General features: G+C 37.0%; 2 protein-coding genes across 2 annotated transcripts in view; both read left to right on the forward strand.

Moving 5' to 3' along the window:
- Nucleotides 1-14,282: 14,282 nt before the first annotated feature.
- LOC114359980 (daf-12-interacting protein 1) lies at nucleotides 14,283-57,910 on the forward strand. Its single transcript, XM_028314530.1, has 5 exons — nucleotides 14,283-14,522; nucleotides 39,482-39,887; nucleotides 47,941-48,870; nucleotides 56,611-56,713; nucleotides 57,778-57,910. The coding sequence occupies exons 2-5, from the start codon at nucleotides 39,686-39,688 to the stop codon at nucleotides 57,905-57,907; spliced, it is 1,365 nt and encodes a 454-aa protein (XP_028170331.1). The 5' UTR covers nucleotides 14,283-14,522; nucleotides 39,482-39,685; the 3' UTR covers nucleotides 57,908-57,910.
- A 7,250-nt stretch (nucleotides 57,911-65,160) lies between these two features.
- The window catches only part of LOC114359977 (transmembrane protease serine 9-like), an 18,858-nt gene continuing 11,929 nt past the window's right edge, over nucleotides 65,161-72,089 (forward strand). Inside the window, exons 1-10 of the mRNA XM_028314525.1 lie at nucleotides 65,161-65,265; nucleotides 65,595-65,650; nucleotides 66,432-66,482; nucleotides 66,885-67,017; nucleotides 67,979-68,041; nucleotides 68,230-68,321; nucleotides 69,001-69,180; nucleotides 69,832-70,051; nucleotides 71,109-71,272; nucleotides 71,848-72,026. Coding sequence (XP_028170326.1) covers nucleotides 65,232-65,265; nucleotides 65,595-65,650; nucleotides 66,432-66,482; nucleotides 66,885-67,017; nucleotides 67,979-68,041; nucleotides 68,230-68,321; nucleotides 69,001-69,180; nucleotides 69,832-70,051; nucleotides 71,109-71,272; nucleotides 71,848-72,026 — 1,172 coding nt within the window. The 5' untranslated portion in view covers nucleotides 65,161-65,231. The remainder of the gene's footprint in view (nucleotides 65,266-65,594; nucleotides 65,651-66,431; nucleotides 66,483-66,884; nucleotides 67,018-67,978; nucleotides 68,042-68,229; nucleotides 68,322-69,000; nucleotides 69,181-69,831; nucleotides 70,052-71,108; nucleotides 71,273-71,847; nucleotides 72,027-72,089) is intronic.

The following is a 72,089-nucleotide window of genomic DNA, read 5'->3' on the forward strand; positions in this document are numbered from 1 at the left end:
GTCTGGCTATCACCTGGCAGATCACTCGATGTAAACAAACAATAGTTAATTAGCTCATCACATACCTAGTCCCTAGACTACGTCATTCACTTACGTTTAAATGTAACTTTGGGATAAAAACCTTTCAGAATTCAGCTAAAACTAAGACCTCTAAAATTACGTTATAGCACGGGCATGCGGCAGTTACCTAAACCTTCAGATCATGTAAACAAACATTTTTATCGGTATCATTAAACGGTTTTAGTTTTTACCCGACTGCGCCAGAAGGAGGGTTATGTTTTTCAACTACAACTTTAGCGACACTCGTGGCACATTGGATCTTCTAGCTCGCTCGCCTTGTGAATGACATGTTGATAATAAATGACTATAACTTAGCATATTATCTCAGTTGAGCTCAGCCAAGAGCCTCTTTGATTTTGATGCAAAGGCTGACACAGGCAGACACGTCTTCAAGGAGATAGTTCTTAGTTGCTGGGACTGTTGGAAGAATAAAGATAAAGGTTACGCTTTGTGACGCTCCTTGGAGAGAGGCTTACCTTCAGCAGTGCCATGCCTGCGGTGACGATGGCAACTTCTGTTTACGGGACTATTCCCACCTCTCGTTCCTACCGCTGCAACTCCTATGTAGCCAGGATCTACAGCTTGTCCGCCAATAAAAACCCAACCTGTGAAGGTCAAGTTTGTCCCGGGGGAAAGTTAAACTGTCATTGGACCCGCAACGAAATTAATCAGAAGAACATAGGAGGAGTTCGAAGTTAAGGTTCGACTTCACTCCGTTGCAAAGCGGATGACAGGTGACAAACATAGGTTTAGTAACCTTTATGAAAAGATAGAGGTTACGCTTTGTGACGCTCCTTTGAGAGAGGCTTGCGTTCAACTGCTTGCAGTGACGATGGCAATTCTTCTTAGCTTAAGTACTTTGTTGTGCTTGTTAGTGTAACAAAGTCGTCATTCCCAAACGAAAGCGGTCCCTCTCCCGACCCTCCGAGGGTCGGAAGCAGGTGCGCACGCGCCGCTAAATATAAATCGCGGCAGATGGCCCGATGCAGCCGCGCAGATGGCCCCCAAATTATTGGAAAGTCAAAAAGTAACCAAAAAGAGCTGTTTGCGATCATGTTGGTACTCTTTACGGATATTGAACTGAGAGGTACACCTGCTTTAAAAAAAAAACGATTTGAGCAAGTGATAGCCATTGTGGCTGTAAAAAATGTCGACGCGAATTTTGGTTTGATCAATCGCTTTATTGGCTTTACTCTGCTCTTTTTAACAATAAACTAGCTGTCTAGTTTTTCCTGAATGTGTACCTCAAGCCATTACAAATGTTATTCGGATTGTCAACAAAACGGTCTGTCAAAAAACGTCATTTGCTACCACAAATGTTTTTCTCTCGACAGTTCGTTTACCCGAAAGCGAAAAGTTGTTGCTCTAAAAATAAAAGCCATGATCTCACACAAAAAGTTAATTGGCCCGAGATTATGTCGTGCAAACAGACGGGTGTCAATAGTGGCAGATTGAAAATAGTGTCGTCTCAATGGACAAGGTTGAGGCGACTGATGTGACCCGCCGTCACACGGAACTGGCGCGCGGCCAGATGATTAGCTTACGACAAAAGGTAACACAGTGTAATGAAATGAGAATACAGAAGGTCAAGTGTGCACAACACTTAGACGTGCTTTTTTATCCACAACGAGGAAGCTCTTGGCCTGTATCTCACCTGATGGTAAGTGACGGTCAGGCCGAAGGTGGAAGCGAGCTTCATCTGGAATCCTCAACCACAGAGGAACTGGCTGTCTTACCTCTAACTGCCGGAACACAACAATGCTGTTATGGCGACAGACTTGGGTAAGATGGTGGTAGCTAGCCAGGCGGACTTAGAACAAGCCCTACCACCATGTGCTGTTTGATGTTTGCTGTTTTTTACAATAATACACTGGAAGCTTGAGGCGCAGGACCGGTCGCTGTGGAAATCCTTTGGATGTCATTCGACTGAAACGAACGAATAAACTGCCAACTAGTGGTGGTGACTGAGTTAGTTCCGGCTCTTATTTCTTGCCATAAGATAATCACAAAGCCTGTAAAATGAACAATTCTGTAGTCATCTCAACCATACCAAACCAGAAGAAATCATACCAAGGTAAACTGAAATTGATGTTCGAAGAGTTACTGACTCTTAGTATACTGTGAGAATAGAGTACATTTTACTACGACCAGCGCTGCAGTGTAACAACAGTTTAATGTCTTCGTTGTGTAACACGAATATATTTTCATCCAAGTTTATTGTTGGACAATGGACACGTTTAAAATTATAGCATGCATTTAGATTGTGTTGAACTATTTAATAAATTATAGTATCACCATAAATATGTAGCCTTATATCATTAGGTCATTTGTAATCTCCACTGATACACACAGAGGATTTCCATATCGCCTGATTGGTAGCGGCCTTAATCAAGATTGGGAAATTTTTGGGAGGGCTTATGTTCAGCAGTTGACGTCCTGTGGCTGAAATGATGATGATGATGATGATACAGGATTTGGCTTCTACTCCCCACGCTGATTATACACTAGCACTATTATAATTTGTCTCATTAGTAAACAACACTTTTCCACACAAATTATCTAACACAAAGACAGTATTGCACCAACACATCAAGCTATGAGGAAGTGGCAAGATCAGTAAGTGGTGTCCGTAAAGCGCGATAATTTATGAGTCGGTTACATAAAAATGTTGCGATTCCGCCTCGTTGTCTGTCTGTTGTGTTGCAAGGCCGGGACTGCTCTGGTTGTTTGTCACAGTGGAAATTAGATTAGTAGGTCGTTGATACATAAAAAGTCACACATGTGACATGGTAGACTGTGATCTTCACTATGATCCGGGCTTTTTCAAGGCGAGAGTGAATAGGCACTTACAGGGCAGATATGTACCATCCCTGACTGCATATCACTTAACACCAGGTGCGATTGCGGTCAAATACCTGCCTTGTCTTGCATACAAAATTGTACTATCATTAGCTCCGCTAAACATGGGATCAGAGAACCATGAGTGCAACAGTTTAATGGCTCTTCACCATCATAAACTCGAGTGATATGGATTGATAACGGTAAGCCTTCTGTATCTGTATACTGTTGTTCTGTTTTGATAAAATTGTTTATTTACTTCACGACTTGTATTGTAACAATCACTATTTTATAAGAATACTTTGCCGAATGAAGATTGGTTGGCCAAAATACTTTAACTTTGTCTCATGATCATTTTTGACCCTTATGCTCAGTAAGTATTGTATATGTATGTTACGGTCAAAGTGATAAATGTGAAAATTATGAATAATCGCCGGTCATTATGAATAATTACCGCATGATTTGGTAAATGTGATCAATATGAGGTCATTTATGTGTGTATAAAACTAAATAGGCGGCTTAGGGGTGGCCCAAGGGCCACCCCCGCCGCACCTTAACCTATTTTTCACTTTAAATCAAAACATTATGTTATAGGCATCATGAAAAAGTAATATTATGCAAGAAACATTCCAAACTCATTATGCCAAATTATATAAATATATGATATCAAAACGTTCAAAAGTTTGGCTGTACACGAGCACGTACACAAGATGTTGTTCTCTTTTATGAAATTTGTTAGTACTAAGGTTGAATTATTAAATAATCACTGTTAAATGTGATTAATTTATCACTTTTACCGCGACTGTCGGTAATTATTCATAATAACCGGTTATTATTAATAATTTTCAATTTATCACATTAACCGTAACATATAGGTACATAGGTTATCGGCCTATCATAACTTCTGGTCACCAGATTCCAGTAAAAATGTCTTTTCTGGGAAAACCAAATCATTCTTACTTCAGTAAGTTTATTCGTTATCAATTTATTATTAAAAAGATAACTTTGAATTATTTGGATTATTAATCATGTCCAAGTAAATGTGCGACTTGAGGTCTACATTATTGTTATCATGACAATAATCGAGGTAACATGTGTTGTTTTGACCTCTATGTTATGATACAATTTCTCAGAAACGTATCTTTAAGTTGGAATACGCGTTTTGTTAAAGTTACTTGCCTTGAGTTCATTATGAATAACATATGTGATCATACCGTGGTACCTACTTCGTTTTGTGCAGTGCTGCCCCAGGATACTTATGTCAATTTATCTGAAACTAAGCAAGAACTAGGTAACATATAAAAACACAAACTAATCTCACCTTACTTAGTATTTATAGGAAATAGGAAGAGACCCTATTCACGATTGTCTTGAAAAATTTTGCAAACCTATTAGTTCGAGGAAAACACCAACAGGCAGTGAGATTTAGTTCTAGTTCTCACAACATAAAAGAGTTAGGTTTTGGTCTTCAATAAACGCCTACTTCACAATGCTTCTATAGAAATGTACTGTTGTGGTCTCTTTGAGACGTTGACGTCGGCGTATGAACACTATGGACGTCGAAAGGAACGTTTGACGCTGACGTGTGTCGTACGCCGCATATAGCGTTTGATAGGAGACCATAGCCTTAGCGAAGCGCTTTGTGCGGGTAGAAGGAATGTCGACACAAACCTTTGTTCAATAAATTCTCAACTTGATGATGTCTCGCATCAAGTATTTCCTCGCTCCTCGAATTGAAATATGGCGGCGTTAAAACTGTTATAACCTGCGCCTGAGTTCAAGTTGAATGTCTTTGTAAATCGGGCGCGGAAGCGATGTTTATCGCGTCCTTGCGAGCCGCACTGCGCACGAGCTTGTGATATGGATTACTATTAGTAATTTTGTGATTTGCATCAATTAAGAAAGAAAGGAAACATGTTTATTCAGTATCACACATACATAGTTTACAAAAAATCAGAATAATAATAATAAAATGTACACAAAAGATACTGAAAAGGTTTAACGCCACAACACACATGCCACTTCAGCGATTTTACAGCTTTTTAAAAGCTAAATGCAGCGACCACTCATTCCACATCGCACACTCAAAAACGCCAAACGTGGCAATTGAGTTGCTTTTCGGAAGCTCGACAGTTGCGTCAGTTGCTAAAACGCGATTCCGATCGCGTCCGAATGCATGAAGTCGCGAAATCGCGATGCTCCATCAGTAGGCCTGGTTCCACCAAGGCGGAGCGAAAAGCTCATAAAAGTCATTTATTTTTTTATCTACTGCTTCGGAACACTAAATGTGCCAGTGCTGAGAAAAAGCTGCTCAAGAAACTCGGACATTATTTTAAGGCTTTCATGAACTCAGTAAGGGGATTCTGCTCTCCCAAATATTATAATTATCCGGGAGACATTTATTTAGCTCCAAATTACGTTCATTTGGCATTGAGTATTCAAAATCATCACACCAATTATTTATGTCTATAAGCTTCTTACCTACATCCTTGATTATGAAAAAAATAAGCCAAAACGAGTTATTTATTGATTGATCTTTGATTTGCGCTTATTTAAGCGCTTTAGTATTTGATCATTTGATCAAATAAATCTTATCGCTCAAAAATATACAAACACGAATATAAACCGACATAAATACAAACAGTAGATGTCTGATGTTGGAGACAAGTAAAAAAGCAAGAAGTCGACAAAAAAGATTAAAAAACATTTACTTAAAAAATATACTAGTTTGCGCATTACTAATTTCATTCAAAAACTGTTTGGATGTGATTTACCTTTTTTGACCAAGTAAAACATAAAATCTGTTATTGATAAGTAATCAATCATCATTAATCTCCAACAGAATGGATTTACACGACGAACTTAGTAAATACTTGTGCTTTATTGCTTCCTCAAATAAAACTTAACTTTTTGCTGCCTCCACCTTTTGCATTGATATTATCAATGTTCATCAACAAGTATAATCCAATGTTGTTTGTAGAAATTTGGATCCTGGATGATAGGCATATTTGAAGTAGAAACCTGACCTGATAAAGGTAGCAGAAAGGCGCTGGATTTAGGCCGCTACCGACTGTGCGATGTGGAAGTCATTGGGGAGGCCTATGTTCAGCAGTGGACGTCCTGTGGCTAAAATGATGATGATGATAATGAAGTAGAAACCTTAGAGATTTACGTTGTGTTTATGTAATTTTTATTACTGTATTTCGTTATTTAAATGTAAGTCAATATCGAAGTATGATAGTTTTTTAAAACCAAAATTGAAACGAGCGAAGCCGGGGGCAAGACGTAGTGCATTAATATGAGGTCATAACAACACCTCGGAATACCTAATGTCGAGAGTCGCAATAAAACGGGTTGTCAGACGTGTGCATTGGTTTTTGCGCCGGTGACATCAGACGCAGACTGTCAGACACTCAAAACCGGAGTGTTTTGCTTGTAGTTTTACTCTTAAATCATCAGCAGTATTTGTTTGGAACAATGTTAACAACTTCCAAAACTTACTCATACCTAATTTGATTTATACTATGTATCTCAGAACAAATTCAGTTAGTTAAACTTCTTGAATGGAGTGGATAGATTGGTTTCCAACGATTATTGACTTTTTCAAAACAAACTGGCCCTCCTAGATAATTATTTAAGTGCACCGATCATTCATAGCAACGTGAAATGTTGACTTCACTGAGAGAGTTTAGTCTTTGTTTCAGTAGTTTTATATCCTATACTATGTGTAAAATAAACCCATTATGTATTTAACATTCCAAAAAATGATTATTTTAATTCGTAACTAATCCATCGCATCAATCAGTTGTGTACACAATGCATCATACGTCGCTCACCTAGACGAGCCCACTCGTCTCCCACGCGGGACAAAATGATCTTGAGCCGAGTCAATCAAGTTCACCGGACTAAATCATTAGTAGGTCACCTGGGGCACTGTAAAGAAGCAGCCATAATATAATTTCTGGTTATTGTATTACTAGCTTTCCGCCCGCGGCTTCGCCCGCGTGGAATTTTGTCTTTCACAGAAAAACTTTATCACGCGCGTTCCTGTTTCAAAAACCGGGATGAAAACTATCCTATGTCCTTTCCCGGGACTCAAACTATTTCTAAACCAAATTTCATCAAAATCGGTTCAGTGGTTTTGGCGTGAAAGAGAGACAGATAGACAGACAGATAGAAGAGTTACTTTCGCATTTATAATATTAGGATAGATATTAGTATAGATTATTTGACAATGTGTGTTAAAAATAAACTTTACAAGCCAATGGCACACGTGACATTGGCGGAACAGTGAATAGTGTGCCCTGTGGCGAAAAAACACTGAGTCCATCGCCATTAACAAAAGAAGAAGAGCCATCGATATCTGCTTTGAACTCTTCAAAACAGATCTTAATCCATTCTTAAGCCAGGGATTCTGATTCCCGATAAAGTAACTTGACAAATGATTGGTGAAAAAATTGAGTTCAGTTGCCGGAATGGAAAAAAATCAATCCAGTGACTGAAACCGCGCGGGTCCAATTAAAAGTGGTGTTAGTTGACGAAGGCTATACCTACAGCTTACTTCATCATTACCATCGCCACAAGACGTTCACTGCTGAGTATAGACATCCCCCAATGATTTACGCCCGTTTTCACCATCAATCCCTTATTAAAAAGTGACCTCTATGGTTCAGGCATTTTGTTTATATAGGGGTCACTTGACAATTAGGGATTGATGGTGAAAACGGGCATTAGACGCTTACTTACTCCAAAATAAATCTTATGTCGGCCGCTGCTCTATCGAATACTTTTGGTCTTTAAATTGAAGGTCTAGCTTATGACAAGTTGATTTATACTGCAAATGACTATAAAATAAATGTGTTTTTACAACCGAAGGTCACAAATCATAAAAACAGTTTATCGCCTCGGATTTGCCGATGACATCACCCGATCGGCGTATTATTTGCGACGGCTAATTTGTTGGTAATTTGTACATTAAAGTTTGGAAGTAAGAAAATCATGAACTTTCACGTTACTCACCATTGTAAACTCTTTAAAATTAAGCTGACAATAGTGACTGAGTTTCTTGCCCTGTTTCTTCTCAACACTGGCCCATTTATTGTCCCGAAGCAGTTATAGTAATACTGGGACTTGTAGAAGCGATTTTTAAAGCCTACTTGCAAAATATGAATGAGTTTTAATAAAGTTTTTTTTTAGTTTTTACTTAAATTTTCATCATCTATGCTTGACCAAATGGATTTCCCTGACTGCATCGCAAAGTTGTTACGACAATGAGCTTTTCTCAATATTCAGGCACTGTAGAAGAAACTGCCAATTATTATTTTTTTCCCTTTCAGGTTTCTTCATTCTCGTTTCATCTTTACTGAAAATAGCGAACATTGACTATGTCATCCATCTATTTCGTTGAGTAACGTTAGACTTTATTTTTCAGCATTTAAAAAATTTTCGATCTCCCATCTACCCGAGCTGAAATGTGGAATGTCAAAAAGATATGGTTGGTAGATTTTTGGCGCATATTGGGGCTTTCATCCATCGGGCTTTTTTTACATTAAGCTCTTGATGTGATTGTGTTGAGATTGAAAGGTAGTCTATGACTGAGCGTGCCTAGAAACCTAAACTAAACCCTACCATCTGGCAACAGCATTGTATGAATTAGACAAAGATCAACAGCGGCAATATGTAACAAGTCCAACACAAACGATGCGCACGCGTCACCCAAACAATGACAGCACACATTGTCCTGATGGGAAAGATCGAGAAGCTATTTAGCAATCTATTGTAATGATTGTCTCACAGATGATGGATCGGCGTGACTAAGGAACTGATTGAGGTATGTGAGATAAATGTATGCGAAAATTAAGTATTTAGATAGATATCTTCCATCAATCCGTAATTTTTAAGTGACCCCTATGAAAACAAAATTACTTTAATGTGTTACGATAGGGGTCACTTAAAAATTAGGGATTGATGGTGAACACGGGCATTATTCTCTTGGTAGCGTCTCTGGTTAATAATTATGTGTCAAGTTAGGGAATATGCTCATACTTAAACTTTTCCTCTTCATTTTGTTTATAGGCCTTCGATAGCTATTATTCATCAACGGATGACTCGTTTTATTTTGTCAATTAAATTGCCGTTTCGAATCCATTTTCATACGTCAATTAAGTTTAAACTAATGTTCAATCGTCGTGTAACTTTTTATTTTAGTTACACTATTTATCATTATGTAGTCGCCATTGTAAAGGCTCTGCTAAGTTCAGGGTTAGTTTATTAACAAATTGATGTCATAGTTAAAATAATTTGCAACATGAACAGCTGATACAGGAAAACTCCTGGACGTATGATCTCAATTGTCTACATGACTAACAATACTTTAAAACTCATTCGGGCCGTATCTTAATGTGTGGTTTGACCGTCTGCCAGACGAACTATGCCGGGTGGAAACGACTCAATTATTTGTAAACTGTATTTATTATGAAACCTAGTATTGAACCATGAACCAATCATTTAGTACCAAATAAATATTTTTTCTTTCTTTCTTTCTTTCTAGTATTGATATCGTTTGATAGAGCTCGAAGCACTTTCAGGATCAGTACCCAGTTTTTCGATATCTTGTATAGTTTAGAAATAATCGAGTGAGATCACTTATCGTTTCCACCCTGTATGGATGACTCAAAGATGTCTAGATGTGGCGCTAAGAGCTATTAGTCTATCAGACGTTACATTTAGAGTGTCAATAGATTGGTCACTGATGTGTCAATGTTGACATTCATCAGATTGTTATTGTCAACTAATGGGCGTATAACAAAATGAACGAATGTCAATAAAAGTAATATTTAGTTTTGTAAAAAGATATCTTAACTGGGATTTGCTACGTTCTTCGCTAGAAGTTATAGACCTTTGATTTCAATAAAAATTGATCGTTTGCCATATTTCTGTAAAGTTTCATTTTATTAAGTTCAGCAGTTCTAACCAGAAACAATAACACACCGTCTGTTTTAATAAACTACGAGTATTTCTTGTATGTTATTAGCAGGATAAGAAGTACGAATTTAGAACTCAATGAATGTCGATTATTGACGGCCACAAAACCAAAACCCATTCTAAGTTTTGAACGTACGTCATATACCGGGAAGAAACCTCGTCCATTATTAATTCTCAGTACTAATTTCTGGCTAACCCTGACGATTGCTAGAATATAGCAAATCGAAAGATTTGTTTAATAAATACGTCTAACTGTGATCTAAGAAGAGGCATTGTCGGTTAACGTGATATAATAGAAGTTATTGAGGGTATTCTTAGATTTCAATGGAGGGCCAAGATAAATTGCCTAAAGAAATAGGAACAGCTCCCTTTATCCATTATGATGTGAACTGGTTTCATCCTTTATACATATTTTTCACCTTTTGTATCACACCACGTATAGAGTAAATCTACTAAGAGCCTCTTTAGATTCGTTGTTTTGAACAATACTACATTTTGTTGATCGACTAAGTACTGATTTTCTCTATCCGACTTCAAAAATAATAGTTGGTTCTCGATTCGATTGGTCGTTTTCCTATTTAAAACAATAGTATTTTCATCCTTTTGTTCATTATAACTTTGTACCTTGATAATAATAATAAGTCTTAAAGACAGATTTTTTCTCTCAGAGGCACAAATGGAACTAGTCCCACCTCTCGTTCCCACCGCTGCAACTCCTGTGTAGCGAGGATCTACAGCTTGAACGCCAATAAAAACGCACCCAGTGAAGGTCAAGTTCGTCCCGTGGAAAGTGAAACCCAAGAAAGCCCAGAGCCCAGAGGTTCAAAAGTGAAACTTTTTAAGAGCTGAAATAATTGCACAGTGGTATGTCCCACATAGACCTCCCGCAAGGTCCCGCGACCTCGGTACAGTCATACAACCGGAAAGCAGCATTTATCATATTAATGGGTTCGCGAGATTAATTGTTTTGGTCCGAGGCTTTTGACATGTCGTGCACACTGTGGCATCGACACACTAGGTTATGTGGAAGCTAATTTTGCAGCTAAGGTTTGCTCCTACAAAATGTTATATTCTAGTTATTTGTATATTTTATACTTTCTTTTTTAAACCTCCATACAAATCAAGTTCAACGAAAGATATTGTTTATTTAGCGTGCCGTGTTGAGTTTGTTTCATTGATAAAAAGTGTCAAGCTATATTTTAATATCTGAATATACAGGGTGGAATTTTGTAATGCCACCTGGAGGGAAAATACTCTTAATACTGTAGATAGAAAATTTACTGAAAGAAAACATTCCTTTATTTTTGAAACAAAAGAGAACTGCATTCAAAGATATTCAAAAATTTTTCAAAAATTCTCTACCATACCACAAAATTTCCTGTGCATAATTAGAATAATTTGAGTTTTCATGGTTTTCCTTTCATTTGATTTATCAAGTTTTTTAGAGAGATTTCATCCTTATACTTAACCCTAATGATCGATGCAATAAAAATACAGGGTGTAAATTTTAGCAGATTTTAGTTGGTTCGAATCCCGGGTGTGGAAAGCAAATTTTTGGAAATCTTTGAATGCAGTTCTATTTCTTTTAAAAAATAAAGGAATGTTTTCTTTGAGAAAAAAAATATATCCACAATATTAAGAGTACTTTCCCTCCAGGTGGCATTACAAAATTCCACCCTATATTTGAAAGCGGAAAAATATCAATCTTTTAAACTGCTTGCCAAGCGTGGGGATTATGGAAAAACACTCCACTATAGTGGAGGAGGCTCATAGTCCAGCAGTGGACTATCAACGGCTGTAGATGATGATGATAATGATGATGATTTGAAAGCTATCCAAGCAAAGCCAAAAACCTTCGAGGAAACGCAACCATAAACTCATGCAAGTGGCGCAAGGCATTTTGCAATTTAATGATATACCCAAAGTCTGAATAGCACTTGGACTACGTGACTACGTGAGCCAACGCAAAGGGAGATTTATTTTACGAAAAACTCCGCTCTGGCTGTTCTCCGTTTCACGCATTTTCCGCGAAAAGTAATAGTGCTTTAACGTAAACACCACCTGATGGAGTTACGTTTCTTGCAAGTGCGCGTGCGCCGGCGCCTAGGTGCGTGGAAGATAAATAACGCCAATTTTTCTCCAATTGAAACACATTTATTCGAAGAATTTATAACAACAGCTACTGGTTCAATGGTAGTCGATAAGAGATGAGACATCGCTGTAAAAACTGAATATGAATTTGGTTTTGCAGCGGTCACTTAAAAATACTGTGAAAGTGTCTGACTATTATGGAAAGAACATAAATGTTCTTGGACTCATAGATAGACAATGGAGCCTTAGTAAAAGGGTCCATTGATAGCCAGGGTATGATTGTAATCATAGTGGAAAACTGGAAAGTGCTTGAAATTAAATAAATTCTTAATTTTCAAATCATTGATGACAATATCCAGTTTGGTGGAGATTCCCCCAATAATAGCCAAAAGCACGAACTCTTCCTTTATTCATACAGAAGGCTGGAACATAACGTTACATAACTCCGCTGAAGTATTTTGTCTTTTTCCAGCTCTACGATTTATGTGACGCAATTAGACGTCTTATTATGCAATTTAATAGCCATAGTGCGGTTTCTAAACAAGGAAACGGAAAGCCGTAAACTTGGTCCAGGCAGGTTCCAGCTACGTGGAACTCGAGCGAGCCCCGGTGTTTTCATAGTTCTCGCGTCAATCGGAGGAAGTGGCACGGAGAGATTGTTCGAGGAAACGCTTGTGGGAAGTGGATGAAGGTATTCTCAGCTTCTCACGTCGATCTTGGAATTTGATGTTGAGAATTTACTGTTTGGTTAATATTCTTCTCTTTCTGGATCTAAATGGACTGGATTATTCGACTTGTATTAGACTTATTTGATGCCAAAGCTTCGTTTTTGTCATTAGCTGTAAGAATTATAAAAATAGGCAAGTAGTGGTCGCTGTTATCAAATAGGCATGGTGTCAGACTATTGTGCAATTACCAGGGCATTTGCCTGAAGTTTTTTCTAATTATTTATTATGCCCAATACCTGGTGTTATTCTTGAGTGATTGTTTAATTTCAGAACTGTCTAATAAAGAGTTCTTCTTCTAAAGTGTATACCACCTCTGTGGTCTAGTGGTAAGACCACCTGCTTCAGACGCAGAGGTCCTGGGTTCGATTCCCAGTGGGGGCAGATTTTTCTGTTCGGTTTGGTTGGTGGTAGGGCTTGTTCTAAGTCCGCCTGGCTAGCTACCACCATCTTACCTAAGTCTGTCGCCATAACAATAATGTTAACAGCATTGTTGTGTTCCGGCAGTTAGAAGTGAGATAGCCAGTTCCTCCGTGGTTGAGGATTCCGAGTGAAGCTCGCTTCCACATTCGGCCTGATCATCACTTACCATCAGGTGAGATACAGGCCAAGAGCTTCCTCGTTATGGATTAAAAAAAAAAGTATTTCTTGGAGAGTAGGAAACTAAATTCTTATGAACTAAGTATATTGAAATTAGGCTTTCGGTAGCTGAGCTTATTTTGATGTAATTAGAGACCGTGACGGCATTATATTTCTTGCTAAGCAGCAGTCGCCTTGTAGCTGAATGGATTTTCCTTGTTCGCGGATGACGTACGGTACCTACCTATATTTCGATGACGTCATTGATGCGGGCTATAGAGAGTATTGACCCCATGCACAAAAATCTTGCTTGACCCAGTGGAAAAGTTGACTGGAAGTTTTGTGTATGACTCAATCCAATTGGGTTGGTATACTGTTTCTTAATATTTGCTTTGATATGATAACTTTATTTCCAGAATTCGTTTTCGCAAACTGTGAAAAGTTAAATTTTTCACGTTTGCAAGACAATATTTTGGATGGTACATTTTAATTACAAATTGTTTCAACACAATACGATACTAAGTAATTATGTGGAAATCCCAATCATGCTTGATTATTACAAACTGAATGTTTAAACAGTTGACTAAACATGGAATTCTAAAGGCACCACGTATTATCGCCCGCGAAACCTCCAGCGGTCGGGCAACGCGAATTGAAACAGCATATTGTTCTAACTACCACCAGAGCTATGGAATTTGGCTAACAGAAGTACCTTTTCGCCATATGTTGACCCTGACAATAAACTGTCTCAACCCCAACCAAAGGGAACAAAACCGCACTCCAATTAAACGAAAAAGGACTCTAAAACTGAAAAGGAGTGCACAAATTAATTTAGCGAAAACCCAGTTGCAACCTTCTGTACCATGGGAGCCACATCGCTCGCCGGGTTATCCGTCCCGTTCTTTTGTAGGGAATGTTTTATTGTCGTTTCGTTTCGACAATCATTCAATGTTAAGTGCACAGGTGCAGCGTGTTGCCGTCTCGCTCCCGCGCGTTGTTTACGCGCTGCTCTCGCGCGGTCAGTCCGCCGCCGCGATCGGTCACCGGCTGACGTCGGTCTTCCCAACTTTAGTGCGTGTAACTTTTTAGAAAGTTCTTGTGTTGTGTTATTTTTTGTTTTTTTCCGAGAAATATCTGTGGCAATGACACTGTGCAGTGTCAGCAGAGTGCAGTGCGTGTGATCTAAGTGACGGTCTTGGCCATCTTACACCCATATTCGGATTGTGCTTTGTCGGAGAACAATCGGTACCGTTTTAGACTTTTTAAGCTTTTTTAAAAATACTCCCGACCTTTTGTTGGGAATACGTTGTTAAGAATATCACGTTGAGAACACAAAACAAGTATTATTTAATCACAACACATCGTGTACATGCATTTGTTATTGTGTTTATATTTTTTTTTCGAACGTTGACGGTAGACAGGAATGCGGTATGTGACAATCGCTTTACCTTATTGGAGGCTATATGTCTATGTATCACGTGAATGCAATCCTTACAAGATTATTGACTGAGCAATACAATAAAATTCTTTTTTAATTGTTCTCCATTACTAGGAGCCAACCATACCATACACATAGTTTATGTAGTTAATGAGTCACATTGTACGTAGGTACTATTTTGTGATCTGCATGGTCTTCCTTAATTCGTTTTAATAGGTAATTATGAGTAATTGTTTCTAAGGGACCTACGCTATTACGCTATGAGCGGTTAAATTAAAGAGATAAAAGGATATAAGTAAGCAAACTAATTTTTAAAGTTCTGACCAAATGCCAGTTTCCACTGAACAGAACCCTTCTCAGCACTGGCCCATTAATTGTCCTGGAGCATTGGTAGGGTTAAACTCTGGGACTTGTAAAAGTGCTTTTTGAAAGTCTACTTGCAAAAAAATAATTAGGTAATTTTAATGAAGGTTTTAAAGACAACTATTTGGCCCAGTTTTCTGTACATATTAACCACTGTGCAAATATTGGCGCACATTCTTTAAAACAAGGGTCCATTGTGTTAACCCTTAACTATCATTTCCAATAATAATTAGCAATTAATAACAAGACGTAGCTTATGTATGTATGAGCTATTTCCACCCGTGACATAAGCCGTGTGCTATCGTGTCCTCCGACTGCGACCTTGTTTGCACTATTCCATATTAATTAAACTAAATAACATTCCAATTTATACAGATACCAGTTTTTTCAACAAGGCACAGGCGTGGCAGTAGCCTCACTCCCAATGTGTAGCTACGACACTCCTACCTACAGAACGTTCGTGTAGCGGATCACACATGTCACAATCAGAACTTACAAGATATTCTCTCGCTTATACGAGATATATTGAATGCGTTGTCCAAACAGTTTTTAAATCAGAACAACTTTTGTTGTATTGTATCCTCTTCCCTTTTTTATATCTCTTTATCCAATAAGATGTCATTCACTATTGTTTAAAGGCCCTTTATGTCATTCACTTCTTTCCAGCGTCTACTGCATATTTCTCCATTGTATCAATCTAAAGCGCATTTCACCTCATTATCATCTTTATTGAAAACATAATGACTACCTTCATTTACCATAAATTGTATGGAAATTGTAATGATAGTGTCTATCGCGGTCGGTTCAAACGAGATGTATTGAATAACACTGATAAACTGGTATCTTAACAACTTTTAAAGTCCCACTATCAATTTATGGAGATTTCGGCTGTCACAGAAAGTTTGTAGCGCAATTGAAACACGGCCGTAAAATTTAATTATTCCGAAATAATAAATATAATTTATTAAACTTATAATATAAGTTAAGAAAATATTATTTTCTACCCTAACTTGATTAACGACAAGTTTCTTATTACAAACTTTCATTTCTCTCAGCTAATTTTTTGTAACAAAAGTGTCTATTTTTTGTCAAAAAGGTCTGAAAACCTTTTTGGTGTAATAATTAAAACTTATCAACGGAGATACTTTTCATTATTTTTGCTCATTGGTATAATTTGGGTCACAACAAAATTACTAACGAGTATCCTTTGGGGACTTGAGCATTAAAAGGGTTAAGGAGTGGCGCTCAACTCGACATAAAAAATTGTGTTAATTATTAGCTTGTTAAATTTTGATCCAGTACCTTAGTTAGTTATTTACCTGACATAATTGGACCAAAATAATCACCTCTTATTTTAATTTCGCATCAAAAGGAGGAGGCTAGGGATTGGAACTCACTGACTACTGTTGTGTTCCCTGAACAGGACCTGGGCATCTTGACAGTTGAAGGTCGGTTAATAAGAAGACCGACTGTCAATGACAGTGTTTCTTGAACGTAATGATGTGTTGTGTCTTGTGCTCTAATTGATAATGTCCAAGATGAACCATTAACGGCGATAAATGAAGTCATTGGCCCCACACATCATTGCTTATCGAGAAAGTACAAAAAGAGAGCACTAGTATTTATTTCTGAGAAACAAAAATGTTTAGCCGATTTCATCCTGTGGGTCCAGTGACCAGGAGGACGAAACTAGATGTGATGTCAACGCAAATTCGATTGTAAAAAAAAATTGTGACTAATTCACAACTATCTATAAACAATCAGTAAATAATGAAATTGGTGTGATCGTGAGTTCGTGACAGAAGTAAAACATTTCAAACATCAATAAATTATTCGTCCTCATTTTTTCTACATTGCAATTGTAATAACGTCAATCACAATCAAGTATCAATGTTGCTTTAATGCCGCGTTTCCCCAGGAAAACCCGTTAAATATGAATCTCATATATATATTTTTTGGATAAATGGCAATGCCAGATTTTGTATGGAAGGTGGCGTTTTTTTTTTTCGCGCGGCCATCGACCAAACTTTGTTTTTTGATTACAAAATAGTGTAATAAACTAAACTTACTATGACATGTATACCTCTAAACTCAGTCTGAACTGAGTTACGAGCGTTTGAAGTTTGATGACTTACATACTAGATTTGCTTTTTGCGCGCAAGTTTTGTAAGAAATTGCAACAAAATATTGCGCTATTTTTTTATTGCGCTGATTCAACTCCACACTGATGTCTGGAGCCTTTAATGGATGGTATTGTTTGTTTACACATACAATGTCACTATTTTGTTGCANAACTCCACACTGATGTCTGGAGCCTTTAATGGATGGTATTGTTTGTTTACACATACAATGTCACTATTTTGTTGCAATTTCTTACAAAACTTGCGCGCAAAAAGCAAATCTAGTATGTAAATCATCAAACTTCTAATGCTCGTAACTCAGTTCAGACTGAGTTTAGAGGTATAACATGTCATAGTAAGTTTGGTTTATTACACTATTTTGTATCCAAAAAACATGGTTTGGTCGATGGCCGCGCGAAAAAAAAAGACGCCAATTTCCGGCATTGTCTTTTGGTAAAACCAGAAGTACTCGACCCCCTTATCTCTGACCCTCGGTTCTTGCGCATTATCACCAAATAAACCACTCCAATTGACCGATTGTAGTTTCCCCCGGCACAGATTATACCGGTAAATAGGTAATCGCACGGGTGTTACTGTGCATGAAATGGCTGATATGAGTTTTTGTATTGCCAGTAGTGTTCTAAATATTGTGAGCATGCATGGAACATATTATTTTTTTCTCATTGGTTGTCAGTTACTACTTTGTGCAAATCCTCTGCAACCTATCCTAAACGACAGTCCTTTAGGTTGTCTTGTCTGGTGTACAATAAAGTGTGTTCTATCTATCTAATCCTTAGTTTATTTTCATCTTGGTAATGAAGCTTTCCCTTAACCTTAAGGCCCTAGTCATTTACATTAGGCATGTATATTTATTATTATCTATGATACAAATCTTCTCATGCTGATTTCATCTATAAAAGTCGCTCCGTTCTCGTTCCCCATCATAAGCTTTCCTCGTGCTTAAAATACAGAATTCTGCATTTTACGGCTTTTAACAAATACCAGGTCACCAAATGATCCATCTCCTCCAACGCAAGATAAACAAATTTTTCATATGGAACGAATCTTTATTACCAATAAAAGTTTTCTGGATTTGCCAAAATAGTTTTTGAGGTTTCTTGGACAAGCCGTTAAATTGGCGGTTGCTGTGATCTATGCAATTGTTCGTGCTGCCACAACAAACATGGATTTTGCTTTATCGACTGAGAAATGTAGGTCAGTAGGCACTGCAAACACTTTTTGGTGGTGATTTGGCTTTTTGGGTTTCCTTTGGGCAGTAAAATTAACAATAGTAACAAACTCATCCAGAGTAATTCTTTTTATTTTATCAACCGGGTTAAAAGTATGGTCAATATCAGTTTTATGTACATTGTGTGGGTTCTTGGAGATATGTTAATTCATTTAAAACATTTATATGTACTTGCTACAGCGTAAATTCAAGTTCTTCTGGCATTTAAATTTATTACATAGTATATGTATTTGTGTTACCTACATAAGTGGGGTCGTGTGGTCCTGACATACGCGACCTTTTGTTACATAAGCGATACATTACCTGCTACACGCATAATATTAGAGAAATTTCCACTTTTGGCTGCCGGTGTGTTAATATTGTGTTTTCTTGGTGCATTTGTTTGTTAAACAAAATTATACAAATATCATTGTTGTTGGTTGCTTCTTCAAACGAATGAGATAAGTTTTGTTTTTTTGTTTCACCGTTATGTTGCATCTCTTTTTGACCGACTTTAAAAAAGGTTCTCAATTCGACTGTATGTTTTTTTTGTATATTGCAATAATAGCTTATTAGTGTTTCAAGGAGTTTATACAGGATGTTAGGTAAATGGGTATATGAGCCGACACTAGCCCATGTTAACATGGGCATATAAATGGTATGGGTGAAGTCAGAAAATTGATATCTTCATTTAAATTATTTTAATTTTCATAGAAATCGGATTTTATAAAATTTATTTTGTATGAAAATTTAAAAAATAAAATGATGATATCAAATTTAAGACTTCACCANTGGGTGAAGTCAGAAAATTGATATCTTCATTTAAATTATTTTAATTTTCATAGAAATCGGATTTTATAAAATTTATTTTGTATGAAAATTTAAAAAATAAAATGATGATATCAAATTTAAGACTTCACCATACCATTTATATGCCCATGTTAACATGGGCTAGTGTCGGCTCATATACCCATTTACCTAACACCCTGTATATCTTAAAAATGTCTGTTTTGCAATATCATGGTTTTCATAAAAAACTGATGATGAATGTTTCTGGGACCCCAATCGCAGTGTCTCAACAGTTGAGATGATTAAGATGCAAAATTACAATAATTTAATCCTTTCAAAGTTTCTCAGAATGATATTTTTATCTTTGACATCAAATACACAAAACATGATTGCATTGCACTTGTAAAAGGGTTATTGAAATGCTTGCATGTATAATTTTTTTTGACCTTCCAAGATTTTATTTTCTCTCCCAGGTGTATCAGCATAGATTTGATATCCCTGGTACTCCTAGCTTATTCGCAATCAAATGGTTTTTTGATTGGTGAATTACAAGATTTTTCTTTTTTTCTGTGAGACACATCAGCTTGGTAGATTTGATATTCTTGTTCCACACGATCATTCGCCATCCACTTCGCATGTTTGACCACCTTCAGCAAATGTCAGCGAGCACTTACCGGTGTCTTGACCTCGGGTCGTCGCGTGCCGGCTCGCCTTCGGACCGCTCGCCGATCCCTTGTTAATGCACGCCCGATTTATTACGAAACCAGTGACAATGATTGTTTTTGAAGGTCCAGTACGGTCATCTTGAAAGCAATGGACTGAACTTTTAGCTTGTATTTTTTAAGATTAAAGAGCGTGTTGTGAAGGTATGTGACATGTCAAAGGTCAACAACCTAGCAATTTGATAATGGAGTTTTAGGAAGATAAACTTTTTCAAATTGTAATAATTTAATTGTGCTCAAAAATCGAAACGTTTTCAAAACACCAAAATTACTTGCTTCATTTAGGAACAGTGTCACAAACACAAAGCTGTCCAAGCTTAACACTGTTGATAAAAAAGAAGAGTTTTCGGTATTTGTCATAGATCTACCTCTTGACACAATGAGTGCTATTCAATTGGGTAGGTCCATTGTTTCCCCGAACTTATCAGTCCCACCTACAGGACTTATCTTTGGCGCAAAGTGGCTGGGAATGGCCGTGCATTAAGGGAAGAGAATGATAATGATAACGATGTTGTGGAATTTGGTACCTACTTTAAAAACTGTAAGAGGAATGCGCTTAGGTGTGGGATTGGAATGTGCTGTTTTGGAAATAAATATAGTGCTTATAAAGGATTTGATTGAAAGTGTTTATGTGATTGTCAAAAATGAGTTTTACAAGTTAACAGCAATCAAAGAAGTCATTACGGACGCTAAAAGAGCGCGGCCTCGAATTAGTTAAATAAAATTATGTAAATATGTAAACATGTCATGTATCTGTCTGAATTATAGGGCCTTTTGAAACTACCAAATTGTTGCCACTAATCCTCATGATTCAATAAAAATTAACTATTAAAAATATTCAAATATTTTAGTCTTGACTTGTAAATTTAATGACTTTCAATACTCAAAAAAGTGCCGACGAATGACTTTGCGCAGGATCCTTCGCGCAGGCTGAAACTAATTCCGTGCTCTGTGTCACAGCTGATGAGGTCACCCCCACCGCGAAACACATGCGAATAACATGGACTAATTTAGACGCAATTATAACACTATTTAGACAATTCTCAGCTTTGTTACGAAGAGAATAAAGAAGTGGAGCAACGCACGAAGTTGCAACTTCATTATCAGCAAAAGAGGCAACTCAAAATAGTAGTGCTTAAAATGACTACAATAATGGAAATAATAGTAAGATTCCAGAAAAATAATGATAGCCATTTGTCATTTGGCTTGGTAATAAATCTTACAGAAATTATCATCGCGAAAGTCTATCACGTGTTCCAGTTACTGTTTGTCACAATCACAGCATTTATTTGTTGTATTTTTTTAGTTTATCACAATTTAGACACGGAGAATCATTACCGTCACATCATTTCATTTCTGATTTGGATACTTTTTGTTATTTTTGAGATACGAATGTTTCCTAATCTGCGTTAACTTATAGCATTTATTTAGAAATTCTTGCATTCGAGGAATAAAAATTTCCAGCTGCATTGATTCTTTCAGATTTGTACTTGTAGCGAAATTACATGTTCCAAACGAGGCCGCGTCTAGTACTAGTCCTGGATCTGTAAGGTTACGGCGAAAACATATGGCGGGCGTAATGTTTATTTTCGTAGCCCACGAGCATTGTCGATCTTAACCCGGCGTNTTTTCAAAAAAATGTTTTATGTAATGTATTCGTTTTATTTTTGTTTTATTAGCTCAGTAATGAACCCTATATACATGGACAGTAATTAAAATTAAGATTACTTGTTCAATTTCCTAAAAAGTGATCGATGAAATTAGGGTCAATATGACCCGGGGTCATCGTCTTTGAAATTATTTTCACGTCATTGGCGCCGGGTTAAGACTCGTTTAATCGCTTCTCTGAACATGGGAAATAGAGTTTCTGGGTGTGCGATGTATAGTTCGAGTGTGTAACACAATTTGGAGAATTGTAAATTTTAGTTTCGCCAGAATGTACTAATTTCTATGTTTAAATTTCTTGGAAATTAAATTTATTGATATTACTGTGTTTTAATCAGCGTTGCCAGTTTTTTTTTTCGCCAAGTCGGGACTTTGGTACTTTTTGAGTCAAAATAGCCGGATTCTTCCGTCAGAAGCGGGACATAGTAAAAAAACGTATATAATCAAAGGTTTTCAAATATTTCTCTTTTTATTTGACTTAAAATTACGTTTATGTGATAATAGATAGCAAAAGTAGCCATAGAAAATGTTATTTTAACAAAAAAATAATATTTAAAATCAGATTTACTGTATCGTTAAATTCGTCTTTAGAATAAAAAAAGAAAAAAATTAAAAAAGTTTTATTCTTTAGAATAATATGGCGTTTCAAACAATAGTCTGGTGAAGTGAGTGTCTCTCTCCGAAAAGCGGGACCGAGCCTGTCCCGCGCGGGACATTTAAATTTGATCTAAAAATCGGGACGTCCCGCCAAAATCGGGACGTCTGGCAACGCTGGTTTTAATAGTATCGGATTTGATGAATTGGCTCTCATACGATTAGCCAATAATAATAACCGTTTTACGGTTGAGATCACAAGAGAAATAGTCGAAAAGGTAATTTAGAATTACATTATCATTGGTCAGTGTGTCAGTAATTGCCACCTTTAATTTGTGCAATAGCAACACTTTGACAGTTATTCGGTCTAATTACTAATAAATTAATAAAGTTGCAAAAAACTTACTAATCAGTGTATCGAATTGGTGAACGTCGGTTTTAATCGCAATAGTTGTTCGATGCGATTTTACAATGTTCAGTGAAAGGAAGATTAGTATAGATACGTCATTGCTTGTAGTGATAATGAAGAATTTTTTATTCGTCAGTTGACACAGCTTTTAACTCTTTATTTTTTAATCTGAACTTCTTTGTCTATTGCAAAATAAATTCCAAACAGCAGTCTGTTTATCAGCAAAGTTCCTATTCATCCAACAATTTTTATCATTATCAGCGTCCACCAGTGCTACTCTTTTCGTAACCGCAGCGTGTACTTTCAATCCATTGTCTCCTTATCTGTACGTAAGTCTTGTTACATTTCACAATACCATTTAAAAATTTTCAAACAATATTGTAACTCGTTATTGATGTCATAACGGTGTCTAGACGATAATTTTGGAAATAGTCACAAGGAGCCGATGTAATTAGTTGGGTGGTCTTTGTTGTATTAATGGTTACACCTTCAGGGTCAACCTTAATGTGTTTCGCCGGAGAATAGTTCAAAGCGTCTGTATGAACTCCTTTGTCATTGGCTTGGCCTACATGTATGCGTATTAAATTAAATTGTTAACAGTAGTTTCATTAAATTCAACGAACTGTTTTTTTTTTAAATCAATTATATTCTCATATTTAAATCTTCTTTGATTTTAGTCATCATTAATTTGGCCTGGTACTGTCATTGCACTATTACATTATACGCTAATTATTTTCCTTTTCGACCACATTATGTGTTCACCCACTGCAGTAAATACACCTGTCTCCACATCACACCACTTGCGTGGTCTGACTTATGTTTTCCCCTCGCTGACGCTTCTGTGTCTCGATCGCAGACGTCATTCTAGTTGTCAAGCTCACCAGCGATTATTATTACTCACGACCAATGTTTATTGGGAATACTCTACGTAAAATAAATGTGGCGAGCCTTATCACTAGCCTCTGGTCACGTTTTACGCGGAACTGGTAATGTGTTACCTTGTTTCCCGCAGTTGGTATATTTACATTTTCTATAGTAAATGTATTGTAATTTTACATCTACCTGTTCATGGGAATAGCATTATTATCACATCAAATGGCTGATTGCTCCGCTGATAAGTTCAGGTTTTTGGGAGGAAAAATTTATTTAACGAAAAAGATAATTAGGTTTTTAAAAAGCTCTCCTACTCAATAGAATATTAAACTATCACTGTTTTGGACTTGATTTCATCGAAGTTTGTTATGTTAGATCGGACCTTTTTTAAGTTGACTGTAGTGTTCCTTGGCTACTAGTCTTCAAGTCATCATTTATCTGCCAAATGGAAAAGCGCAACTAGCGCTTGCCAATCAGCTGATGAGAACTCATCAACTCCAACGCCTTCGTTCCAATTAATCATCATCTAGTAACTTGATTGCGATGATGAATGTCTTTGTTCAGTGCGAATTCGTCGTACGTTTGTATTCTACTCGACACCTGTTGGCCAGTGTCCTGACCTGGGTATTAATAGTGTTCCATATTTATAGTGCACGTGGCCTGCGTAGCTAAAGGGGCAGTCATCGAACCGTGTATGGTGGTTTACAGTCTTATTTAAAGCTATGGAAACCCAAGGGAATGCAACGATTTCTACGTGAACAGGCTTGTTCTAATCCCACAAGTCCTTTTCATGCACCATGTTTCTAACGACGTTTCTTCCCTGACCTTTTTCCACATAGTCCTACAAATTCGTTGCAGAGCCCAGACTAGTTTTGTTTTCAAGGCTATCGTTTTGGCAACGTATTAGTCTTATAAAAGTTTTAATTTAATAGGTAACATTTAACACCAAAATATATTTTCTGGAACAACTGCAGCATAGATATAATCACTATAAACTGAAATAATTTCTCTGTAGCCCTCTTCATTTCTCCGTATATTCATCGCGTGCCGTTTGTCAACGCGCTCGGGCATTGTGTATTACCTCGAATTTGTTGTTCTCCGAACGACGCGGCAGTGTGTCCGTTCGCGGGTTATGTTTTAGGATGTCTAGCTTAATGTTATTTGTTGTATGTGGGCGTGTCTAGTATTTGTTTTGATGAGTCAATGTGTCTATAGTGAAAGCTTTAGATATAACTCGAAATGTATTCGCATTATTATCGGAATGTCTGTATTCATCTGGTATGTGATACTGTTTATATTATAGCAATCATAATTTTCCTGAATGATGAAATGCAGGCAATAAAAAGTAGGAAATTGGCAAGCTTTCAATACAGTTATATCTACCTACAGTGTACTGTGATTCGATAAGTAAAGAAAGTCGAGAAATTGATTTAACATTATGGAGATTTGGGTATGGATGTATGTGGGTAGCGCATGGCCGGTCGTTGTGAAAATCCTTGGTTCAGCAGTGGACGTCATTTGACTGAAACGAACGACCGATGACGATTTAAGATATAGGTTGACGTCCTGGACATCCTCGTACTAAACTTTCCTTGAGTTATTGAACAAAGCCACAAAAGCCTATCAGTTTCTGTTCAGCGATATTGATATAATAAAGACAGATATTAAAGAAGTCAGTTCAGTCAGAAGGCTAAGGTGAAGATTTATGCGAGCTTTATGAGTTTATGATTATGAATACCCATATGTATGATAAACAGTGTTTAAGACATAGATTACCTAGCAGCTCTTACACCATGTACCGGCAACCAAAGACAACAGTAGACAGTCCTGCGCGTTATCTGTGGTCGTTGGTTATTTCTAGGCAATGCCGCTCGCAAACAGACGCCTTCTGCTTTGTATTCGGTTTGCACTGGAGATACACATTACACGTTCGGGTAGGGTTGGCTGTGCCCAGTCTGGTCCTGTTGGACAAACTGGGCATAGAAGGGAATTGAGACAATGTTCGCTTCTCTTATGCTCAGAAAGAAGGACATTCGTGGTTGTATTAATGGGTAGACCCTGCCCTTCTGGCAGGGAGAGCACCACATAACCCATCGCCTGACTTCAGTGGCGGGTATGCAGTTTAATACATTTACTCCACTTCAAAAAATTCCCCTCATACCCACTGGTCACTCCGGGCACGTACTCAGGCCCCCCGCGACCAAGGTCCCAAATCTGTGAAAAGTTATATATTTTCGCCTTTTATTGAAGGAAATAGGCCCCTTGGTTCTTAAATGTCCAGGACCACCAGTAGGTAAAATACGGTCCTGTAACTTAAAAAAATAATGACTCAGTTGGTTTTGGCCAATGAATTAATCAATAATAATAACATTCAAAACTTCAAAACAAAATTTCCATTAGAACCTCGCTGTTACCTTCCACAACTTCATTGGGCTATGCTATGATACCATGTAAGAATGTACATTGTACATGGTAATATTCCTACTAATAAGAAGAAGAAAAAAAATGTTTTCTTCCTTTTTTTAGTAAATTTTGTTTTGCCACCCCTACGTGGATGTTTCTCGGTCCGTTTGAAGTGGCGTTTGGATAACGCCGATGGTACACACGACAGCATGTCAAGCTATAGTGTCTTATATCGTTGCAATACGTGCTATTTTCCAACGAAAATGTATTGTTTGATGCTGCCGATTGTACACTCGTTTTGTGCGCAGGCGCCTCCTGTGATTGATAAGCTGACGGTTATAGAAATTTTAGTTGAAGTTGAAATTATCTTAGATAATATTAAAACACTTCGATGGTGCTTTTAAATACTTAAAATCATAGGAGGAAGCCATTTTTGATTAAATTGATTATTTGGGCTTGTGCTAGATGGATTTTTGAGTGGCACTAGTAAATAGAACATTGCTTGATACTTGAGCAGAGCACAACAAAAGTGTAACGTTAAGTTTTCTTTTTTTCTTTCATTTTGGCAACAACTTGGTTTTGAAAACCACGATTTCGCCAATGTTAAGGCGATTACATGGCCGAACGACCTTGAGCATTAGAGCGAGACAACGCGCCTCCCGCCGCGCGCCCGCGCTTCTGCCCGATATCAAAGAGCGCTCAGAATGCAGACGCGAAGCGCTGCCAATTCTAACATAACTGCCTACGGGAATGTTGACTCGATTTTAATTTACGCAGATCGAAAAACATTGCGATGCTTATTTTGTGTTTTAAAACAGAATTTAAAAAAAAAAACATTATACAGAATAATAATAATTCTCGTCAGCATAATTTTCAAACTAAAACAAAATTAAATTATTGAAATATAATATTTCAATTAGTACATCATTATACTTCAATTAGTACCATAACTATGAAAAATAAACAGTCATTTCCTCCTGAGGCTGAGGTTGACGATATTCGTGTGTCAAGTGAGTGACCTTCTAAACAGTTTTTTATGTGTGTGTACATGTGTGTACCTAACTAAATGTAAATGTCTGTCTGTGCAAGTATTCAAAATATTGGTGGTAAATATTGAATAAAATATTATTGATCACTGAATACAATTTTAGACTTTACTTTCTCTGTTATCTTTATCACTGTACCATATTTCAAGAATTGAATCATTTGAATTTGAGTGAAAAAACAAATTCAAAATTTGTTAGGTATGCATCGCACAAAAACATTTTTGGTTTGGGATTATGCTGGCCTGGCTGGATTATAATAATCCAATTTACTGTTCTTTTTTTTTCTTCTTTAATGTACCTTTTTACACTTATAATTGCCATTGCTTGTCTCGTGCCAAATAAAGATTTTTAATATTATTACATTTCGAGCCTCGTTAGATTTGCAGCGTCTCGATGTTGATCTGCCTCCGCCATTGTGTGTTTTGAAAGTAAAACACTAGAATATATGGAACACATATTTGGCTATTATGAGCCTGACAATGATGAAATATAAGATTTTAAATTTTCGGGTTCCATTTCAAGTAAAATAGATAAACACGGATCTCAACGCGACATTTTTATATTATGAGTTACTTGTCAAGTACGAATACGAATACTGTGTTGTGTGTCGAGGTAACGACACTACAATGTAACATTATAAAAATATAAGGGTAGTTTAAAATATTTAAGCCCACCCGAACGGACGATTCCGCCAGCCGCCAGTCTGCTTGTGATCACGGCTGCATCATAGGCAGCCGAAACATCAAGCCGCACACAAAAAACTCTTTTTTTTCTATGCAGTTATTATTTTTGATTTGATTTTGAAATAAATCATATAAAAAGCTATGAAAAGCAGTAATATCAGAAAAGATGGCGATGTTTGAAGAAACATTATATGGATAATTTTTGTATTATTTTTCCATTTTCTTCACTAAACTTTGAAGTTTTGGCGAAATCCAATATCTAATTTACTACAAGTGATATAGTTATTATCATTGGAAAGAAGAGAAGCTAAAGATGTTTTTAAATGATCTTCAAAACAATCCACTAACACATTTCATTGTTTTAATCAATTTCTGAGTTAAGTTTTTTATCGTGTTTTGTACTTTTGTTAAGTTTTGGCGGCTCGTAATTAGCTATCCAATCATTATCTGGATATAAAATGTTTTTATTAGACTAAAGACATATTGGATATTAATACCAAATAAAAAAAATCGGTTGAAAACACACGAGAAAAAAAAGAAGCAGTTTTAGGTCAAATTTCGGAAAAAAATAAATCAAAAATATAAATAAAAAAAGTAGCTCACTTAGGGTCAAATGGGCGAACTTGTATTCAAAATGACCTTATTTACGAAGTTTGTTTAACGTTCTTCCAAACACCTGTATATTTTATAATATTATTATCAGGGATCGAAATAGGTGGTATCAATTTACCTAACCTTATTCGCGACGAGACGATTGAGCTGGATGAATCGAAAATTCCCTGGGAATAATTCCGATTTTTTGTGGGGACCAATGAGATAAAAAAACTCATACCAACCAAAACCAATGGACCAACGGAGTACTTTGTAAATTACCAATAATACCAATCGAAACACAAAATGCACAAAAGTGATGTGATTGTTTCCAAGAAATTAATAAAATGCGTTTCTGCTAATTACAGAATTTAAATAATCCTTTGTAGGTATTTTTTGTTGTCTTGTGATTTCCTATACCTGAGTGCGTTGTTTTATTATCTACTAATACATTAGAAAAAATATGTCTTGTCTCGATGTTTATATTAATCTAGAACAGTGTTTTTCAACCTTTTTCATGACACGACGTGGTATGAAAAAATTTTTGGCGACCCCCCGACTGTTCGCTTTTTTTTTCATGCATTTTATAATGTTACAAAAATGTTTGTAGGGACCGAATACTTCAATCCATACAACATTTGCATAATTATATTTCGGATAAATCTGTCTTGATAAGATTTTTTTTACTGAGGTAGTTTTTACGACCTCTCGCAACCTCTCGCGACCCCCCTATAGAGGCGAAGGGTCGCGACCCACAGGTTGAAAAACACTGATCTAGAACAAATAGATAAATCAGACAAATAAATGTAGAAAAAATAGGTATAATCAGCATCTTGTGTACTATTAAAATTATCTTAAAATTTTTATAATGCCTATACTAATTTAAAATGACGTACTCAGAGGTGGAATTGTGTAAAGCAATCGTAATCATTTGACAGTTCATAACGTACGATAAAGTCAGTTAAACAAAGCGTTTGACAGAATAATATAACGATTGCTTTACACAATTTCACTTCTAATCACTAATTCAGCTGCCGAACTACTATGAGTACCGAGTGTACCGTCTGCGCTATAAACTCTTTATAGAAAAACAAAGGAGCGGAGCGTGCCGATGTGCGACACAGCCTCCCCGTGCGAACGCTAGTGAAAGACTGAGCTCCCGCTATCGCGCGGACCGCTTGTGGAAATTACAGGGTATTTTGATTGTATGACACGTAATAAGCTATTTTTGAAAAAAAATGAACAACAGTTTTTTAGATAATTAAATTTTCTATCATTTGGTGAAAGAATCATTTAAATCGCTTCAGCCGTTTAGGAGTAGTAGGAAATTTATTTGGTGAAATTAGAAGAAGGTTAAGATTTTTTTCTGTCAAAACTAATAGTTGTAACAAAAAAAACGAACAACAATTTTTTAGTTTAAGATATCATACATCTCATACATATTTTTTTTTCTTGTTTGAATCATCCATTTAGGAGGAGTAGGGATTCAAAGAGAGGTCTTTTTTGCAGTTTTGCCTCACCTATCGCCTTAAGGTTAAGTCAGATAAACAGAAAGAGGGAGGAATGAACTAAAATAACATCACCTGTGTGTAAATGTTTTCGACGGAGGCGCGATGTTATTTTTAGTCCAAATTGTACACATGGGTACTATTAGCAAGGAAATCATAGAAACCAGATTTCTTATGCCAAAAATAGATTGTACAAAAATGCATGGATTCAATTGAAAGGTGCCATCTGGCGGAAGATCCGAGCATCAGATTTAATTACTTTTGAAGCGAAGGATTCCCAAGAAACACTAATTGGAACTTGTCAAAATAAAAAAAAGATCTGAACTCAATAATATAAAGTTACATTCTTATTATTATCTCATAGAAAATGAATACTTTTTATGAAGTAAGCTGTGACAACCAACTTTCCCACGTAGCGTGCAAGTTCACCTGTCTTACAAGACAATAGGAAAGCGTGTCGTGCTATAGGTTTAGCGGTTAACTCATTCAGTGCCTGAGGTATGGGAGCGGCACGGGAGGGGTGACATTGACATAATTATGACGTGACATATAAATCTGAAGGGATATCTGAAGTCTCGATGAAGTTTGACGTTAAACGTATAGATGACCCACGCTGAACTGTCCCACCAAACTCAATGACAGGGGGGCGCTACCATCGTTCAACTATATGGTTTCCAACATGGCAAAAATCGGAACCAGCGATCCGGTATAGACGGTGGCGCCCCGCTGTCAATGTCATGGACAGGACAGTTCAGTATTTTGGAACTATATCTGAAGTCTCGATGAAGTTTGACGTTAAACGTACAAACGTTTCAGCTCGTAATATGACAACTTCTCAAAATGACAACCGGTACGCCAAATGTCCACTTCTCGGAATGACAAATTCGCATTTGGTTAACTTCGCATAATGTCAACTACTTGTTGATATGTTATTTCTAGAGTTCTAGTTCTTCTAGAGTTGTCATTATGCGAAGTTGACCAAATGCGAATTTGTCATTGTGAGAAATAGACAGTTGTCATTTCGAGAAGTGGACATTTTGCGTCCCGGTTGTCATTTTGAGAAGTTGTCATTAGGGGCCATCCATAAAGTACGTCACATGAATTTCGTGATTTTTTGACCCCCCCTCCGTCCTTGTCACAGGTGGTCACATTTCTGAGACCCCCCCCTCCCTAGTGTGACGTCACATGTTTTGCAATTTCACATCGAAAAATTATTAAATTAACCGCAGTTCCGAAATTAGTTTTATTTCCATTTAAATTAAGTATTTTTTTTATGAAATCAACTTTACATAAAATATTTAAAACAATTGAAATGTGATGTCACGAAACTTAGGACCCACCCACCCCTTGTCACACCATGTCACACTTTGTCAACCCCCTCCCCCCCTCTTTACGTGTGACGTACTTTATGGATGACCCCTTACGAGCTGAAACGGTTACAAAAACACTCCTGCGCCGCTCCCGTACCTGTTAAGCTCTAGCTAGACCTATAGTGTGGAGTGGAGTAAGTACGATGAACCTCACCGATCCATGCACTATGACCTATGTAAGGGGCTTCTTCTTAAGTATTCATAAGCAAGAAGTTGATGGGGGTTCGGGAATTTTTGATGCGTCAGTTGATAGCTCGATACCTTGATGGAAAATTAGGTGTTATGTAAAAGTAAGTTTCAGCACGAAAGGTCTTGGTCAGGCCTTCATACTTAACTTATTTAAACAATTGCAGTAGACGCTAATAGAACTTATTACGCTAAAGCATAAAATATGTAGGAGCTGTCTTACAGTTGAAGACGATAAGTCGATCGCTTCGAGAAAATTTCGCAAGAATAAAGTAGCATTTGTAAAATTTCGGCTTTCGTAAAATGGCTACATTCTTCAATTTCTGTCATCAGAAGATCTTATAAGAAAAGATAAAGTTAGGTATGTTAAAAAATTTAAAAATATTTTTTGAGTATGTTACTATACCTATTTGACAAGCTCTCAGCAGCCATTTTTATTAATTCGTCGAACTATGACATCGACATTTAACTGCCGCATAGCAGACATTGTTCCACTAGGTCGGCAACCGGGAGCCCAAACAGGAGTTTCCCCGAATAGTGCGCGCGCGCGGAATCCGCATATTGTCACGTTCGGTGCCGATCGGCTGCTTTGGGTCAGATCGGTAGTTGAATGTGCGGGAGCTTGATTCGCTGATATTGATGATAATGACCATAGAGGATCAGTGTCATATCCTTGTCTAAGCATTTAAGTCAGCCCTTTAAGTTCACATTCACGTGGAAAATGATCACGCTCAAGCTAAAAATCTCTGAAAATAAAACCTTCGGTAGTTTAAGTGATTTCAGTTAGATTTCATTTTTGTACCCAGTAATGATTAAGAATGAATCATAGTAATTACCTATCCCCAAACAAAACAAAGCTGGTCCTCGTAAAGACTAGATCACGGATAAACAAACATAACCTGGAATTACTGATGATCATACCAAAATTCTTCTTCTTCTTTGTCCTTCCCAATATTTGGGTCGTATCATTGATTTATTTTCAATTATTCTCATCGGGCTCTAGAAGTCTACTGTTAGACATAGACCTCGTCTATATCGCCACAACTAGTAGTTCTACTTTCCCGCAATCCTTTATCTACCACTCTGCAATAGGGAAAGAGTTCAACTACTCATTAGGAAAACCCAAATCAACAAAAACATTAAAATATCGACCAACTCGTTTCCTACAAACGTTGATGTACGGCTGGGCCGTCCTGACTGACATAGATTCCAGCGGGCGGATGTCCTAAAATAAGATAAAACGGCGCACGCGTCGCTCCGATCTGTCAAACGATTGATTGAACTCTTGGATTCAGTGTAGACGTGTTGACGTTAATCATGTTTGGTAATTAAGTCCAGATAGAGAAATTAATAACAAACTAATCAAAATGGCCAATTGTTAGACTCTTTATTAGATTAAATTAACATAAGTCACGTCTGATTTCATTGAACTTGGCTTTGGAAATAAAAATGTTTGTTCCATAGTAAATTTTCCGTTTGTGGAAATATTAACAATGCATGCATTCCATATTATGTACTTGTCTCAATAAGTAAAAGTTGAACAATCAATCTATCCCATCCAATTTCTGAGTAATCGAAACATCTTTACAGTCATTTATCTTACCAGTGTTATGCATAACTTGTGAGATTTCCACATCACCGCCCATTACATTTGTCAGTTAATTTCTAACCGTAAGTTTACGAGCGACCAATTCTCAGTCAATAAAAACTGTTACAGCTAGTAGAAAAGCAATTCTGACTGGTTCTGTGATAACAATCCTCATAAGTTTCGTTAAAGTTTATTAGTTCGTGTTTTTATTGCACTGTTATGTGAGTTATGTTTATGCATTTTCATTTGGACTTAACATTTATCAGTCATTTATAGTCCAGTCTTGTCAGCAGTGGATGTTTTGAGTCGTTACATCGTTCTTACATCTATCTGATGATCAATTTTAAAATGAGTAACAATTTGTTGTAAGCCTATAATAATGGATATTACTTGTAGGTGTAATGCTGTTATAACTGCCCGAAATAAAGTCTATCGTGTTTTGAACTTACAACTTACATTTCGAATTATACTAGCATAGATTAACTATACCCTGTATATTTTTCGTATTTCTACATTTGCCATACGGGTTTCAAATTTAATCAATTTTATTCGGAAAATTAATGTTGGTCAAACCACGTGGTATCCTTCTACGAGTACATTTGTATGCTATTTTAATTTATTCTCACAATACATTATGTATGTTTTGATAGCATATTCACATTTCCTTCCCGTTTTGATTAGGTATTTACTGTCAGTTTGCTTAAAAAGATTGAAATGTTTATAATATTTCGTGATTTTCCTCCCATTATGTTTGGTACCAAATTGAGTATAACAATTGTTTGAATTTGAATAACAATTCACTCACAATGTAAACCACTTGTACTATGTTATAAATTACAAAATAGCTTTCTAAAATTGAATATCCTTAAATGCTGCATTTCAAACACAATCTTCTATAGCACTCACCCCATAGAGGAGTACAACAAACACCGCAGGATGCATTTCCGTAGTTATATTTGTAGCAGGAGGGTTGAGTGCGTTTCCATTTTTGTCACTCCTGGCTGCTTTTGTTTTAACTTTGTCTGTTTTTTGTTTTTCAACTTTGTCGTGTAGTGTTGATGTACCTCGGGGATATTTTGAATAGCCGATTCCTGTATTCCTTTTTTTTTTGTTTTGTGGTTTTTAGTTTCCGCTTATGATTTGGATGGTTTCATTTGGTTACGGCTCGTGGTCGTGGAGTTAGTTTTGGATTTTTGTTAATAGATTTGTTTGTTTTCTTTTCTTTTATGTTATTTTGCTCTTTTCCTATTCGTATCGTTGTGTCATGTTCGTCAATGTTACATGTTATGAAATGATTATTTTCATAACTTACTTACTTAGTTATTAATAAGTTTAATTGCGATGTTAACGATAAATCGCATGCTTTCCCTTGTGTAAGCTGTAAGGTAAATGTGCCAGCATTAATTCCTCGATATTGCTTATTTTCGTAATGGCATCAAAATAATTACTTGGTTGTTATTAGTTTCTCAATTAATTCCAATCGCGTCATAAAACTTTATGACCGACGTTTCGGAGAATTTGCCGTATTATGGAGCTTATGACGGTTCACGCTTTATGCCTTGAGTCATTTCGGTAAGATATACTAATTGTTGTTTGTTTAGTCTGAAGGAAGACCACAGTGTATTGGGAATCAGAATGTTCACAACTTCAATACAGAGACTCATTTTTAACTGCCATAATAGAACAGAAAAAATTATCTTCTGAACCTCTAGAGTTAGAGCTGATATTGTAATTAATATCGATGATAATGTTTATTGGGATACTAATAAGAATTTAACAAAAATATGTAATTCATCATCATCATCATTATCTCAGCCATAGGTCGTCCACTGCTGAACATAGGCCTCCCCCAATGCTTTCCGTTTCCATGTATGATGTCGTCGGTCCACCTTGTAAGTGGACGTCCCACGCTGCCTCTCTTTATTTATACCAATGTCAAGTGGAACTATTGCTTCTCTCTCTGTTGTAGCAGTGTGCTGACTTTCAATTAGCAAAGGCATAATGTACCTGTCTTTCTGTATGTTTGCCTTCGCTTTAGAGTTTGTTGTTATTCGTTTTCGAATTTGTTGTTCCCGGTTCTTCGGGTTGGATGAACCTATTTCTCATTTCAACAGTTACTGCATTTTGTTTTTGTTTTTCGTTTTAATATGGTGGGTATTTAACCGCAATCGCACCTGATGTTCAGTGAATAGAGTCTAAGATGATACATATCTGCCCTGTAACTGCATGTTTACTACTTCAAAGTTATTCATGCAATATCAAAATCCTCGCGGTAAAACTTATTTCCATTAGTCTGTTTAAAGTCCTTGCTTTCGTACAAGTGTTTACAAACATAAATACCCCTGATTCAATATTTCAAAGAGTTTCACTCTTCCTGCTTGCACCCCAGCGAGTTCTCGGGGTTTTTTTCCAGCAATTTCCCAGGAAGCTGTGGTTGTTAAAGTCCTGCGTAGGGTGTCTATGTTTTTGGATGTAAACGATGTGGATTTCATTTAAATTGTTAGTTTTCCATTTCTAACACTACTTGAACACATGAAGGATAGTTTATTAATTTCGGTGAAGTTCAAAATATGGTGGGATAGTGGCATTATATTAGTTTTAGTTTCTAAAATATTATTTTTCACAGTCACTGGCTTTCATGATAATGTTAGTTTTCTATGCCTTTCTAGGCCACTTTTAATTATTCGAAAACATATTACGCCGTTTAAAGCTTTTTTATCAGATTAATAATGAATAAAATAACACAGTTTTTTTCCGAATAAAGTATACTAAAGTGTTATTAACTACTCGATTCCACCAATATCTACCTACCTGGCCACCCTACTTCCCTCCGCTTGCGGTAATGCATTTCGTGCATTTTTCCCTCCCGTCTGGATGACTCGGCGTCCCCCTCCCAGTGAGGTAGGAGGGTAGTATTTACCTCCCTTAACTGGTTCCAAATGACGTTTAAAACTGTCCACCCGACGCTAATTTAATGATGGATCGCTTGAGTGTAAAGTTAAGGTTTCAATTTATGACGTTTTATCAAAGGAACTTACAAATTATTTTCGTTAATTCGAGGAACAGAAACTACACAATGGTAGTCGCAGGCTGTGTCGCAGGAGAGGACGCTAATGAATCTCAAAGGGTTTAATCGTGTCAAAAAAATTCTTGATATTTTGTCCTATCTCTCTAGATAATAGACACCCCTTGGATCGAAATATCTCATCATCATCATTGGATCATTCATACCCGATCCTTTGTTATCTATATGTATAGGCAAATCTTACATTCTCCACGCCAGACGGGATGGGTACACCGCATAGTAAATTTCCTAGTCTTTTCTTTCACAAGAAAAAAATTCTGGAGATTTGAATGCTTTTTCATCCAAACTTGCACTTGTTATTGTCACACTGTTGTGTGAGAGCCATCTGGTGGCGTCCCGGCAGCAAAAGGACGCGTGCGCACGACCGGAAGTGCGGAGGCCGCATCCTCGCGCCGCTTCCGACGCGCGAGCGACGGGCGCGGGAGATTTGATAACAGTTGTGACGAATGCTCTAATGCATTGGTTCCCAAACTTATTTGAGACGCGCCCACTTTCGACCATACAAAAAATTCCGCGCCCGTCAAGATTATTTATTGGTCGTATCGAGCAATCTGGAATGCATTCTCTCAGCGGTCGCAGGTTTCTTACAGATGGCCCGCGCCCCCCTTTAAAGGTCTTTGCGCCCCCCTATTTGGGAACCCATGCTCTAATGAGTATTGGTTACACAATTGTGACGAGAAATGCTGTAGTGCCATTGGTTACAGAATTGGAACGAGAAATGCCCTATTGTTAGTGACTTTTCGAACCCTTCTGGAGCATGAAAAGGTTTTCGGAGCCTCTAAGCTAAATATAGGATTTATCCCCCTTATTAGGGAGTAAAAGTTTAGCTTTTACTGAAACTTGATTCAACATTTTGAACTCCTTGAATTTTTATTTAATTAGGGCTCAAATTAAGCCCTAGCAGTAATTCTTGAAATTAGGAAAGACACTATTTTTCTGCTACTTCAGATATGCGTTCATGGAAGGCCAGCACCTATAATATGTCAAGGTAGGAAAAGGTTGCTTTTTAAACATACCACGTATCACGATATATCGCTTTGGTTTATAACTTGTGCCACGGCCTAGATCCGCGTGCCTTATACAGCTGTTCTAGCATTGAGCTGTCCGCCTGACTGATAGACCGCCATTTGTCCGATAGGGCCGCGGGTTCGCTTCCTATGCCGTGCGGTTATTACGTCTCTATTTGAAGTCACTTTCGTTAAATGTATACATTATGGGTTTTAATGAACTGGTTTTATTCCACGTAACCGTTCTAAGATAGGTACTTTTTATAGTAAAGGTATATTCACAATGCCACGGGGTGTGCGTGAAAAGTGCCTCCTATGTGCATTTGTATGAAACAGACCGGCGCGTTAGACGTGCCTCCACAATCGCATGTTCAGTTAGCGTCAAATTGTTCCTCTCACTCAAAGTTCGCAACACGTCTTTGTCACATTCGGAATATGTAAGGTTGCGTTGTCAATTTTTTGGCCACTTTGGGTGTTTGACAACAATACTTAACCTGTGCATGCAACGTGGCACGCAACATGGTGTAAATGTAACATGTGTCATACATAAGTAAATTACCAAAATCATTCATTAATCATCTAATAAGCTTTTTTATTACACAATACTGTACTAATCACTGTTTTAATCCTTCAAGGCCCGCGAATCTAGACACAATAGATAAAATCAATTGTTATGACATTAATGAATGCCGTCTGGGACTCAAGCGGTTAATCCAAAAATTCGTGTTTTATTAATGAAAAATCTGATTGTAGACTATCACGTGTCATCTCTGCTACTGAGACGGACTGGTCACGCAAGCGAAAGTAAACAATAGTATTACGACCGAAATTAATGCCAAAACCAATAAATCACAGACAACAGATCATTGTCCTACAACTTTTTCATATATGGCTCGAGGACTGTGCAATTAAATTGCAATAATAATTCAATTAGCACTTCAACTGCCCCATTATGTTATTACGGACAGTACCTAACTCAATGCTGTGACAATGCTTATCATCATTTAGCATTGACCTTGGGCGCTATGAATAATCCCGATAGAACAAACGTACATTTACAGGGTTTATTATTAGACGATCCCTGATGTAATAGCACATATTGTTCGCGTACAATGTGACCAATCAAAAGAACATAATTCGTATTGTTTTTGTTCCTTTATGATGACTATGACTAGCATCTAGATCTAGTGAAGGTCGCTGAAGAGTAGGACCGGTCGTTGTAGAAATCCATGGGGGAGCCTTTTGTCCAGCAGTGGACGTCATTTGGCTGAAACGAACTACACTGGTCATCACAAAAATCGGCCCACCTACGTTTTACAGGACGAAGACGAGGAGAACTCGTTTCTACTGACACAATCATGGTGCCCCAACAATATTGGTGTTATTTGAAAGCCCAATAAATATCCTTAAAGAAAAACACATTTAATTTCCTAATAAACGATTAACATATACAATAAATATGACTTGAAAAACTTGAAAAAAGACCTCACTTTGGGCTCACCTCTGGGATCAATTAGACCAATTTTTGTGGTTATAAAACCAAATAATGATGTCACGTGTACTCTTTAACAGATGGATAGCGATTAATACCAACTTAACAGTTTTATAGCCATAAAAGTTGGCTCAAGCGTAACTACCTATTTTTTGAAGAAGTGACTCTGGATTCTTCTACAGACACATTTTTGGGGTAAAAACCTTTCCTTTAATGAAATGAAGTTTAGAACTAGGCTTTTAAATGGTGCCAATATTGGTGGGAAGTGGGGATGCATACGTTTGAAAGTGCTTGTCGCGGGTGGGTCGATTTTTATGATGACCAGTGTAGCATCTAGTACTACTACTGGACGTCTTCGTTCTTTTCAACCTAATGTTGCCCACCTGGAACAAGGACTCAGGATTTCCACAACGAACGGTCCTGCGCAGCCCACATCCAGGTGCTTCCCGCAACCTTCACCAGACCGTCCTCATCGTCATTGAACGTCTAACATTGCATTAACTAGAAAGGTTTATAACGTTACATACTTCCAAACGCTTTATGTATTTTTTATATTCTCTTTTTATGGAACTTAGTCACAGTTGACTATATCACTCCGCCAGTAATTATTACAGTTTAGCTGTGATTTCTTGATAGAATTTCTTTAATTTACCAGATTAAATGGTCCGAATCGGAGCTGCCACTTTTGCAAATACAATCTAACATTAACTTGTAGTTACTTTATTACTATTAATGTTATTCAGACTCGTTACATTGTTCACAGTATTTTCCTGTTTCTACTTAAATATTTCCTCATAGACTACGAAAGCGTTTAATAAATCTTTTATAGGTCTTTTCGCAAAAAAGCACCTGTGACTCAGTTGTTTTCTGACACTGACCCATCCCACTTCACGTTTGAATGCGATACAACAATTTTGTGTTCTCAACTCACCTATTTTTAGCAATTATTTATATCCATTTGTAAGGAATCATGTACGCGGTATAAAAATATATTATGTAGACATTGCCAAGATCGTCACCGCTGATCAAATACCAATTTTGCAGTTCGTGCCAAAAGCTAATGAAAAATGAGCAGTGCAGTGAATCATCACTCAGAAGAGTGAACTAGTGTGGATCCTCGATATTTAATATCGACAAAAGTGAAGTGAAACTCATGCACCCGGATTTCAAAGTGAAGTGAAACCTATGCAACCAGATTTTAAAGTGAAGTGAGACCTATGCAACCGGTCACAAAGTGAAGTGATATAAATGATCGGAATGATGTGGTTCAAGCGTGAACCAAAACCGGTTTCTGAAAAGCCGGTGGAGAATGGAGTGGTGGGGAAACTCCGGAGGAAGAAGGCTGTTCTTCTCAAGCCGACTCGTGAGTCGAGCGAGAGAGAGACTTCTACAGAGAGCGACAAGGAGAGGCGACGGTATTCCGATATACTTGATATGAAAGTGTCACTAGGTAACGTATGATTTGTATTGTTTTCGACATTGGAGTTTCCTTGCCATTTTGAACCAGGTGAAGTAGGTAAGCATTTTGGTTTTTTGATCCCATTTTTAGTGATTTAGGGTACCTACAATAAGTTGACTGTCCTCGTTTAAAATACTAAAGAAGCCTTACTATTTTGATGAGTGTTGTAGTGTAGCGTGTCTTGTTAACATTACCAACGAATTCGGAAGTTTTTTTGTAACCAATTGGATTCACCGAGTATTATCTTCAATTGAAATCGGTTTGCGAAAAAAATAACGGGTCATATTTATTTTCTTAGAGACGTGATGCGGAACGAATCGTAAAATTTTTCAAATTCGTTCCTTCTTGAACGTTTTTTACGATTACACTCAACTCAACTTAATTGTTGAAATAATTGAAGTTGATGGCGGTTTTTGCGTTTTATTGCGGGCGTTATACTGCTTCAATTAGGAAAGAACCACACTGCACTAAATTAAATACATAAGTACTTCATACAGCATATAATATAACTCTTGAACAATATGAGATTAATAATGATGTATTCAATTTTACCAAGCGTAGTTCAAAAGTTGATAAGAGTCTGATCTGTTAATTATTCAGTTCTGATGAATGTCAGTTTAAGATGTTGTTTTAGATAAATGAATAATCAATCATGAATTATTCCTATAGGAAACTGCTTAAAGTTATAATCCTACTTATAAAAAAATAAAGTTATTATTTAATGGATCGATCACGAAGTTTTTACCTGTGTTTTTTTAGCAGAACAATACTTAGCCTTCGTTGGTATGTGGTGTGGTTAAAGCTTTACTTTAAAATGTAGTTTTAAACACTGAAAATGACTCCAAAAGACAATTAAAGTAACTGTTATACGAATAAATCACGGAAGTTATGGCTTGCATTTACATAAAAGGAATTAGCGAATCTTTTTAGGGTCAAAAGTAATTACATTGAAGTTTGTTGATGTATTCGTGCTTCATTTTAATAAGTCGTAAAGGAATTCAGTGAATATTTACTAGCAATGAGTGAAATGTATTTATAAGTAGTTTATGATATTTAAATACATTTTACTTGAAATGTTTTTGAATTCTGATTCCGCAATCCAGTTATTTGTTTTAACAAAATTGTATAATTAGTAAATGTCTTATGTTTACACATTTTATGTTAATTGTTTATGATAGTAGGTATGCTATTTTATGCATGTCCAAACCTAACGCTAAGTTACGTTTGGCCTAATGAGATAACTATCAGAAACAAATCATGTGTTTCCAAAATTATCACTTATAAACAAACAACACATCTAGACTGTGGACTGCAGGCACCGCTCGAGACTGGAGGCTTAAAATAAAGCACATATTGTTCGTTGTTTCCTCACGTCAAAACAAATTGATTTGCGGTGCCCAAACTTTAGCATTCTGCGACCTATTTCATAATAATAACACAAGTTATTAAATCGAATACTTAAAAATTTGCGATATCGTTACTAGAGATGAAACGGATATCCGGTAACTATCCGGTAGGCCGGATATCCGGCCTAAATTTACTATCCGGCCGGATACCGGATAGTAACTCACTATCCGGCCGGATACCGGATATTAAAAAACTACGACAAATTCCTATTAATAAAATGAAATACATTAATCTTTGAGGTAAACATCAATAAAATGGCTTATAATAATAACGGCTTTTATTTAAAGTCTAAGAAGTTACAAAAAAGCCATATTAAGGCCTTTTAAAAATGTAATTAATTTCTTTTTCTGGGCTATTCACTCTAATGACGAATACATAATTTAATAGTAAATATCTGTTAATGTCGAAATATTGCTATTAATAAAATAAGCGTTTTTTTTTTTCACTGATAGTCTGATGCCATGATGCAGTTCAGTCAGATTACGCAGCAAGTAAACTAATTTAATTTTCGCTATTCAATCACACACTCACGATGGCAACCGAAATCGCCCTGACCTGCCCCCTAGACAAGTGGCAAAATCTGACATTCTATTCGGACTGATTCGATTTTCGAAAAGTGTGACTAGTCTAGTCTACTAATAGACCCACTGATCGCGTTCGAAGCACTTGTGCGGCGCTAAACTCGTCACGACATGCAACGAGACAATGGGCCAACTCTGGCCGGATATCCGGTATCCGGTATCCGGCCAAACGACTATCCGTTTCATCTCTAATCGTTACATCCACGAAGACGCGCCCAACCATTTTTCAGCTAATGTTTGAGTGTTATTGGTACACGCTAAATCACCCATGAGTGCAGCACACGCACACTACAATAATGACGCTCGGATTGCTCGAATCAAACTCCCCGCACCCCGCGCTTCCCTCGACCAATTTTTCCCTCGAAAAATTGGTGGGGCGCGTCTTCGTGGATGAAACGATCTATATCTGTACAAAGCTTTTTCAACTGGATTGTTCTCTGGCCCGGGACAGTTCTTTGTTGTACTGTAGTCACTACGGAACAAAATACATCATCCCGCGTAAATTTTTGAAGTGTTTACGTGATGCGGAACACGTTGCTATTGCTAACTCCCATGAGAGCGAGTGCATTCGGTGCGTCCGAACTTTTTTAAGGCGCGTATTTTGATGCAGCTTATATGCGAACTCAGGGATAGATTGTGACAATGAAAGACTGTAACATGTCTTCATCCAATGTTGATTTTAATCATATTACTAGTAAAAGGTACGGATTTAAAATTCAATCGACTTGTTGGGAATAACTGCTTGGGAACCGCTGACCGTGAACCATACTGCAGTTAAAGAACTCATTTTGATTAATCGTTACGTATAAACCCATTGTTTCGATATAGCGTATGATTTACCGCTACGGGTATGTTTACTATGAAATTGTAAAAACCTTCTGTTTTACAGAGTTCCCAGTTAAAAATATAGGTCACGAATATTAGGCTACGCGACTTTGACGTGTGACTCTGTTTTACTCCCTTAGGGGTTGATTTTGCAAAATCCCGTCTTAGTGAGCAACTACGTTCTAAAAGGAACCCCTAATTTGAGACTATAGCACTTGTAGTTTTTGAGATTTGTGATGAGTGAGTCAGTCAGTCAATCAGTGATCTTTCGCTTTTATTTAAATAGATTAAAAAAATTGCATTGTGAGTGCAAAAACAACGTATCTGTGGTTATTTAACTATCAGCCGTTGGTGACAGTGGTGTCGGTCACCGTGGCCTTCAAAGATAAAGCTTTTCACATAACAAAGGCGTGTTAAACATTAGCACTGATAACAACATTGACCATGACTAATTCTGATTTTATTTTTCACAAACTTTTGCCCCCGGCTTTGCTCCAGGGTCTTACACAAGAGAGTAATCGTGCATCCCTCTTAATTCGGTTTGGTTCGTTCGTTCGTTTCAGCCAAATGACGTCCACTGCTGGACAAAGGCCTCCCGCAAGGTTTTTCCAGGCTCTTCCCGCGACCCTTACCAGATCGTCGGTCCATAATTCGGTTTAAAATAAATGAATCCTACTCTTTGTTTTCCATTTAAAACTAATAACAACAAGTAGCACTATTTTATGCGGTTATTTTGTTAGGAAGCGATGTACTAAGGCTGAGTTGCACCACCTAACTTTAACGGTAACTATGACGATAACCGGTGCATTTTGTATGGAGTTTGACAGATTTTTGACGTTGTTCATAGTTAAAGTAAGATGGTGCAACGCAGCCAAAATAAACAATAGGAAATATTCTACTATCTCATCTTCATTGAGGGCACATTTGTATACAAATAAAATACAACATGCTTTCAGTCGTTTCAGGAGTCGTTAAATACCAATACAATACGTGCTGGCTTTTATTCAGCAATGTCGCTCAAATGTCTAGTTTCAAAAATAGAGGACTATTATACATACAGCCTATTTGGCTGTTTTATTACGTATGTATCGTAAAGTTTTGTAAAAATCGATCGAAGTAAAAGACATGCGGGTCAAGGCTCGCATATTCGTGCTTTCTGCACATAACAAATTAATGTCATTTTAGTTACTACTACTCGTAGTTAAGTTATTAACCAATTAATACAAGACAATAACTGTTTACGTGGCGTCTATTTTGTTTATGATACAGTCCGCTTCAATTAGTTCGTACAGGGATGTTATGGACATCTGTAACCGTAACCGTTTCAAAAGTTACGGATAGTTTCGGATGTAGGTAGGTAGTTTAAAATTGTTTTTTTTTTTCTTTGTATAGCATAATTATAAAGACATAATAGCCTGATTGACTTACCTTTACAATGCCATCTAGTATCAATTTTTATTTTTTTATTACTTTTTATTCGAAGTAAAATGTGCGGCCATAAATGAACCGTGTTGGATTTGCAATTTGCATTCTAAAGCACAGCTATCCGTAAACGTAACCGAAACTTTCGGATATCCGAAATAAAAAAAAAACCGAAACCGAAATAATATTATAATTATTCATATATCCGTAACCGTATCCATAACCGAAACTACATATCCATAACATCCCTAGTTCGTAACACCCAAAGTAGCTAAAAAGTCCGCAACACGTCTTTGTTACAATTGGAATAAGGTTGTGTTGTCAAGTTGTCATGTCAACCTTTTGGCCACTTTGGGTGTCACGAATTATTTGACGCTAACTGTACCAATTAAGACTATAGTTTTCCGCGACTTTGTCTACGTACGTTTCTGTACCATATTTAGTCCTAACAAATAAGGTTCTGTTGATGTCTATCAACAACATCTCATTAAATCACCTACGTTTCTATGTTCTTTGTCTTCATATGCAAAGTAATTTAATTATTTTCTTTTATTTATTCTTTCGCTAAAACTACTTTAGTTTGGGATCGAAACTACCCTATAAACTACCCTCAAACTCTGGCATATGGGTTATTTTTAGCTATAATTGTTTCTAGGCGCTTTTGACGATGCTCTTAACTCGTTTTCATAAAGCTGTATACTGGTTCTGTGCTGGTACCCTAAGAATCTAATATTATTTCGAAAAATAAAAACTACGCAGTTAAATTTTTCTCTCCTTCAACTAAATGAAAAGTTTTCTGGCTAAATAACTTTCAACCTTATTCCTATACCATTACGTTGGTATATTTACATTGAATCCACGGTTTTGCATACAAAAGACATGTAAAAAACTTGGATTGGAGCGGTTATTAACCGTCTGGGTGACGTCACAGCACGTAACCGATCGCGTCTCGACTCGGCACATAATTGTTGCATATTTTAATTAAGAGCAGTTTCATATGTAATTAAATAAGTTAGAATAACAGTACATATGTTATTTAATATGTGTAAGCAAATGCAGTAAAACTGTGTGTGTCTCTTTTTAGACACTAACTTTTACGACGACCCCTTTTGGTTTTAATCAATGCAAAGAAAGAAAGCCTAAAAGAGCGGTCACTGACCATAGTCCAGCAGTTCGAAATGAGTTTACAGCTGAAAGTAATTTAAGTTTGCCTCCAAATTTTTTTTCAATCATAGCTTGAACACAATTTCCCTATTTAGGCATATTTAAAAATACTCAAATTAAGCTCGTTCTCAACAAATCGAACCGTTTTCATTGCCGCATGGTCGTATTTTCGTCCCAGTATAACTCGTTTTACCGTCTCCTTCACCCCATCATCCCGTCTCTGTCTGTCGCGCACATCTTTACGCACTACGTCCGCTCGTCGTTTTTTGCGCATTCTGCGGTGACTCACGCGCATTGAATATCTCATTGATTAAACGGTTTTGTTCGGACCTCTGAGGCTGAGGTCTGAGACGGTTTGTATTACGACGCGAATTTTAACGGCTCAATGGTACGTTTTAGGTAGGTAAAGTTATTGTAGATTTTTGGATTTTTAGATTCCAGTTGGAATTTTGATCCGAGAATCCTTCTGATCAAAGGGTTAGTCTCAGGGTGTCAAAGTGTTATAATTTATGATAGACGTACTTACACTAAAATGATAATCAAAATATCTTTCATTTGTGTAACAAACAATCTTCTACTGTTATTTTTTAACTCTAATCGTAGAAAGTCCATATTGTTATATTGTGCTCTGAAAAACAATCTGATAAGTCAAATATTTTGTTGCAAAAGTTCATTCTGAAACGCTACTGATTCTAAAAATTCAACCATGAAAATACTATGCTTTCAAGTTATTTATTTTTATTTCGGCAATAAACAAAAAAAAATGACAAACGATGTGTAAGTAGGTATGGTCTACGTCCATAAAACATAAATCATTATAAAAATAGTAAATTGATAAGTTAATCTTAGTGGGCCATTAAGAAAAGTGATGCTTTAGTTGTTTGTCTGGGAACATTGTCGCCACGCGTACATTGTGGGGTGTATTTATAGTTGACTTATTTTAGTATTGTGCCATACGAGGTTGTTGATACGGTTACATATCGGAAGTACCACGATTGTGAGAACATGGCAGATCTGGTACATTATGTTTAAAAAGTTAATATTTTTTGTTAAAAAACGTAGAAAGTAAAACAAAACTTAGTATAATAATCTTAATCACATAAAATATTAAATTGTCCTGGGAGGCGTATCATAAAAGTCATCAAGTTTAAATTCTCTTACTAGTCTCATCTTATCATGAAGAATAAAAAAATCTATGTAATAAAAGTTCTAAAGCTACTTACTACTGATAAAGCACATTGTTTACATTTTGATTAAATCAAGCTTCTAACAATAACCTCCAGATATTAACAACTGTGCATATTAAACGTCTATTTGTTATTGTTAAGTATGTTTACATTATGCAAGAGTTCACAGCGGTTTACAACCCCAACTTAACTACTAGATAAGATTAAGATTATCTCTTGAGTAACCAGACGAGATGGATCATAAAACGATTCCATGGTGTAAATCCCGAGTATTTGGGCCATCCAGATAACACTGTTGTGAGAGCTCCACTGGTATTACGGGACTATCCCCACTCCTGCAACTCCTGTGTAGCCAGGATCTACAGCTTGACCGCCAATAAAAACCCAACCAGTGAAGGTCAAGTTTGTCTCGAGGGAAAGTAAGGATATTTTTCACAAAATCGCTTGAAAGCACGGACATTTCTTTGTCGCGATAAGATCGTCCATTGGTATTGAAATGTGCTGAAGGTGTAGTGTCACGAGTCAGGAGTTATCCAAACATTCAAATTTTCCCAATGACAATAACAAAATTAAATAAATCAATTTAGGCAATAAATGCAGTCGATGACGTTGTAAACAAAATACGTGAATTGTAAAAGAAATAACTATCGCGGTAGTAGGTATTGCTTATGGGATTCCCAAACGTGTAGGCCTTAAGGTAAATAAATGAGCCATATAATTACGCTGCTTTCGAACTTTTTCGTGGAAACCATTATGTACACTGCATCACGTATATTTTATGTTGTATCATAATAGGACCTATCTATGTACTGTTACAAAATAAATACTACGATACGAAAGTATTCGGGGGTTGCCTAATCTCGTAATTAAAAAACAAATTATTTCCTCTGGTTGAAGGGAGACAAAATTTCACGTTACGCTAACTCAGTTACCAAATAAGGCTAATACAATACATACTAATGAGACTTTCTAGAAGTCCCACCACTTACCCATAAGTCCGACTTCATGGACATTATTTTACAGCGTTTACCAACCTATCGGTAATTTATTCCAAATGTTGTAAATGTTGGGACACAGTCCCATGTAACCGTACTTTCGCCACGCTCGAGTTTGACAAAACAAAACGCGATTTACATAAAATTTCCTCGTGCGCCGGCGCAGCATCTGAAGCTAATCGTCTTCAAATCCACGCTCGTTGCGTAGAAAGTTCGGTCGCACGCCCATTAAACAACCGACAGTCAACTTATTGTATGTTAATACAAATTAAACGTTTTTATAACCGTATTGAGTCATGCTCCCGACATCACCAATCAATCGTCGAAACACTTTTTACAGATCAGGTCATTGTCTTACTTTTTACCTTCATTATGACTAACAGCAATTATTTCATCGTTCAATGGCAAGGAAACTCGATTGTAGTTTAATTGAGTGATTTTAAAACAACAATCGTTTCAACAGAAAGAAGAGATGAAAGTGATGAATCTCTGTACGAGTCAGCAGATTGCCACAGCGACGCAATATCAGCCAGCGATGATGCTCTGCCAAGGCTCGGCAAAACACCAACCCTCAGCAAAGAATCTCTTAAACTAGCAGTTACAGATGAAGAAGTCGACATTACTAGAAATAAGAAAGGACACAGAAAAACCATGTCACTATCAAATCCACTAGAAATAGTAAAAAATTTGGGAGATGAGTGGTTTGAGTCGGCAAAGAAAGATCTTGAAAAATGCTCCGATAAGAAGAAATCAAGGGAAAGCCTTTGGAGTGAAGAAGACAGAGATTCCATTCACGGTTCCAATATGAAATTGGATCAAATAAGAAAGAATAGCAAGAAAGAGGACAAAAGTCAGTCCAATAGCAGAAAGAGCAGTACCACAGATGCTCCTAAAAGGAAAAGCAGCAAAGGTTCCTCTGTCAGTGCCTTGAATCTGTTTAGACGAAAAAAGACACCGACTTCAATGAAACCAGTTGAAGTTCTATCAGAAGATGCCGTAGACAAAGTGTATAGCATCGAAGAGATTCTTCATTCGACGTTATTGTTTTTGGAAGGAGAGAAGCGTCACGCAGCTACTTGTGACATCAAACCTCCACAAGAGACAGACTCTGATGATGAACCTCCTACTCCCAAGATATTGGGAGAGCATAGAAGAAGACTGAGCAGACAGACTTCCAGAGGGAAAAGCAAAGTCAGAGGGAAGAGTCAGTCTGTCAAAGTTAACACGTTGAGAAAATCTCACAGTGGGACGTTGAAGAAAGCTAAAAAGAAGAGCGCCAAGACTCCATCCATTGGCAGGAGCAGACAAGCGAGCATCGTGGAACAGACCCCGGTTCCGAAGAAGAAGAATTCGGACTCGGTGAAACACAGTTCCTGGTTTAGCAGTTCTAGAGGTGAGTTCATGGCTTGTTTACTTAAAGTGGATCCATAACAACTTGACGGCCTTTATAGCTCATTAGGTTTTCCTTGTAATCTGGTCACGTTTTTGATGTTTCAGTAGCGTTCAATACTAGGCTAAGTATTTGCGCTATTGAATTGATTTATGTGACTATAGACGTATTTATCATTTTTGATAAAATTTCTCATAGATATTTTATTGTACCGTATAGAAGTCATACTGATACACAGTCTTTTTTAAATACTTTGCACAACTCCCATACTCGTCTTGTGATATTCCAAACAATTATAGTATTCTCAATAATAGGCTGACCTCATCAGCCTCACATGAATAGCTGTCGCCTCTATGGAATATGCCGGTAACTTATGTGTCACTTAATCATCGATCAACGAACCGTCTGTAACGGATGCGATCGTATCATGCGCACTTTAAATGGGTCTTTAAATCATTTTGTAGTCTCTTATATTCGCTTAGAATTTTAATATATTAATTTTATTATACCTAGTAGTGTAAGTATTTTACAAAACACTGTGTTTTCATGTATATCGTTGATTGATTTTTCTTTCCAATCATTTATAAACCACTGGAATGTAATTTCGGCATGTTTGGTATCTTGACTTTGAGAGTCCTTTCCTTATAGCCATAGCAGACGGCATTTTCCTGTTTTGAATATAGGTACTTTGTTTGTTCGGATCAGGTTTTGCATATTTTATGCTTCCTGATTTCAAGCGGCAGACATACAAAAACGTGAACTCGTGATTCTCTTTCCGTCATACTTATGGCTTTCTCTCTGATATCGTAGTCTTAACTTTTTTAATACACGTGTAAACTAATAAAGCGTAGCATAAAAAATGAAGAAATTAGCTCATTCATTAAATCTAGCCACATAGTCCGAGCCCGAACTGGGTGACACCCATGACTGGCACGCAAAAAGTCGTACCGTCCGTCAGTTTGACGTTTGTCGGTCATGGGGTCAGCCTGCCTCTGTAGATCTATCGGATTTATTACCGATATATTTCTATAAACTTTGTGCCATCAGTTTCAGAGCAATGTACCTAATGCTAATTCGTAGAATTCTGTCGTCTATTATTTTCATAACTTTTAATCTTTCCTGCGGTAATAGTTTTTGGAATCGTGGATGGCTCAGCTAGGGTAAGTAGGGAAATTTTGTACACTTACTACTAAGAAATGTATCACTTTAATCTCTTGTTTACTTTATAGGGTAAACCGTATAGCTATTGCCCACTTAAAGATTTCAAACACATTGAAATGAAAAATTAAAGAAAGTATTTTAATTATCGACCATTTATGACTTTTTTCTTATAACTCAATAAACTGTTAGACAGAATATTAACAGTTTTTAGTTAAAACTTACGTAACTTAGAAAATATTGAAATAAATTTAAAATCCTCCAAAAAGTACAGTCATTGCCCATTACTTACACTAATTGCCCACATCAAAGCACAGTAATTGCCCAGTATCTTAAAACAAAATAATCAATTTGAAAATGACAAAATAGGCTTTAAATAAACAAAACAAAACATTAAATTTAAATTCTAGTAGTACAGACTACAAAATTTCAAAATAAATTGCGTTTGGCCTTATTAACATATTATCAAATATTTCTTGAGCTGATGTTGATGAGTCAGAATCGGTAGAGACAGAATCGTCTAGGTACTTCAAAACATAGATGACGGAAAAATTTGAATTTTATATGTACATTTTATATGTATTTATTTTTTTATCTTCTTTGATATCAGTTCAAGTGGTTGCTCAGAATGTTCAATTAGCTGTTGGTTATTCTTCCCTAAAGTTGTATCTATTTCCTTACAATTAACATTTTCACTAGTAGATTTAACGTAGGATTTTCATTTTTTGTATTTGCTTTTGAATTTTTATCAATGTTTTCAAGCCAAACCATATTTTTCAGCAATTTATCTTGTAGATAAATTGTTGGATACATCTTGTACAGCTTCGATCGCTTTTTGCAAATTTTCTATGCTATATTGAACTTTTGGAGTCTTTGGCATACTGATATTGAAACATTAAAAGCCATTTCAATATTTATGCCTGTAAATTGCAAAACAAGTCTAGCAATGAGCAACTTAAACACTGCTACTGCATGGTGGCAACACTCTAATAATAATTGCCATGGGCAATAACTATACATTAACATATGGCAATAACTGAAATGATGGTGGGCAATAACTAAAAATATACAGATTTACGTGCAGTGATTACCCACTGTTAAAATGACCGTTAGAAATCAAATTTTATCAGTTATTTTCATTGATAATGGAGAAAACACTTATTATTTCATCATGACTATACACCATTAGTTGAATATTAAAAAACTTGCAAAAAAAATTTAACCTCTAAGCAAGTAATTCCTTAGTAAAATTGTTAAAGTCTTTACCTGTTTGAGTAACATTTTCACCCGTCTTGACAAAATCCGCCATAACTGTTTTTTTTAGTGTTTCCTATTGTAAATTTTAAATCTACTGTACATTGATCTCGGAGCCATCTACCTAGTAAATTCAAATCTAACTAGAATGATTCAAAGTCAGCACCTGACAATATTATTCTTAAAGCGGGCAATCACTACCAGTGGGCAATCACTCTCTGGTTTACCCTATATGTAAGTCATTAACATTTGACCTTCCATTGGTCATGTACGCATAAATGCCCATTCCAACCACGCCTGCAACCTTGGGCGTTGATCAAGATCAAACGAATCCTGTTTCAAAACCTGTATCAAAGCTGAATTGTCTTCTCTGACTAGATAAACTATCCGATGCCCCCTACCAAAATAAAAGCAACGGGCGTTCAAATCCGTTACAACCTTCCTCGCCATCAGTATGCGCGAGCGCACCCGCGCAGGAAGCGTATAAATAGTGGCCACCTTCTGAATCACCGCATTGTCTTGGTTCGATTCCCGGCTGTGCTAATTTGGGAATGGTTAATTGAATCGATTGTGACTCTTCACGTGGGTTGTTTTTGTGACCTTTGGATTAAATTGCATCTTAAGTTGCATTACTTTTGTATAGCCTTTTGTTGTTTACTTGAAGCTCTTCTGTTTCGGCGCAGAATGACGTTTTTCTAAGCTAAATGATCTCATCATTGCCACATTATCCTTATTGACTTTGTGATGCTAATAAAGAACTATAGAACACTCATATTTGCATTAGTTCTCAAGATATTGTTTTAAACTTTCATGGTCACTAACATAATAATTATTATTCACTGGATTGCTAACATGTACCTTAATTTCGAGTTTCCGATATTTCGATACTGTTGCAAGTTTGCAGTTCTCAAGAGATTCACAATACATGTCTTAAATAACTTTTTGTCTCGCTACATCGGTTGTTGTTAATTGAAATAATTTAGAGTTCATAGATCTTCTCAGTGAGTAAATGTTACACGACCAGTTAGTTAAATAACAGTTATATTATTATGTACTGCAGTTTTTTATTTTACTTAATAATTTCTTTATGATAAAGTATTGCTCACTTGCGTAATCGGGCTTCCCCAAACTCCGTAGGGCACCATAACACCTCATTGAAACCCAACCCATCATCGTTACGACTATTTTGATTCCACATCATCCTCGCTCACACAAGTGGCTGGCGCACCAACTCCGTACCCAATTGATATGCGGGTTGGCGTCCAATCGAGGAGCGTGACGTAATTTGCGCGTGCGCCTTGTTTTGGGATGCGTTAGATAGCGATGTGAAATCATTGTTTGTTTTTGCAACAATCAAAGTCGTATTTTCTTATATAGGCCTAAATTGTACCACAGCTTCCCGATCCTTTAAGGCTGTGTTGCACCACCTAAGTTTAACCGTTACTGTAACGATAACCGGTGTTTTTGGTATAGAGTTTAACAGACTTTTGTCGTTTGTTTAAAGTAAGATGGTGCAACCTATCCTAGGTATCGAGCCATAGATCAATCTGTCAGGCCAGAAGGGTTATTGGAAAATATAACTGCATGCTTATGGTTCTGATCCAAAAAATGAATTATGATTGTCCAGAGTATGAATTATCCTGATTGCTTCGTTAGTTTTGTCTCAGTTTGTCACAGTTCGTTAGTTATTTGTTTTGGCGGGTGATGGTGACCCCATTTGCATTTTGTTTCATTTACAATAATGGCCTTCGGTGTAGGCCTAATTGTTATTCCTTGGGATACGTCCTTGCAATTGAAATAGGCTTTTGTTACCAAGGATATTCATGATATTTTATATTTGATTTCAAGTTTGCTCGCATCTTATACTTTCAAAGTAATTGAGTCGCCGCGCCGTTAAATACTGCTGAGGCATATCACTCGTATTTGGTAATTTGAGATTATTTTTGTTACTTTATCACGACAATAAATGTCGTGTTGCTCGACTAATACGTATACGCAATTGTATTAATTTACAAAAGCGAGCACGAGAAAGCGAAACCACTGGCAATTAGTTCGGTGTGTTTGATTTAATTGAGTTTTGTTTAACAGCATTTTTTGCAACACATTATTGAATGTTCTGCGGTCTGCTGCCTCTGTATCAATGAAAGGGAATCATGCTCAATGGAGAGAGACGCGCCGATCCAATTATTTTTAAAATTAGGACTTTTAACTTGAGTGTTATGACTAAAGACTTATTTAAACGCTTTGTAATAAAAATGACTTAGAAAATATTTTTGGAGAAGTATAATTTAGATCGGTTAAAGACAAAACTTTATATGAGAGCCAAGAATCATCATTTAAATTGAATAATCCTGTGATAGATTTAACCGGCTATACCGTTACAACTGAAATAGCCACTTGTACGATAGACAAAACATTACAGCACCATTCAAACCAAGGATAGCTCTGACGTCTTCCATCAAGCGTTTCAATGATTCCATTGCATTTATACTCGGCATTATAAATAAACAGAACCGTTCATTCATTCCATATCTTGCTGAGAAGTTTCCATTCACAATTTTCATTCATTCGCTCGGTTTTCGCATGCGATGTTTACTTTACCTTTCGCGTGTTATCGTGCGGAGTTGTAAATATCCTCCTTAATGCTCGACTGTTTTGTGTTTCGGCTGTTGCGTTGGAGGGAGGATCTCGTGTTTTTGCATCAGTGGGTGTAATGGTTTTTGAGATGATGGATTTCGGTGGATTCCTAAACTTTTAGCGATAGTATTCTCTATCTATCTCAATTTATTCGTCAAGATTGTAAATCATTGGTCAACAAGTAAAAGTGAATTTTTCCTTTCACTCTAAGCGATTTTCGTGACAGCTACAATTGTTGTTATTAGTTAATTCACTATTAGGAGCTACAAGTATTTGATGTCATGTTCAAGTCTTAATTGATCTAGATTTTTATCTTCAATAATTTTTTTAAGTTCTCAAATAATTGTAATTAAGATTTAAATTTTTCTTTCAATCTGTCTAAAGACGAGGCTACCACAAAACATTTTAAAATTGTTACTGATTGACACATTGATTACAGTTTACAATTCAAATTTTCAATTAGCATTTGCAGAAATTCGATATTGGACAATGCTCATTCTGTTGTTCTCGCCATGTAAACTCGGGAGATGTTTTTCTAAAATCATCGATTCACATACTATATTGGTTTTAGAAGTATATTTCTTTATGCATCAATTGGTTTTATTTCCGGCGGGGCGAAACTCTAGCTGGACTGATTATTTCCTGTAATTTAGATTGTTCCCTCCCTGCTCTTACCTTGCCTTGTTCTGCATAAAAAATGTTGTCATCTCTTCTCTAATCAGTACTTAAACTATCAGCTTATCGTCTCAAACCCATAATAGTAACAGTCCAGTAGATGCGCTGCCGATAGCGACTCGTCACTCAGTGAGGTCATCTCTAATTATGTGTGAACGGTTGGTTCTACGCGCACGCACACAATCGTCGCTCGTGTGTTGACTTAGGGTGGCCACAACGGCCAATACATTTGCTTATCTTTCTCTGGTCTGGTTTCATACATACTTAACTAAAGTAAGGGTCCGTTCGTCCCATTACAAGGTACTGGTTTAACACCATCTCTATAGAGTCCCTCTACTATACCGCTCCTCTCAGGCATTGATAGAGTCGCATCATTTTCTTAAGGTAGGTACAATAACTGGAACCAGTGCCCATACCATATGAAAATGTATTCCATCGATCGATATAGCTCCGATCATATGGCTCCGAGTCGATAAACTTCAGCGCCACCAGACATATGCCTTGGAGAACACGTTAACTTGTCAATCAATTCAGACGTATGACGGTGGCTTATGAAGTTTCACACCCAGGGATTAGGCAGCCCTTGCCAGACCAGAAGTTTCCGCTCGTGTTAACTTTGACAGTAAGCTGGCTGTTTCACGCCGGCTGCGTTAAACGGCGTGAAATACATTTAAATGCGAATTATGTATAGGTTCGAGGTATTTCCTTTCATCGCGGGCTCGTTCGACGTGTTAACAATTAATTTTTATTATTTTTTAATGTCACAGTTCAGTGTGACAAGGTTGTCGATAAAGTTGTAGTTGATGTCATTTTATTTAGTTTTTCCTTTTTTTATCCTTAGTTGGTTTTAGCAACTCATGATAACGTTCACCTATTAATTCCGTTATTAACATTGTTACGTACCGGTAAGCTGTATTTTACAACAAAAAACTGATGATTTTTTATTAAAGAAGTTTTTTGTTCCTTTCGAATAGCTGCTTAGTCAAGGTGAAGTTGGTTGATAGATATTTTTTTATAAAATAACATTATGTTCAAGTTTTTGATTCTGAGTTACTAACCGGTTCTATAATGTGCGTTCTACTAGATTATTATGACACATAGAGTCTTTTATCTGTACTTATTCTGGGCGCTGAAATAGACATGATTACCTAGCCACTGCGATCTATTATACTAATCTATTGGTGGCTCAACTAAATTTAAATATAACTGACAGGGACAAACTTGGCAACTATTAACCCATCGAAATTAATACATTATAATTATCCAATTTAACGTCAAATTTAGAGACGATATCGGACAGGAAGGAAGCTTCGGTCGTCAGCGGCCGGTCAGTCACTTATCAGGAGCGCTGGAATGTAGTGGTATTATGAAGAACATGAACCGTTAAGATGTTTAGTACAATATGTGGACAGTTTTGACAATTAGTGTTTTGTTGTGGTGGCCATCTAGTTCATGCGATGATTTGTGGTATATCTCCTTCTTTCTTATTTTACCTTTGAAACATACTCGATTTTGCGACAAAGCTCGCTACAACAATGATTACAAGTCACTTTGGGAGGTGTTTTTCTTTGCACAAGCAGAATTTATGAATTTCTTCTTTCTCCAGGTTCGAGTATGTATACAGACGACAGCACATTAAGCTAAATCATCCTAATATTGCAATAATAAGTGCTATTTTGAACGGTTATTGATGTGCTTTCGACTGTACTAATGTATACCCCTCCGTGGTTAAAATGGGTTATTCCATATTACTCTGTGCAATGAATGTTACTCTGTGGTAATGCTTATTACTCTACGAAATGATTTTATTACTCTGTAGTGTTTGTATAGTTTGCAGTTTGCACACAACACACAACTATGGAAATGCATCATTTAAGCGAGCTAGGATAAACTAACTTAGCTTAGTTCTTGGTCTGCATCCTGCATAATGAGGTACCTACTCAATCAGGATAAGTCGATCTTTTTCAAACCACCGCTATCTTCAAGATCAAAGCATTAATGTGTTTTTTCTCTTCCCAGGAGAGTCGAGGAGAGAGGGTTCGGCTGAGGAGCAGACGGCACCCGATGCTGACGTGGACACCAGCGACACAGCCACCAAGGACGTGCCCGACAAGGACAACAAGTGAGTTGGGAATTACTGTCACTGTCAATGTCAATAGTACAGTAGGCATATGATTGGATAGTCAGCATGGAGACACCTGGCAAGGACTACAAGTGACTTGGGATTTACTGTCTCTGTCTGTCACTGTCAATACTCCAGCAGCTCGTTTGACTGAGGATCACATTCTTTCTTAGTAAGTCAACCGTCTCCAAGGAGACGAATGACAAGGATAAGCCTGACTTGCAAGCTTTCAAGAAGAGAGCGTATCTTCACCTTAAAGGCCGGAAACGCACATGTAACGCCCCTGGGACTGCGGGTGTCTATGGGCGACGGTAATCACTACCATCAGGTGAGGTGTGAAAACAAGTGAGCTGGACACAGTAGTAGGCCCCCACCATCACCACACAATGTTGTCTTCCGATGGACGTGATAAAGTGTATTTTCCCGGTCAACAGTCGGTGATGAACTAAAAAATGGGCTACTGCGTGAACACCACAGGCCATGCTATGCTACGACTCTTGAAGTGTGCCAAAAACTGATAACTTTCCGATTACGCGCCGATTTGTAGTTGCAGTCATTCACCATATAAATAGGATTACTACTCTGTACACATTCGCGTAGTGTACTGGAACCTTTTAGGCTGCTGACTGACCAACAAATGGCAATGCCAGATTTTGTATGAAAGGTGGCGTCTTTTCTTTTTCGCGCGGCCATCGACCAAACTTTTTTTTGATTACAAAATAGTGTAATAAACCAAACTTACTATGGCATGTATACCTCTAAACTCAGTCTGAACTGAGTTACGAGCATTAGAAGTTTGATGATTTCACATACAAGCTTTGCTTTTTGCGCGCAAGTTTTGTAATCAAAAAACTAGGTTTGATCGATGGCCGCGCGAAAAAAAAGAAGCCAATTTCCGGCATTGTCTTTTAAACCTTGGTGAGAGTTCTTCAAATTAATCCTTAAAATTCAGCTTCTAATCTTATTAATTTTTAATTATTTTTTTTTATTTACTGAAACATTGAATAGTTGGTATTGGCACACTTTTTGGAACTTGTGAATCAACAAAACTTTTCCTATTACAGTTGGCGAGCGCCACCTGCCGCGCGCGGCGTGAACCGAGCGGAGAGCTGCCGCGAGCGAGACGCGCCGCGCCGCGGCAAGCACCGCAACGCCTCCGACCCGAACCGCCTCACCGCGCACACCAACCAGTGAGTTGCTTTTGTTTAGTACGCAGTTCGCGGCGCTGGTCATAGATGGCGCTAAATGTGACTTCTGCTGTGAACCAACTTTTTAGTGGTAGGTTACTACCTAATGTGTGAGAGGATTTTTTCATTACAATGAGCAGGTGATAATAGCACTTTAAATGCACTTTTTAATTCCTAAAAGAATTATGGAGCACTGTGTTAGGTCTAAATTCCTCGTGCGGATAAATTTAAGCCTTTTCAATTAGGGTTTTCGCGAATGAAAGATCCGCTAGATGACGGGACATGGATGTGGGGTCTGACTGCTGCGTGATTGGTGGATTTTGACATATCTGTCAATGTCATGTCAAAAATAACCAATCATGCAGCATTTGGACCTCGCGTCTACGTATTGCCATCTGGCGGATTTTTCATTCGTGAAAACCCTCATTCAACACTTTCAAGTATCAAGAAAACCATTACTATAAAACTCTTGTTTAAACCTTTATTATTATATTTTTTCTTACATTATACGTTTCTTAGTCTTGAATATTTTTCCATAATAGAGTAAGATTTATATCGCTGTAATAATGAAGTTGTTAACTACATTGTTAGAATGGTAGGTAACTCTGGAAAATTCTGTAAATTGTTCTCTTAATAACTCTTCTTTGTGTTTTTCTGCTGATTGATCATTCTACGACAAGGGCACGTTAAGTTAAACATTACATCTTAATAGGTCGTTTTATAGGTATACTGCTTAATTCAGTGGCTGAGGTATGTGAGAGACACGGAAGAGTGATTTTGTGACGGTCAAACGTCAGCGAGACTTCAGATTAGTATACAGGGTGACCCAGAATGGGCGAATCAAACTGCTAGGGGAGGTAGCTCTACTAATGTACTATCCCTAAAAAAAATGAAAAAAAAAAAGAGGTGGCAAAAGCAATGGCAAACAAACCACAATCAATAGTATTCGGTTGTCGCTGAACACTTGGAAACTGAATACATGACTCCGATAGATACGGAAACAAGGCTTTTACATATATTTTTTGCGATTTTCCTAGAACACCAACAANACTCACCCGCAGTGATGCGGATAAGGAAGGCCAGCATCTATACTAGACAAGCAGCAAAGCAGAAGCAAAGTGCAAGTTAGGCAACGCAACTATTAAAGCATAGACAGTGACCCGCCCCCACTTGTGGTCTAAACTGAATAAATATTTTTGATTTTGATTTTGATTTTTGATTGATTAAAGGAAAACAGTAGGTACATTAAAGATGTTATGCCAATCGCCGCTACTGGAAACTAGTCGAAGCTCAGGCAATCAATGTAGATCCAGTTCCAAAGTAACAGGGAGTCCGTCTATATTTACGACTCCTAAAACCTCATCAAGCAGTCATCAGAACAGGGATGTCGAAGAGGACAAAAAAATCAAAACGCTTCAACTCAGAATAACACACCTCGAATACAAATTGAAGACTGCAGAGAATGAAATAGCTGATCTAAATAACAACATTATTTCGCTCAAACAAAGAATAACTATTCCTAAAAGCTCTACACAGCAAAGGCCTAAAAGTACAGGAGGAGATATTCAGGACTACACAAAGAAAATGTTTATTGTGGGCACACAGCAATGTATCAACCTATCAGCCGCGCTAATACGCTCCAGAGAAAATAATGTCTACGGGAAATATAAAGTGAGAGCAGAATTAAAGCCGTTTGCTTTTAGCACCGAGGTATTACGGGATTGTCAGACATTTAACCTAGCGGAAAAGGATAAGCTTGTAATTAGTATCGGTGAAAACGATTATAGTCAACATATAGTTCTATCACAGATTCGTTCCTTATGTAAAACATTTGCCAACAACAATATTATTGTTCTCAATGTTTTTAAAAATAAATACCTGAATGTGTACGATTTAACCCTTAAATGGTTTCTGTCCGTTATAAAGGACATGTCAAACAATTGCCTACAGAATCTAAATTAAAGCAATTTATCGACTTTCAAGGGATATTTTATAAAAAGCATGATATTTTATGTGAAACATGGGGCAGTAGTTCCATAAAAAACCGCGAATTTTAAAATATAAGACAGTTGAATAANGGACTCCGCGCACCCCGCGCACCGCGCGCGGTAGTGTTTAGAGAGGCTCCGTTATAAAGATATCTGCTTTCATAGTAAAAGTACGATTTTTAGAGATTTTTTTACATCTACATCAAGATAAACGTTTATTAAATCGAACTGTGCTATAATTTTTCAATAACCAAAGGACCTGTGAAGTGTATAAACAGAAAACTAAACCAAAACATCGTTGTGACAGTGAATATTTAAAACAGTGTACGTAGTGAGTGTCGGCGATCAGCTGTGACTCAGCTGACTAACAAGTGCAAACGACTTTTGCCGATCTTGCACGACACCTCGCTTCGACAACGTCATAGCAGAAACACTATTCAAAATTTGACCACTCTAGCTAAGAGCTGGCTGGTGTTGCGGTTAAGGGATCGCTGTATACGCAGGAAGGCCCCAGTTCGAATCCAAGATACATTTTATTTTTTGTTTTTCTATTTTTATTTTTTTTTGCTTTTGTTTTTTTACAATGTCAACAAAAGCACCCGATAGTAAAAATGCTACTAACAGCAATGGACGAAAAACAACGAAATGTTTTAAATGCAAAGCCATGGTTGACGTAAAAAGCACAGTATTATGCTCTTCATGTAAAAATCGGTATGAGTTTGACTGTGTAGGTCTATCGGAAAAACTCTATCGTTTAATGGAGCCAAACACAAGGAAGAACTGGAAGTGTAAAGAATGCAAATCCAAAGCGTCTAGCAAACAAGAGGAGACCTCCAACGTCATGACTCGAAAAAAATGCCTGGCCTCCAAGTTGGCGGAACCGAAGGACAACGTGATACTGCCGGCTACAACAATACAAACGATAACCAACACACCAAGCGAGCCCTCTAGTCCTGCGCACCGTTCCTCTACCAACAGTGAGCTGAACGACTCCCATGTTCTCACAGAAATTGACACTTCAGTAGAGATGTCTCGGATGACAGACCACCTCTCTAGAAGTCTGGATTTAACACTAACTGATTCGGTCACAGTTCATGAAATGAAAGAAATGATAACTCAGCTAAAGACAGAACTCGAATATACGCAAAATGAACTTGACAGCACAATATTGAGAAACATTGAACTTGATAGACATATAGAAAAATTATTAAAGGAAAACAGTACATTAAAGATGTTATGCCAATCGCCGCTACTGGAAACTAGTCGAAGCTCAGGCAATCAATGTAGATCCAATTCCAAAGTAACAGGGAGTCCGTCTATATTTACGACTCCTAAAACCTCATCAAGCAGTCATCATAACAGGGATGGCGAAGAGGACAAAAAAATCAAAACGCTTCAACTCAGAATAACACACCTCGAATACAAATTGAAGACTGCAGAGAATGAAATAGCTGATCTAAATAACAACATTATTTCGCTCAAACAAAGAATAACTATTCCTAAAAGCTCTACACAGCAAAGGCCTAAAAGTACAGGAGGAGATATTCAGGACTACACAAAGAAAATTTTTATTGTGGGCACACAGCAATGTATCAACCTATCAGCCGCGCTAATACGCTCCAGAGAAAATAATGTCTACGGGAAATATAAAGTGAGAGCAGAATTAAAGCCGTTTGCTTTTAGCACCGATGTATTACGAGATTATCAGACATTTAAGCTAGCGGAAAAGGATAAGCTTGTAATTAGTATCGGTGAAAACGATTATAGTCCACATATAGTTCTATCACAGATTCGTTCCTTATGTAAAACATTTGCCAACAACAATATTATTGTTCTCAATGTTTTTAAAAATAAATACCTGAATGTGTACGATTTAAACAAAAATATTGAAAATACATGTAAAGAATACAAAAACTGCCACTTTGTTTACTGCGATTATAATAATTTGTATAACATATGTAATTCCATCAACCACGTAATTAATTGTATTGACTATCATGAAGAATACTTAGACCCTAAAATACTCAAGAATTTGATATTCCGTAATAAACCAAGTCTGGAGAAAAAAATACGTAAAGGTACAATTCCATATTATTTTACGCGGAAACAACCTCTGAATGATAATGTGGGGCGGGTTTCCTCAGGCAACTCTGATGATAATAATATAGTGTCACAATATAAAAAAGGAACTATACCCCATTATTTTCCCAAATTAACAAAGAACACTTTTTTTCGATCCTAAACCTTTAAGTTTTAAAATAATGCATCAGAATATTGCCAGTGTTCTTTCCAAACAATCTTTGCTAGAGTTAACGTTAGAAAACTTACGAGAGGAAGATTGCATTCCCAATATCTTATGTCTAACCGAAACTTTCCTAAAAGCTGGGTATGACAATTATATAAAAGTAAAAGATTACAATATAGCGGCTTCCTTTTGTAGGGATAAAAAACGAGGCGGAACATGCATTTTAATAAAGAATAACATTGACTTTAGAGAACTAACTTACCTCCATAAATATGCAACTCAGAAATTATTTGAAATTTGTGGTATTGAGATTCCTGTCTATAATATGGTCATTATCTGCTTATACAGAACTCCTACATCTGACCCTAATATATTTTTGGACAAATTAAACCTTACTCTACATGACATAACAAGAAAATATAAGACTAGTACTAAAATCGTTATAGCAGGTGACATTAATATAAATACTTTCAAAATAGGTAAAATCACGTCTCATTTACAGGATCTATGCAATGGATACAACTTAAAAATCCATATTAACGTCCCCACGCGAAAGGACTCTTGCATCGACCATATTCTTAGTAATATTAAAAATGCGGAAGCAACTGTGTTACCTTTGGGTTTGTCAGACCATGAGACTGCACAACTCTTAAGCTTCCCAGTAAGCCAGAAAGAGTTAAAACCTGATTCTTATTTTACATTTAGGAAAGATTACTCTTACTTAAATATCAAAAAATTTAAAGAATGCCTGAACAGACTATCATGGTCTGAGATCTATGCGGAAACTAATGTTAACATAGCTTTCAATAAGTTTCAGGAAACATTCGCCATGTTCTATAGTCTTTGCTTTCCAAACATACGAATTAGGAAACAGGTCACATATAGAAACAACCATAAATGGATGAGCAAAGGGCTAAAAAAATGCTGTACAAATAAAAGAGCTCTTCGATTTCGTTATTATAAAAATAAATCAACAGCAAATAGAACAAAATACCTTACATACTCTAAAATCTTAAAAAAATGTATATATAGATCGAAAAAAATATGTAACATACAGTATATAAATAAAAGTGACAACAAGTGTAGAGCTACTTGGACGGTTATAAAAAACGAAATTGATAACAAAAACCTTAATGACATTTCCTCAATAAATTCCAATGGCATTATTATTAAAAACCCAAGTGACATAGCTAATGTATTTAATGACCATTTCATTGACATATCCAATAAACCTTTGCCAATTAATATGCAGCATCAATTTAAAAAGAGACATGGTATATCAAATTCAATTTTCCTTAAACCAATGACACATTATGACATTAAAAAAGAAATACTGACATTAAAAAATACAAATTCAGAAGGATATGACGGGATCAGTACAAAAATAATTAAATCCAGTATGAATGAATTAGCAGACATCTTGACTCATCTGGTAAATATATCTTTTAAATCAGGAATTTTCCCAGAAGCACTTAAGGTGTCGGTGGTAAAGCCACTTTACAAAAAAGGTCATAAAGACGATGTTAACAATTATCGTCCTATTACACTTATTACGATATTTTCCAAAATATTTGAAAAGTGCATGTATAGAAGGCTTCTAGATTTTTGTACTAAATTTGAGATCATAACAAATGATCAATTCGGTTTCCAAAAAGAGAAATCTACGACATTAGCTTCTTTTTCACTCTTGGATTCTATACTAGATAATATTAACAAAAANATGGACATTTTTTTATTTCGGATATCCGATAGTTTCGGTTACGGTAACGGATATCCATAACATCCCTGCTTGGTAAGATGGCCCTCTCCGTCCCGCTCATACCTTTTAAAATATCTTCTCCACCTCACTTAAGCCAGAAACTTGCATTTTGGGCACATTAGAATAATATTTTTAACCAAGGTAGATAAAGTTAAAAACGGGATTATTTCCAATAAACAAAAATTGTCGACAAAAAATTTGGAAAAAGTGAAGATTTGTGGCAACACGAGCAAAAGGACCGTCACCTGGAGTAGAATTTTTAGATTTTTTTTAAATGCCTATTATTTTTAAAATATGCCACATAGAATTTTTTTTATATTTTTCTGATAACCAGCACAACTTGCCTCAACACCCAGTTCCGGCTTGACGTTACATTACGGGACACCCTGTATAGGATTATTTATTAATGTGAAACCTGGTTTTTAAAAGCCCAACTCTGTCTAGATGGGAGAGCTCAGGATTTCCACAATGACCAATCTTATCTTATTATCTGTTTTAAGCGGTCTATACTGTTCGCGAGACAGAATAGTGGAAGGGAACGATACTGACGAGCAAACAAAATATACGGTAGTATGATGGGATGAGATTGTGTTTTCGTTTGATGAGGGAATTATTGTGTCAAGGAGTCGAAGACAATCTTCTTCTTTGCTGTATAACCTCTTCTGTAAGACAAAAGACTCATGCAAGAATATAAAGTAATTGATTGATAAAGTTTCCACAATACTTAAAACTGGTTATAATGGTGTATTTATTTCGAGTCAATGACACATGCCTTTTTATTTATTTAGAAGTCCTTAAAGCCTAAAGTCACGACGTAGAATTACAAAGACAGACGAGTAAATTAGGAACTCTAACGCCCGTATTCACAAACATTACTATGAGGTCTCACAGTGCGCGTGGACGTACAGGGTGACACACGAACCAATCACAGAGCTCTATTGAACGCTGTGCGTTCGATTTGGTGCTTCACATAAGCAAGCATCCTTTGTGAATACGGGCGAGAATCACAAAGACAGACGAGTCAATTAGACACTGTTATGATCATCCGAAGGCAGATTTTTTATTGATTTACTTAACAGGTAATAATTTGAGTATTCTTACGCCTTACATAACATATTTAATCATTAAGTCTGCCATAAAAACGTACGTCATAAGGTCGTGTCACGGTGATTACCCAAGACTCGAACTATAGACTACAGTTATTTATATTTATTTTGCTTCGAAGCCTTGAAAACTTGTTTTGAGATGTTCATTTAGTATTGATTCTACCTGCGAATACTTAGCACGTATAGTTAATGTGTTGTGAATAAGCGGAACTGAGTGAAATCTTAGTGTAGTCATGAGAACTGTGGTGGTTCTGTGTGTGATAATAGGTATTCGAATTTTTGTAACTTAATGGAGCTTATTGTCAGTGCTAGTTAAAAAAATGATGAGTGTGTTATGTCACTTTTTAATTGCAATTATTTATTTTGCTTAGACAAAATGTTAAATTTTTGTAGCTGTCACTGCTACAGGTGCCGATACCGCAATCTAGGGTGGATTTGACCAAACAAGAGTAAATATTAATTAAGTCATTTTGACATAATTTCCCATACTGAAACTGTCAATGTGCCAGTTATACCAGGAGTTATTCTCGGATAAAAGTTTGGTCGAATCGGGCCTTACTGGAAATTTTTTTAAGTGATTTAATTTGTTTTTATAGTGTCAACCAGTTGTTTCACTACGGACGATGTAGAGTCACTTCGAAGAGAGAAAAGAGTAAGTAGAAAATGATGTAAAGATATTATGTGTGACCATTTAGAGTTTTCGATAGTATAGACACATTTTTATAGCGGTTCCTACAATCTGCCACCAAGGTCGTGAAATAACTTGTACCTACTTACAACCTACATGTAAGAAGAACATAATAAGTATGTTAATATAATATAAACGTAATCCAGTTACAATGGGAATGCCAAATACGAAAATTTTATTACACCGGCGCTCAAAAACGGATTCCCTGGCAGTATTTCCTTCCTTCTTCTATTTATTTTCCCAAATTTAAACAGAAATCTTAAGTTTTATTTGGAAAGAGGCCAGATTTGAAATTTAAAAACGGTAATCTTTATTCAATTTATTGTAGTAAGGGCGATTCATTTGATAGGATTATATTTTCAATGATAAAATTAATATCCCTTAATTATGATGATTTAATTAAACAGTTTTTCTCCTTGAGTATCGTAACTAGTAAATCCAAGAGGTAAAATCCCTAGTCACCGTTGTTGAACTGTGACGTAATTTATGACGTGTGCAAGGGACATTCCTTTGTAAAATACAGTTTCACTCGTACAATTTTATACTCTTACTCATTAAAAGTACTATTTAATTGGCTTTTAAATACTTTGTAATTTTTCGTTAAATGTTTTTTCATGAAGTTGAAATTATTCAACTGCCCGACTGCGCCAGAAGGAGGGTTATTCATAAGGCAGGATTACTTTCGTTGTGCATGGATTATATTATGTAACTTAAAAATATTATTTTATTTTATACTTGTTTTTAGCAAGAGGCAAGCTGGAATTGGGGCTCTGGCGGCGATGAAACACCATCGATTGTAAGTGACTTAATAATATCAATAATGTTCTAAGTAAAAATACGCATTTGAAAAACTTGTTGGGTTAGTAGTAGTTTCGCACGATTTTCCTTCGCACGAATGTGCGAAACGTCCCCTTTCAATAATATTTTTTTTTAGTAGGCGTTTCGCCCGGATGTATTAAAAGTATTAAAATCGCGTGCGAATCGACTCTTTTTTGAACTAGTAGTATGCGATTACTAGACGTAATTTCCAGGGTTACCCACAAGGTGGACCGACGACCGCATAAAGGTAGCGGGAAGGCGCTGGCGCGCCGCCACCAACCGGCCAATGAGGGAGGCCTATGTTCAGCAGTGGATGGCTGAAATTATGATGATTATGAAGACCTTTTTTCCTTTATTTTATTACTTATTTCTATTTCAGAGGAATTCAGAAAGTCAGAAACTAGTAGCAACTGAGCCAACAACTACAACTGAGGAGCCAAACCCATGCCTGAATAGGTACAAGCCTGAAGTGAAGGACTTTAATAGACCAGGTCGAAGGCTCAGCGAAGTGAGTTAGTACCTTTTTACCCTTGTCTAGGTATCTGCCTCTCTTTTTATTCTATTATTCTCATTCTTAAAGCCATAAATGGTACTTAAGGCCGCTTTCACATTAGGGCGTGAGAAGCGCGACAGCAGCGTGCATTGGCATCATTCTGCTATCACATAGTATAAAATTATCACAGACAAAAATAGAGCCTTTATAGCCCAAAAGAGATGCATCAGAGCAATCTGTGGAATTCCGCCTAGGGAATCATGTAGACCATTGTTTAAAGATCTTGGTTTATTACCTTTACCTTCACTATATATTTTGGAAATCTGTAACTTTGTACATAAAAACAAAGAATTGTTCAAAAAAGCGAATGACATACAAAACTCTAGACAGCGCAGAAACCCGCATAAATTGGTGTTAAAAGTTATTCCAAAATCTGACAAATACGGTAAAAGTTGCCTGGCTATGTGTGTAAGAGTGTTCAACAAGTTACCGAATGAATTTAAAGATTTGAAGTCTGGACCGTTTAAAAAGAAATTGTATGATTGGCTCCATAACAAAATTTTTTACAGTATTATTAAAGAATATTTTAATCATAATTTGACATAGATAGAATTTGACATAAATACTTGTTTGACAATGAATGTAATAGAATAATCTCTCTTTAATGTGATTTGGTATAAAATATTTTATTGAAATGACATTTTATGAAAATGATTTGCATGCTATTTTTAAAAGGCTAAACATGAGCACATTGTAAAAACCAACATCCTTAAATACCATGTTTGAAGCAAATAAAGACATTCTTATTCTTATTCTTATTCTTATCGGCAGCGCGTCTGTTACGCGTTTGCCGCGCTGCTCTGTCGCCTCAAAGTGAACGCGCTCTAAGCAACTACACTACCATTTCTGCATCATTTGAAATTAAAATACTGTTATTAAATTAATGTTAAAATTAATGAGCTTGTAATTTTTTTTTTCAGAATGCTATGAACATATCTACGACATTAAAGTTCGCGAGGAGACAAGAAAGAGTAGTGACGCATGTAAGTGCATTATTTAGAATTCATACAGCTATACAAAGTGTTATTATATTATTGTTGTATTGAGTAAGGCGTACGATAGGTCAATAAAAATAAAATTCCGTAAAGGACTCAGTATTATCTCATCAGTTAGGATCATGAATGACACTTTAAGTATGACTTTCTGATCTTCTCATCTCTGACACTTTCAGGTTTGGCCTACGAAATTAAACACCCCGGGCCATACGGACCTTACTATGCCATTGGAGGTGTAAGTGCGAAACCTGGAGAATTCCCTCACATGGTAAGAACTGCAATAGTTTTCAGGGTTCTGTATCAGAAGAGTCAAATTGAAATTCTTAACTAGTGCGAAAGCCCTCTTGATATTTAAGACACCTCCTAAATATAATAATATCTTGCCCTACTACCACTTTGGGGCAACATATCGACTGATGACAATGCCTAGGCTGTCCTCATGAAAAGTTATGAAGTAAGGGATATCCAGAAGTGGACTGCCATAACTTGAGCTATTTTAGGTTCCCGATACATTTAACTCCCATAAAATAACAGTGGTGAAAGCATTTTTAACACGCTTTTATTAGGTCGCTTTTATTAGGTCGTCGTGTATGTAACTATGTAATGGAATCTAAGAATCTGAATTACCCGCACTTCTAATCTTCATGAAACTTGGCAATTATATTATGTAGATTAAGGTGATAATACAATATTATGGTACCATCGAGCTGGTCTGATGATGGGACTGGAAGGTGGCCATAGGAAGGAACTCCTTAACGAAACGGTGGAAACTCATCGAGTTTGGGTTAGTTAAAAGCGTGTTTTTAGTTTTTTAAACTATAAATTTATTTTTATTTATTTGGACAAACAACAAAACGAAGACGTAAACCAGGAAATAACTGATGAGAATTGGATATACACAAGAGCTTTCCCGGCATTTGTAAACTTTACAACTTATTTTCTACCAGGGCGCCATAGGCTGGAAGGCGGCTGTAGGCACGTGGATCTTCAAATGTGGAGGCTCGCTCATCAGCGACAAATTCGTGCTGACTGCTGCGCACTGCACGAAGGCATCCGAGCGAGACACGAGTGTTGCCGATGTCGTGCCCAAGATCGTCAGATTGGGATCTAATAATATTGCTGATGATGTAAGTAATGTCATTAAGAATAGAATAACTTTACTGTGGTAAATGTGGTACATACCTGGTAATACAGGGCACATGATGGGGCACTCCAGCGTAGCCCTCTTATTGCGGACTAAAGGAATGTGTGGTAGTCACCGTAGCCGAAAGCAGCTTGGGAGTATTATTATACCTAGTTATAATTCAAGGATTTTCAGTTTTCCACATTCAATTAAAAGTTCCTGAACTTCCCGTGGATATGACGTAAAAGGCGAAAAAGGAATAACAGGCCTCCCCAACCAGAAACAGTAAGGCTAGGTTGCATCATCTTACTTTACTTTGACAAACATCAAAAATCTGTCAAATTCCATACAAAAAACACCGGTTACCTTTAAAGTTACAGTCAAAGTTAGGTGGTGCAACTCAGCCTTAGAAACAGAATTTAACGCTGGCCATAGCCAGCTCCTTATTTCTGATTCGATCACGCAGGGAACTCCAAGCATAGTATGCTTCATCGCCGTTTGGGTGAGCTTGAGTCTGCTGATGAGGTCCTTCTAGTAACCGACTACGTCTCAGATCCGTATGTTATCACTGGCAAGGCAACACACACTGGTCAAAGACTTGTCTTGAGTGTAGATTTATCTTGGTTATTTTATAAGTAAATGTATTACATTTCAGTATCTCAACGACACGTTACCAACCCAGGCGAACATCAAACGTATAATAGAGCATCCGAACTACAAAGCCCCAATGAAGTATTACGACATAGCTCTGATGGAGTTGCAGAATCCAGTGCAATTCGACAACTACGTACAACCTGCTTGTCTCTGGAGTGGTGAGAGCAGTCCTTTGATCGGGCAGAAGGCGACATTGACCGGATGGGGTGTTGTTGAAACAGGTATGTAAGATACAGGTGTGTAAGATACAGGTATTGTAAGATACAGGTATGTAAGATACAGGTGTGTAAGTTACAGGTGTGTAAGGTAAGTTTAAATGTAATATTGTAGAGTCGGTGCCTATTTACTATAGCAATATTGCACATAATTATACACATAGGTACATGGATACTACGGAATAAGGTGAAGCAAGAGGCACTTACAGGGCAGATATGTACCATCCTAGACTGCATCCCACTTAAAACCAGGTACGATTGTGGTCAAATACCTGCCTTGTTATGCATAAATAAATAAAAAAAGTTAAGTTACCTTAAAAGTGGAATCCACGTGGTAAAACCGCGGGCAAAAGCTAGTCAATGAGTTACTAATAGGTTATTAACAATATTCGTTAGTTTCCAATGATGATAAAAACGAAGATGCGTTGAGTACAGATAAATAATAATTTATCTACCTAATACTGAGTTCATTTTCCTTGTTAATCTGCATTAAATTAAAATAAAGGTAGTTAGTTCAGATATGGATTTTTTCCTTGTCATACTTGTCGGGTTTTGCTATTACTTTTTTATTGGGGTTACTAATCTATACTTAATATTATAAAGCTGAAGAGTTTGTTTGTTTGTTTGTTTACTTGAATGAACTAATCTCAAGAACTACCGGTCCGATTTGAAAAAAATATTTTAGTGTTAGATAGCCCATTTATCGAGGAAGGCTATAGGCTATATACCATCACGCTACGAGTAACAGGTTCAGAGCAAAAATGATTTTAACGCGCACAAAGTCGCGGGCACTGCTAGTATTATTAATAATAATATGTCCTAATTGTTGGAAACTCGTCCGGTTAGTGCTGTATATTGAGGAAAAGATAGTTCAAAACTGGTAAAAAAAGAAGAGAATTACCTTGCCTCCTCTTCTTTCCACTAGCAAGTTAAAAGGGCCATGTTCCTGCAGTGGAGACTAAAGGTTCGGCCAAACCAACGCGTGCAGCTGACGTCATTGGTCTGAACGTTATTATATATATACCTGATGATGATCTGCCTAAAATATCGAATTATTTTCCAGTCAGCAGAACAACGGCTCCAGACCTTCAAGCGGCGGTGGTGGATGTCTTCGAATCGGACTTGTGTGATAAACTGCTGAAGCCTTCCTGCAACCGGCACTGGTGCGGGATGCAGGATCACCAGCTCTGCGCCGGGAAACTGGCGGGCGGTGTTGATGCTTGCCAGGTAAAGAGTCTTTTCTACACTAGAAACTTAGAGTGGGTCCAGTTGATGGAAGAAAAAATATTTAAAAATACAATCTAGAGACTTGGCCCGTGTTCGTTCGTTTGTTTCAGCCGAAAGACGTCCACTGCTGGACAAAGGCTTCCTCCAAGGATTTCCACAAAGACCGATCCTGTGCCGCTCGTATCCAGGCACCTCCCGTGACCTTCACCAGATCGTCGGTCCAGCTAGTGGGAGGCCTGCCCACGCTACGTCTTCCGGCCCGTGATCGCCACTCAAGAACCTTCCTGCTCCAGCGGCCATCCGCTCTACGAGCTATGTGCCCCTCCCACTGCCACTTGATTTTAGCGATTCTGCGGGCTATATCAGTCACACTACACTAGAATCTTAGAGTGGGCCCTGTTGCTGGAAGAAAAAATATAGAAATTCAATCCAGCGACTTGGCCCGTGGACCAAGCTAAAAGTGGGCCAAGACGCTAAAAGACTCACTTTACAAGTAATAAACATGTTATGATTCAAAATAAGCACTACTTTTGAGAATACAAAACAACATTTTTTATGCAAAATTTCTTTTCCAGGGCGACTCAGGAGGACCTCTTCAGATAAAGATCCCACTACCCCCCACCACCAACGGACGGATGTACTACATAGTGGGTGTGACGTCATTCGGCATCGGCTGCGCGCTGCCCAATCTACCAGGCATCTACACCCGCGTGTCCAGCTTCATCGACTGGGTCGAAGATATTGTTTGGAAATAAATTATTATAAGATGCATTGCATTTTATTTTGGTTTTTATGTATGTACTTTGGTAAAAGAAAA

This window comes from Ostrinia furnacalis, unplaced genomic scaffold (assembly GCF_004193835.3).
Source record: "Ostrinia furnacalis isolate ACB-3 unplaced genomic scaffold, ASM419383v2 OfSCF4779, whole genome shotgun sequence".
Taxonomy (NCBI): Eukaryota; Metazoa; Arthropoda; class Insecta; order Lepidoptera; family Crambidae; genus Ostrinia; species Ostrinia furnacalis.

Coding starts and splice junctions, on each gene's coding strand:
- LOC114359980 (XM_028314530.1), top strand. CDS start 39,686: ATGATCGGAATGATGTGGTTCAAGCGTGAACCAAAACCGGTTTCTGAA. Junction 48,871..56,610: donor CTGGTTTAGCAGTTCTAGAG/GTGAGTTCATGG, acceptor TTCTCTTCCCAG/GAGAGTCGAGGAGAGAGGGT. Junction 56,714..57,777: donor GTGCCCGACAAGGACAACAA/GTGAGTTGGGAA, acceptor TTCCTATTACAG/TTGGCGAGCGCCACCTGCCG.